General features: G+C 37.8%; 1 protein-coding gene across 1 annotated transcript; it reads left to right on the forward strand.

Annotated features, from left to right (window-relative positions):
* The first annotated feature begins 33279 nt into the window (after window positions 1-33279).
* Window positions 33280-50381, forward strand: LOC134585566 (phospholipid scramblase 1-like). Its single transcript, XM_063441003.1, has 6 exons — window positions 33280-33351; window positions 35310-35352; window positions 35881-36101; window positions 37562-37723; window positions 41184-41345; window positions 50346-50381. The coding sequence occupies exons 1-6, from the start codon at window positions 33295-33297 to the stop codon at window positions 50379-50381; spliced, it is 681 nt and encodes a 226-aa protein (XP_063297073.1). The 5' UTR covers window positions 33280-33294.
* Window positions 50382-72089: the final 21708 nt, after the last annotated feature.

Here is a 72089-nt window from a genome sequence, read left to right on the forward strand (position 1 = left end):
TCTTTTAAAGTCTGGTCCATAGTCCAAAGGCAGCAGGCGGGCAACCAGGCTCCTCCAATGCAATGTGGCGAGATTGGTCTCGTCACATAGACCTATTGCAGTTGAGGCCATTGATGGGAGACCCCTTGCGCAACCTCTTATCACTCAGGAGACATTACCCATCACTGTCTCGGTAGGCATTCTACATTCTGAGAAAATGGTTTTTCAGATTATTTTTTCCCCTTCCTGTCCTGTGATACTCGGTTTCCCTTGGCTCCAGAGACACAACCCTCGTCTAGATTGGATTAAAGGAGAGATTGTGGGTTGGGGAGAAGATTGCAAGGGGCATTGTAAGAACCTTATGCCACAATGTGTTGGCACCATCAGTGTACCTACTGTACCTCCCTTTACCACCGAAATTCCACCTCAATATCTGGAGGTGAAAGAGGTTTTTAATAAAGCTCAGTCAGAGACATTACCACCGCGCAGACCTTATGACTGTACTATTAATCTGTTACCAGGTACTATGCCTCCTAAAGGGGGGGGTTTATGCTCTGTCACCTCAAGAAACCCATTGCCTGGAGGAGTATATAAAGGATGCTCCAAGGAAGGGTCACATACAGAGATCCTCTACTCCTGCTGCTGGGGCTGGGTTCTTCTTCGTCTCTAAAAAAGGAGACCTATGCCCTTGCATCAACTATAGCGGCCTTAATACAATAACAATTAAGAATGCCTACCCAATCCCCCAGTATTGCAATAGCCGTTACCCAAAGGCCTTAAAGCCATATAGCGCTTTATTGGATTTGCAAACTACTATCGTAAATTCATTAAAGGAATCTCGTCTGTGATAGCTCCTATCACCATCCTTACCCGAAAAGGAGCCAACTGTAATTCTTGGCCCAAAGAAGCAAAAAAAATAAAATCTTTATTTGCTTCAGGACCTGTTTTAGCACATCCTGATCCTACTAAACCTTTTATCTTGGAAGTGCATCAGAGACAGGTGTAGGGCCCATTCTGCCTCAACTAGAGAGTCCTGATATACTTTTGCATCCCTGTGGGTTTTTCTCTAGAAAACTGACTCCTGCTGAGAAAAACTATAACATCGGGAATAGGGAGTTATTGGCCATTATTCTCGCTCTCAAGGAATGGAGACATCTCTTAGAAGGTTCCAAAGAGCCACTCCTGATTTTCACTGATCACAAGAACTTGGCTTATATCGGGGACGCTAAGAGATTGTCCTCCAGACAGACTAGATGGTCACTCTTCCTTTCCCGCTTCAATTTTGTTATAACGTATAGACCTGGTACTAAGAACACAAAGGCAGATGCGCTGTCCAGACAGTTTGAGACAGATGAGGTTCCCGAACAAGAGGTATTCCATAATAGCGGATTAAACTCAGGCACCAGCGAAGAGACCACCTAACAAACTGTTCGTTTCACCATCATTAAGGACTGAGGTACTTGGGTTATTACATGATAACTTGACAGCTGGGCATCCTGGGATACACAAAATCCTCTCTGCCATTGCTAGAAAGTTCTGGTCCCTCACAAATCTCCTCCTGGGTTGTTACAGCCACTTCTGATACCAGACGCTCCATGGACCTATCTAGCTATGGAATTCATTGTGGATCTCCCTAATTCCAATGGGTATAATAAGTTGGGAGCCGCCCCGTCATATCCTCCTGGCCGCCTGCTCTTAATCTATATGGCACGTGAACTCACTTTTGTTGCCAATGGTTTAGACATTAATGGCTGTGTGTTGAGTTATTTTGAGGGGACAGCAAATTTAAATTTTTATACAGTCTGTACTCTTACTACTTTACATTGTAGCAGAGTGTCATCTCTTCAGTGTTGGCACATGAAAAGATATAATAAAATATTTACAAAAATGTGAGGGGTGTACTCACTTTTGTGAGAAACTGTATATAATATACATAGCAATAAAGTTTTCTAAAATTTTGTTCTAACTATATTTAGAAGCAACATACCCAGAATAGCTCAACATTTAATTTTAACTATGTAATTCACAAACTACTTCTAAATGCCCAGTGGCTTTTGTATAATAATTATAATTAACATGTTTATTGCAAGAACAACAATGCCAACATGATATATGAACAGAAGTAATGTCATATTTTATTTTGTAGCTGAAATAATTTAAGTCACAAATTAAAATACATGTATACTTTATGGAATACTACAGTTTTCTGCAAACAACACATTAATCATGACCCCCACCCCACCTATTTTTATATGAAACACTACCTTTTATTGTCTGACTTTGCAAAGGGAGGTATATTTGGTTTAAATCTTAATGTTCATAACATAAGATAAGGCTGGCCAAATTCCATATGAACCAGCCACTTCAGGTCAATTATCCGTTCAGGCCAAGGTTGCTTTTCCAGGAGATATATCTGAGATACATTTCAGATTGGTCCTGTATACATTTCTCTGTATTTGGGAGGTACCTTGCCCGAATGTTGGCATCCACACATCGAGGGCTTCACTTCAAAGGGCCTGTTGAATATTATCCTCCATTACCGGAGTTCTCCCTCTGAGGCGGGCCCATCCTGTAGGGCTTGCATCTGCCTCTGGTATATCGTCCAACCATCTTCTGCTGAAGGATGTGGGCCGAAGAAGCAGAGACTCTCCTTCACTTGCCTCTGGATCTTCTCAGTTGATGATGCCACCACACAAATGTTGGCACAATTGCCCTCCATGAGTTCCGCCTTGGTTATTAATAGGTTCTCATTTGCTGTTTTCAGCAGTTGTTGGGGTCTCCAATGAGGTCCCAATGGGGGTTTCGAACTGTTCCATAAGAGAGGCAGCCCTTGATCAGGCTCCTCCTTGCATGACATCACAGTAATTGGGGAACCTAAGGGTTATTGACAGTTCCTCTTCGGTATTGTGCAAAACACCTTTTTTATCTTGCTGTTAGAATGTTATAGTTAAAATATAAATAAGAAATAAAAATCTGTATTTAAAATACTATTTGCAAATACAGTTGTATACACACATAGTTTCAGTACCTTCCACATGAAATACAAGCCATCAAGCTATGCCACACCTTTCCATAGAGTTTTATTTTTTATAAAAATTATATATAGATGTAATTTTTATTTAAATTCAGGTTAATACACTACAATTCTGGTTAATGAGGTATGCAGAACTGAGAACAAACTAAATATGTCCAGAAAGCCAGTATTCAATATAATGAATTTACACAATCCTGTCATTTTTTTTGCCATGCATTGCAATTTTATAATGTTCTACTGTGTGATCAAGTTTCCACTAAAATATTATTATTTAACAGCAGCGCCATACGCAGTACCTGCTAACCAGAACCAACCAGGTGGTCCTATATCTGCATGGATGCAGCCCCCTCTAACTATTCCCAACTGTCCTCCGGGTCTGGAGTACCTGAGTCAGGTATCTTGGTTTCCTATGTTAAACCTCAAAGTTCCACATAGTGTAAGATACTGCCAGGCAGAAAATGTTAATTCTGATCTATAGTATATCACTATAAATGCACCGTATAACTTTTTCCATATTGAATTGTTTATTTTGTAATCCCGCTTCTCTTGGTTATTCTATAAGACAACGTTTTTTTACAACTTGCATATTTGAATATTAATAGGTTGAAAAAAGACCAAATGCAAGTTCAATCTTTTAAATGTTACAAACTTTAAAAAAAAATGGCTTTTAAAAATAATCTCCGACATGTTTATGCATATAAAAATAGAGAATGTAAATATTTTTTAATTAACTCCTACATTTACTCCTCGTTTTTTGTTAGCTATACTGACATATCCTAATTAAGATATTTTGGCAGCAGGATTACCGTATTCATTTTCTATTTTATGTTTTATTTTATTCAGATTGACCAGCTTTTAATTCATCAGCAGTTGGAGCTAGTAGAAGGTATACCATTTTATTTCTTCTATCCATTGTCAACTGCACAAATCTGTTTTAATTATGCCTAGATATCATGACACCTCATGCTTGCCCTAAAGGGACACAAAAAGCACCAGAACAATATATTTATATTGTTGCAAGGAACTTGTTTTAGTTTGGCAGCACTGAATGGATTAAAGCAATTTGGCATAATTGAACCATGCTCCTTTGTACAAATATTTTGGATGATTGAGAAAGTGAATAATATTCATTACGGCACCGTAAGCAAGTCTTGGGTACAAGCATTCTGTCTGGTTTTCACCATAACCATTGCAATAAGCTGTAGTAATTTTGGTGCTTACAGCATCCGTTTAATGTCACCTATAGTATATGTTCCACTGGCACTGGTCTGAGTGGGCTTAAGGATGGGAAAACCCGGAGCTGAACAAATATTAAATTGTCTGACTTACCTAATCTTGACTGTGAATTGAGTTATGTCGGTACCACCACCTAGTTTTGCGTCTATTTCACTGTGGTTCACCATGTATTCTTGATCACATTTTACTTCTACATACTGAAGGACAGTTTATGAAGGTTGTGCCTTGCTGAATGTAGAATTCCCTTTAATGTATTAACACTTATAACTATCCACCATATTGTGTCTCTCTATTTCACCTCTCCGAGAACCCAGTCTCCCTCCAAACCTATAGTGGTCCAGGACTACATGACTGTCCTCCATGTGTAAAACTTACCCACAACTCAAAGTATGAGAGCTACTTAGGGAGGTCCTCTGATTTTCTCATCCTGCCCTTAGACCATGATCATTATCATACTGGGCAGTTGCACATCAAAAACATGCTTTCCTATAGGGAAATAGCTGACACTGGATGTCCTCATGCACAGACCTAGGAAGCCACTCGAGGTTCAGCATAGCCACGCTCTGCCTGGTGACCCTGAACTTTCCCAATAGAGATCATATGATTCAATGCACCTCTAACTGGAGCTTGCCTCCTTGGCTGACATCATCAGAATTGACAATCTCAACCAATCCAATGCTTTCCTATGGGAATGCACTGTGATTGGCTGATATAATCAATTCTGATGATGTCAGCCAAGGAGGCAGATCAGAGACAGAGCTAGCACCTGCAGACCTGTGCTGTGCTGGAAATAAGGTGAGTTTTTACAAGATTTAAAGTGAGCAAAGGAGGGACCAGGGAGGCTAAATAGCTAGTTTAACACTATGGGGTCAATAAAACACGTTTGTCCATCTCAACAAAAATCTGTTGCTTAGTGAATAATGCCTAAAATATTGACAAAAATGTGGATCCTGCTGTATGCTAAATCCATTCTTTTTGTGAAATTTAATCTTCATTGCTTAGATATTGATACCATTGGATCCTTTTCCATTAAATGGTTTCTTTGGTTGTATATAGTGGATATGAAATATTACTTGCTAGTTGTTGTATAGATTTTATAACGCAATTGCTTTACAGTTGTATTTTATTCTCTTTTTTTCCCCCCTGCAAGTCTTGCTTGGATTTGAAACTAATAATAAGTTTGAAATAAAAAACTCTTTGGGCCAGAGAGTGTATTTTGCTGCAGAACAAAATGATTGCTGTACTCGGAACTGTTGCGGATCAAACCGTCCTTTTATCATGAGTATTATTGACAACATGGGTCGTGAAGTAATACAATTAAGTAGACCATTAAGATGTTCTGCGAGCTGCTGCTGTTCTTGTTGCCTACAAATAGTAAGTATGGACCATGATAGTCAAGATATGTATAAAGTAAAATGTAGTTAAGCCCAACAGCTTGTACGTGAGCTGCATGTTTTGTTTTGCAAAACCAGTCTAAATTAAAGAGTATAAAGCACAACTTAATTTCCCTTTAACTCTGGTATTTTTCACTCTACAATAAAGCATATTTCTGGCAAGGTTCGAATCTGTCCCTCTGCATCTCTGCTGAGAGATTGTAAAATGCATGTTCCTCCATCAACACTCTACGATGAACCCTTTTTTTAAGGGCAAACTTTAGCAACAAAAAAGCAAAAGAAAAACAGCTATCCGCACACTATCCTAGATCATTATGCATTTTTATATAACAGTAGTTTTTAGTGCTACTGCAATGCCCATTAAAGTGTAAGCTCGTCTGGCATTGTCAAGGCAAACGTCTCGGGTATCTCCTATCCTAACAGTTCACCTTGCTTTTAGCAAGACAAAAATCTCTGAGACAGAAAAAGAGTATTTTTATGAACCCCAAAAAACAAATTAACTCTTAACCCCTTCATGATGTTGGGACATTTCATGCCGTCCTCCAATAAGTGGGTTTTAATGATGTTAGAACATTCTAACTTTTGGTGTGAACAAGGTTAAATCCTCTTTGGTGAGTCCTACACTAGTACTGTTCATATATTTTTGCTGATTATTACTACAATCTTTACTGGAAGTAGTAGAAACATAGAAACATAGAATGCGACAGCAGAAAAGATCCATTTGGCCCATCTAGTCTGCCCAATTTTCTAAATACTTTTAATTAGTCCCTGGCCTTATCTTAAATCTAGGATGCCTATCCCACGCATGCTTAAACTCCTTCACTGTGTTAATCGCAACCACTTCAGCTGGAAGGCTATTCCATGCATCCACTACCCTCTAAGTAAAGTAATACTTCCTATTGATTGCTGTGTAAATTAGCTATTGTTTGCTAATTAGCAGAGGCCTACCCAGGTGTTAAACATTCCTAGTGGGAGGTGATTTTAGGAGTATATAAGGGCTGTTGTCATTAGCTTGGCTAATTGAGCTTGGTTGCTTCTTCTAAGTGTTGCTTCTAAGTGTCTGTGGTTGGAGATATTCTGGAGAGTTTTACAGAAGCTTCAACTGTCTAAGAGTTGTGCTAAGAGTTTTCTTTTTTACTGTTACAGGTAAGATTCATCTGTAGGAAAATGTTACTGATTGCACAAGGTTTGATTTCCTGTTGGTAATTATAAGGCATTTGATTGGATTAGGTAGCTACTTGCTATTGATTGCTGTGTAAATTAGCTATTGTTTGCTAATAAGCAGAGGCCTGCCCAGGTGTTAAACATTCCTAGTGGGAGGTGATTTTAGGAGTATATAAGGGCTGTTGTCATTAGCTTGGCTAATAGAGCTTGGTTGCTTCTTCTAAGTGTTGCTTCTAAGTGTCTGTGGTTGGAGATATTCTGGAGAGTGTTGCTTCTAAGTGTCTGTGGTTGGAGATATTCTGGAGAGTGTTGCTTCTAAGTGTCTGTGGTTGGAGATATTCTGGAGAGTGTTGCTTCTAAGTGTCTGTGGTTGGAGATATTCTGGAGAGTGTTGCTTCTAAGTGTCTGTGGTTGGAGATATTCTGGAGAGTGTTGCTTCTAAGTGTCTGTGGTTGGAGATATTCTGGAGATAAACTGGAGGTAATCTGAGGTATTCAGGAGGATAAATACAAAGTTAAGGTTTGTTTGATTTAAATTGTTATTCACCTCATTGGAATGTCAGACTTAGTTCAGTGTAATAGTTGCTTTGCATTTGTTTCACGTTCCACTTTTTGGAGGTTTGGTTGTTGTCTAATCTGTAGACAGTTCTCTATCTTGCGGCAGGAGATTGTATTTTTGAAGTCTGAGATTTGTAAATTATCTGGTAAACAACCTCAGACTGGAACTGCTGCAAAGCCACTGCCACAGAGACATACCAGGAATGGCAGATGGATTACTGTAGGATCTGGTAGACTTGGAGTTGTGGATAAAAGGCATATTGCACAGTCTGTTGCTCTACATAGTTCATTTTCTGTACTTTCAGAGTGTAGTGGTGTTGTGCAGAGAGGCACTGAGGCTAGTGGTGTTGTGCAGAGAGGCACTGAGGCTAGTGGTGTTGTGCAGAGAGGCACTGAGGCTAGTGGTGTTGTGCAGAGAGGCACTGAGGCTAGTGGTGTTGTGCAGAGAGGCACTGAGGCTAGTGGTGTTGTGCAGAGAGGCACTGAGGCTAGTGGTGTTGTGCAGAGAGGCACTGAGGCTAGTGGTGATGTGCAGAGAGGCACTGAGGCTAGTGGTGATGTGCAGAGAGGCACTGAGGCTAGTGGTGTTGTGCAGAGAGGCACTGAGGCTAGTGGTGTTGTGCAGAGAGGCACTGAGGCTAGTGGTGTTGTGCAGAGAGGCACTGAGGCTAGTGGTGTTGTGCAGAGAGGCACTGAGGCTAGTGGTGTTGTGCAGAGAGGCACTGAGGCTAGTGGTGTTGTGCAGAGAGGCACTGAGGCTAGTGGTGTTGTGCAGAGAGGCACTGAGGCTAGTGGTGTTGTGCAGAGAGGCACTGAGGCTAGTGGTGTTGTGCAGAGAGGCACTGAGGCTAGTGGTGTTGTGCAGAGAGGCACTGAGGCTAGTGGTGTTGTGCAGAGAGGCACTGAGGCTAGTGGTTTTGTGCAGAGAGGCACTGAGGCTAGTGGTTTTGTGCAGAGAGGCACTGAGGCTAGTGGTTTTGTGCAGAGAGGCACTGAGGCTAGTGGTTTTGTGCAGAGAGGCACTGAGGCTAGTGGTTTTGTGCAGAGAGGCACTGAGGCTAGTGGTGTTGTGCAGAGAGGCTTGAAGACTATGGTGAGGCCTAATAGAAAGCAGTTGTTGTTGGGGGATTCCATCATAAGAGGTGTGGAGATGGACAATGGTGGTCTTGTGAGGTGTCTTCCTGGAGCTACAGCTCACAGAGACAGGAGACGTATCTGTAATATTGTTAAGCAAGCAAAGCAGGAAGGGGAATTGGATGTACTTGTCCATTTAGGGACAAATGACTTGGCTTGCAATGAGGTTTCAGAGGTTAAGGAAGTTTTTAGTGTTTTTGCCAATGATATACGGCAGGTTGCTTCCACACTGTCATTCTCTGAAGTTCTGCCTGTGCATAACACTCAGAACGACAGGCGGCTGCGTATTAGGGACTTTAACTTGTGGCTTGGTGAATGGTGTCGGGAGCAAGGATTTGGCTTTATTGCTCATGGTAGCTCTGTTTGGAATGGAAATAAACTGTACAAAAAAGATGGTTTGCATCTTTCTCAAAAGGGAACAAATGTTCTCAGTGAGCAGTTCAGAGGTTTTGCTAGGATGTATTTAAACTAGGAGGGGGGGGCAAAAGGGTGATAAAACATCAATCCAATTGTCCCCCAAAACAAGGACAGAAGGTGCCTGTAGCAAGTGTGTTAAAAAATGATAAGCTTAGAGTCATGTCTACAAATGCTCGCAGTTTAGGGAATAAGATCCATGAACTTGTGGCAATAATGGCAACTGATAGTGTAGATCTAGTCGCTGTTACTGAGACATGGTATAATGAGAAAAATGACTGGGACATAGCAATACCAGGGTACTCTTTATATAGAAAAGACAGGGAAGGCAAGAAAGGGGGAGGGGTGGCCCTGTATGTAAAGGATAGCATAAAATCTAGCCTAATAAAGGTTAGTGAGGCGAACATAGAGTCCGTTTGGGTTACGTTAGAATTTGGTAATCACACAGTAACTCGTGTAGGTGTGATTTATAGGCCCCCAGGACAAATTGAAGAGTTAGATAATCTACTAGTTGAAGAAATAGCTAAAATGACAATGAAGGGGGAAGTTATCATCATGGGTGACTTTAATCTTCCTGATGTGAATTGGAAAACAAAAATAGCTACTTGTGCCAGGAGCACACATATTCTAAACTCCCTACTGGGATTGTCTCTAAAACAAGTCGTTGAGGAGCCAACTCGTAAAGAGGCCATACTAGATTTAGTGTTAACAAATGGAGATTTGGTATCAGATATTACTGTAGGTGAAAGTTTAGGATCCAGTGATCATCAGTCAGTGTGGTTTAATATAAGAACAGTGACTGAGTCACACCACACAAAAACAAAAGTTTTAGACTTTAGAAAAACAGACTTTTCTAAAATTAGAATATGTGTAAAGGAGTCATTATCAGACTGGAGCAATTTAAATGGAGTCCAAAAGAAATGGGATTATTTAAAAGTTGCACTACTGAAGGCAACAGAAAATTGCATTAGGCTTGTCAGTAAAAGCAAAAAATGCAAGAAACCACTGTGGTACTCCGCAGATGTGGCCAAAATAGTAAAAAACAAAAAGTTAGCATTTAGTAATTATAAAAAAAGCCAGAGTGAGGAAGACAGAATGACCTATAAGATTAGGCAGAAAGAGGCTAAACAAGTTATAAGAGCTTCCAAATCACACACAGAAGAGAAAATAGCACAGTCAGTAAAAAAGGGGGACAAAACTTTTTTTAGATATATAAATGAGAAAAGAAAAGTAAAACAAGGATTAGTCAGATTAAAAACAAAAGAAGGAAGGTATGTAGATGAGGATAAAGGTCTAGCTGACTGCCTCAATGAATATTTTTGTTCGGTATTTACAGATGAAAATGAAGGAAAAGGACCTCAGTTAAGAAAAAGGATAAATGAGTCATTTATTACACGTGGGTTTACAGAGGAAGAGGTTCTATTTCAACTGTCAAAAGTAAAGACAAATAAGTCAATGGGACCTGATGGAATACACCCAAAGCTATTAAAAGAGCTTAGTGGTGTACTAGCAAAACCATTAACAGATTTATTTAACCAATCATTGATAACAGGAGTAGTCCCAGAAGATTGGAAGTTAGCGAATGTTGTGCCCATTCACAAGAAAGATAATAGGGAGGAGTCGGGCAACTATAGGCCAGTAAGCCTTACTTCAGTAGTGGGGAAAGTGATGGAAACCATGTTAAAGGATAGGATTGTTGAACATCTAAAAACACATGGATTTCAAGATCAGAGACAACATGGGTTTACTTCAGGGAGATCATGCCAAACTAATCTTATTGATTTTTTTGATTGGGTAACTAAAATTATAGATCAGGGTGGTGCAGTAGACATTGCTTACCTAGATTTCAGTAAGGCTTTTGACACTGTTGCACATAGAAGGCTTATCAATAAACTACAATCTTTGAGTTTGGATTCCAATATTGTTGAATGGGTAAGGCAGTGGCTGAGTGACAGGCAACAGAGGGTTGTAGTCAATGGAGTATATTCGAAGCGTGGGCTTGTCACCAGTGGGGTACCTCAGGGATCTGTACTTGGACCCATTCTCTTTAATATTTTTATTAGTGATATTGCAGAAGGTCTTGATGGTAAGGTGTGTCTTTTTGCGGATGATACTAAGATATGTAACAGGGTTGATGTTCCAGGAGGGATAAGCCAAATGGAAAATGATTTAGGTAAACTAGAAAAATGGTCAGAGTTGTGGCAACTGACATTTAATGTGGATAAGTGCAAGATAATGCATCTTGGACGTAAAAACCCAAGGGCAGAGTACAGAATATTTGATAGAGTCCTAACCTCAACATCTGAGGAAAGGGATTTAGGGGTGATTATTTCTGATGACTTAAAGGTAGGCAGACAATGTAATGGAGCAGCAGGAAATGCTAGCAGAATGCTTGGTTGTATAGGGAGAGGTATTAGCAGTAGAAAGAGGGAAGTGCTCATGCCATTGTACAGAACACTGGTGAGACCTCACTTGGAGTATTGTACACAGTACTGGAGACCCTATCTTCAAAAGGATATTGATACCTTAGAGAGAGTTCAAAGAAGGGCTACTAAACTGGTTCATGGATTGCAGGATAAAACTTACCAGGAAAGGTTAAAGGATCTTAACATGTATAGCTTGGAGGAAAGACGAGACAGGGGGGATATGATAGAAACATTTAAATACATAAAGGGAATCAACACAGTAAAGGAGGAGACTATATTTAAAAGAAGAAAAACTACCACAACAAGAGGACATAGTCTTAAATTAGAGGGACAAAGGTTTAAAAATAATATCAGGAAGTATTACTTTACTGAGAGGGTAGTGGATGCATGGAATAGCCTTCCTGCTGAAGTGGTAGAGGTTAACACAGTAAAGGAGTTTAAGCATGCGTGGGATAGGCATAAGGCTATCCTAACTATAAGATAAGCCCAGGGACTAATGAAAGTATTTAGAAAACTGGGCAGACTAGATGGGCCGAATGGTTCTTATCTGCCGTCACATTCTATGTTTCTATGTTTCTATGATATTATTTTTAAACCTTTGGCCCTCTAATCTAAGACTATGTCCTCTTGTTGTGGTAGTTTCTCTTCTTTTAAATATAGTCTCCTCCTTTACTGTGTTGATTCTAGTGTGAGTTTGAGCTCAGGCTTATTTGATTGACATAAAACTTCATAACTGTGTTCAAGCATTGGCGGGATGTGGCTTTGTACACACTGTAAACTATGCCTTTTATAGAACATATTTTTTTTCAACAAATGATCTTGGTAGCAAAGCTGTTTGATATATCCAATATTCTTAAATATTGTTCACAATATAATGTTTTGTCACGTGTAGGATTCAGCAGCAGGATAGAAAATGGTGGTTGAATCAAATCAACAGTTAAACTAAAATGAAATGTTTTGGTTTGTTTAAAAATACTACTATGCAGTAATGTTTTATTTGATATACACAACAGGTAGTTGCGACAAGTGCTAAAAGGTAAATGGAATAGACGGATATATTTGTCATCTTAAAAAAGTTCAAACCTTTGAGAAAAATCCAGATGTATAATCCAGATGCAGGAACTCTGGTCCCTAAAGGGAAAGGACACATTGGCAGATTTTAGTTTATGATTATTATAATTTCTATTATATATATATATATATTTTTTTTTTTTTTGCCTTAACAATGTCAGGGTCTTACCTGAGTTGGGAGTCTGTAGCGCAGATATGTTGCTCACCCTTGCAGATAGCCACAGGCCAAGGTGGTCAGGTAAGAATTCACCCGGCCTGTGGGTCTGTGCAGGATAAAGTACCAATACGCAGTACAGGCAAGGACTGAACCAGCAGGATAGTCGAGGGATAGCCGAGGTCAAAGGATGCCAGAGGTCAGGAACAACGAGTCAAAAGCCGGGGTCAATAATACGAAGCAGATAAACAGGAACACTGGTACAAAACAGGAACACAAGATCAAAGACTTGACACTGAGCACAGGGCGAGGCTGGGTTTAAATACCCTGCTGATGACCGATCAGAGTCAGGTGAGACACAGCCAAGTCAAGGTGCAGCCCCCGGTGTAGTACCCATGCCAGGATGAACAGGACCGGAATCAGTAGTCTCTGTATAAAGCTGCTGTGGCTCAGAGGCAGAAAGCAGGACTAGGACTGAGAAGTTCCCCGGTTCAAGTCCCCTGTTGGGAACTCCAGGAGCGACCACGTCTGGCTGTCTGTCTAACTGGAGAGAACCGTGACAGTACCCCCCCCCTTTAAAAACGACCTTCGGGCGTAAGTAGGTTCTCCATCGTAATAATACACCTCTCCAGGGTCACTATCAGAATCCAGTGAGTCCCCATAGTCAAAGTCCTCAGTGTGGAATCCCTTAATTGCTTGGGATTTCCCAGTACCAGCTTCTGGTATGGCTGAAGAACTGTCCAGGTTTTTTAGGTTCCGGGTACAGGTGGCAAGCACTTCCACAACTTCGGCAGGAGCAGTGTTCGTAGCTAACAATGCTTTTTCGAACATTTCAAGGTCGTCTTTACGGACCATAGTGCCATTAGAAGCAATGGCACAATCCACAGGTAAATCCTTTTCAGGTGGGCAGGAAGTAGTGGTGGTACCACAGGAAGTAACTTCGGCAGTAGATGCAGGCGGCTCTGGAGCAGGGGGTGTAGTTTTTCCCATGGAAGCCAAGCATGGGCAAGAATAACGGCTCCCATGTAGCTTTTTAGGCTGGTATGCGGTGTACACAGGACGAAGGAAATTAGTACCCAGTCGGAGAGCTGGAGGTCTAGGAGGGCGAACAGGACAAAGCGTGATGAAATGCCCTTTTTCTCCACAGTAATAACACAGGCCATGGCTTCTCCTTCGGTCCCTTTCCCTAGGTGTCACTTTGCAGTGGACAAGTCCTAATTGCATAGCTTCCTCAGTGTAAAGTGGAACACAGGATACCTCTGGAGTTTTCCTGGGAACTGGATCATAAGGGGGCATCACTGGGGTGTGGTGATGGTACTCGGCTCCTTGGTTACAAAGACTCCGCGATTTTTTAGTACGTGGAGCTGGCTTGGGCATAGTGGTCTTGCATTGTGAGTCCATAGCAGTTATAAAGGATTCCCAGCTGACAAGGACAGGACTCTTCGTCTGCAACATTTGGTGAGCCCAAACTTTGATGCGTCCAGACAACAGGTTGATAGCCGCTCTGACCCTGATGAATTCTGTGGCATAAGTTCGAGGCTTTAAAGAAAACACCTCGCAATCCATCTTGAATGACTGAAAGGACGTGCGGCTACCATCAAATCGGTCGGGCATGATGACAAACGGTTCTGGATAAGCTGGTTCCAGGGCTGGATGTACTGCGCCTTTAAGAAATAAAATTTCTTGCTGCAGCTCCGAAACAGTCTGGGCCAGGCTGGACACTTGCTGGGGCGAGGGTGAGCACATCTCTGCGGACTCCATAATGGTCAAGTCTTTTGTCAGGGTCTTACCTGAGTTGGCAGTCTGTAGCGCAGATATGTTGCTCACCCTTGCAGATAGCCACAGGCCAAGGTGGTCAGGTAAGAATTCACCCGGCCTGTGGGTCTGTGCACAGGGGCTGTGCAGGATAAAGTACCAATACGCAGTACAGGCAAGGACTGAACCAGCAGGATAGTCGAGGGATAGCCGAGGTCAAAGAATGCCAGAGGTCAGGAACAACGAGTCAAAAGCCGGGGTCAATAATACGAAGCAGATAAACAGGAACACTGGTACAAAACAGGAACACAAGATCAAAGACTTGACACTGAGCACAGAGCGAGGCTGGGTTTAAATACCCTGCTGATGACCGATCAGAGTCAGGTGAGACACAGCCAAGTCAAGGTGCAGCCCCCGGTGTAGTAGCCATGCCAGGATGAACAGGACCGGAATCAGTAGTCTCTGTATAAAGCTGCTGTGGCTCAGAGGCAGAAAGCAGGACTAGGACTGAGAAGTTCCCCGGTTCAAGTCCCCTGTTGGGAACTCCAGGAGCGACCACGTCTGGCTGTCTGTCTAACTGGTGAGAACCATGACAAACAATTGACAAACCAATAGGTAATATGACTTTCCATGCAGTTTTTGGCCACTATGCTTTATACCATAGTTTGCAACTTTAATTCAATATAAAGAAAACGTTAATACTTGGTATTGGAGACTTGAATTCATGCTTCTGAATTTGTCACATTATTACTGTTTTTTATAAGCCAGATTAATTCCCTGGTTCGTATGATTAAATATGTCTTTTATTTTATTTTTTATAACTAGTACAAAGATATCGATTTTCTTTCTGCAGATGGAAGTGCAGGCTCCACCAGGTGTCACAGTTGGTTATGTCAAACAAAACTTTCATCCTTGTTTGCCAAAATTGACCATCATGAATGAGAGAAAAGAAGAGGTCCTGAAAATCGTTGGGCCCTGCGTTCCCTGTCGGTGTTGCAGTGATGTTAATTTTCAGGTAATATTTTTCAATCATCATAAATTGCCTGAAATAATTTCATAGTAAACCTTGCATAGTACAATATGACAATACTAATAAACACAATTTGTAATATATTAAACAGAAGTACAAAGGCCAGAAAGTTATGTTAAATTGTCAATAGATTATTCAATAGGGCCTAACCTTTTTACATATTACTATAGAAAAATGATTATTTATAGGTACCTATAACTGGAGGGACTAAAAGAAGAGTCCCATAAAAAAAAAGAAATATTGAATTAATTTGTAATCTTTTTTTAATATGATGTTAAGTAAAAAAGGAAGGATTACCAAGTGAGAAATTGCATGATCTCAACCAATGGTTGTTTTCACTTAACACTATGGGGGTCAGAAATTGCCCAAGGCTCTAGGCAGGGTGCCTCTGCTAGAGCCCTGGGCTCTATTTCTGTGAGTGGTGTGTGTTGACTGAATGTTGTGTGTGTGAGAGTGTATGTAATGTTGGGTGTGGGTAGGAGGGTGATAGGTTTATGGGGAGAGGCTGGATGTTCCTGTGTGTCGACTGAATTGTGTATGTGTGTTTAGGGGAGTCTGAGTGTTTTGTGGGTGTGAAGGGGAGTTTGATTGTGTCTGAGTTTTGTGTGCGTAAGTAAGTCTGAGTGGAGTATGAGTGTTGTGTGTATGTACATCACCCTTCCTCCTGATTACTTTCACTGGTAATGCTGCCAGGGAGCTCCAGGCCCAAAAGGGCACCAAGGGGACCCCAATCTCAACCCTGGACTTAGGCACTTGCTTGGTGCCTTACGGGCAATCTGGCTTTAGTGGTTATGTTTGTGGTAGACGGTTGAGTTATTTTTCCCCGTTGTTACCTAATTGTAATAGTCAATTGATCTAAATAATCACAATGTAGTAGATATGTGAATAGTTTGCTATTAGAAGTTGAGATATTATCACATTTAGAATAAAAGGGAAGTTGTGGACCAGGTTTTTGTAGCCTTAATTCTCTATACGTAATTCAGTTATAAGTGGACTGAGGAAAAGGTCATCATTTAGATTCTTATTCTGCTTGATACTATTACAACTGCACTAGAAAATGCTTTGTGGTTTAGTTAGTTGCCTTTTGGAAGTAAGAAATTGCTATTTATTTACAGTTAGAAACAGACACAGAAGAAAGGCAAATAAAAATATATAATCTACAACATAAAAGCACAAGAAGACCACAATAGTGCAATAAATGCAATAAAACGGGTTTGGTTAAAAGCCCATCAAAATCCACGACATGCACTGGGATTTACAAAGAGTGATTTAGGGATCACACATTTTTGTCTCTTGGTAACCATGGCATTGTTACTTTATTTATTTTTTTGTTATTTGACTATTTGACTCTCTTTTGGTTCCTTTTGATTAATCAAATTTCTATTTTTGTAAAGCTAATCCAAATATTACACATTTGTAAGCACCCTTTCTTGATACCAAAACACATATTACTGTTAAATATTAAATAACTGTTTGCTGCCTTTTTTTCTTCCTCGTAATATCCGTAAATGGTCTCTGCTGGGATTTTAGTATGTTTGTTACTGATACTGTTATTAGTTCCTAATTAAGTCTTTTTATCTTCTGCATGAATGTACACCAGAGGGAAGTAATCCCTAATGGGTGCACCAGGAGGGGAAGGAAAACCTCTAAACATACTGTAAAATTGCAAAAAGGCCTAAACACACCCGGAGGCTTCCTTAGAGTTGCAGACTTTGTTCAGTGAATCACAATGTTTCGGCTCTCACATGAGACTTAACAAAGACTTATGTGAGCACCGACACATTGTGAAGCACTGTTCCCAAATAAAGTCTGCCACTCTGAGGACACCTCTGGGTGTGCCTGGGCCGTTTTGCTATCTTCAGTGTTGCAGCTGCCACCATTAAAGTCAGCAGAAAGTCAAATTTAAAAAAGCTATTTGTTTATACATTGCATTCTTTTTGTATGTGCACATTATATACATAGTTACATAGTTACATAGTTACATAGTTACATAGCTGAAAAGAGACTTGCTGTCCATCAAGTTCAGCCTTCCTCACATTTTTTTTTGCTGTTGATCCAAAAGAAGGCAAAAAAAAAAAAACCCAGTTTGAAGCACAATTTTGCAACAAGCTAGGAAAAAAAATTCCTTCTTGACCCCAGAATGGCAGTCAGATTTATCCTTGGATCAAGCAGTTATTACCCTACATTGAAAGATTATATCCTTGAATATTCTGTCTTTGCAAGTATGCATCTAGTAGCTGTTTGAACATCTGTATGGACTCTGATAAAACCACTTTTTCAGGCAGAGAATTCAACATCCTGATTGTTCTTACAGTAAAAAAAACTTTCCTTTGCCTTAGACGAAATCTTCTTTCTTCCAGTCTAAACGCATGGCCTCGTGTCCTATGTAAAGTCCGGTTTGTGAATAGATTTCCACACAATGGTTTGTATTGGCCCCGAATATATTTGTATAATGTTATCATATCCCCTCTCAGGCGACGTTTTTCTAAACTAAATAGGTTTAAATTTGTTAACCTTTCTCCATAGCTGATATGTTCCATTCCTTTTATTAATTTTGTAGCCCGCCTCTGCACTTTTTCTAGTGCCATGATATCCTTCTTTAGAACAGGTGCCCAAAATTGCACAGCATATTCAATATGTGGTCTTACCAGTGATTTATAAAGAGGCAAAATGATATTCTCGTCCCGAGAATGAATGCCCTTTTTCATGCATGACAATACCTTACTGGCCTTGGCCACAGCTGATTGACATTGCACATTGTTGCATAGTTTGTTGTCTATAACAATTCCCAAGTCCTTTTCGTGTGTTGTTATCCCTAATTCACTTCCATTAAGGGTATACGTTGCTTGTGTATTCTTTACGCCGAAGTGCATAACTTTACATTTTTCAACATTAAATTTCATCTGCCATTTGAGTGCCCAGTCCCCCAGTCTATCTAAATCCTTCTGCAGCAAAGTAATATCTTGCTCACATTGTATTATTTTACAAATTTTTGTGTCATCTGCAAACACTGAAACATGACTTTCAATGCTGTCTTCAAGATCATTTATAAAAATGTTAAATAGAAGGGGTCCCAGAACAGACCCCTGAGGGACACCACTTGCCACCTCTGTCCAGCTTGAAAATTTACCATTAACGACAACTCTTTGTATTCTGTTTTTAAGCCAATGTTCTACCCAAGAACAAGCATTTTCATCGAGACCGATTTCCTTGAGTTTGAACACTAATCTTTTGTGTGGAACTGTATCAAATGCCTTGGCAAAATCCAAATAGATCACATCCACTGCAACACCCTGATCTATAATTCTACTTACTTCTTCGTAGAACGCAATCAAGTTAGTTTGACATGACCTGTGCTTCATAAAACCGTGCTGATTTTTGCTGATAACCATATTCTTCTCAAGGAATTCTTGAATATTATCCCTTAATAACCTTTCAAATATTTTACCAGCCACAGAAGTTAAGCTCACAGGTCTATAATTTCCAGGCAAGGATTTTGAACCCTTTTTGAATATAGGAACCACATCTGCCTTCCTCCAATCCTCCGGAACACTTCCTGAAAGAAAAGAATCTTGAAAGATTAAAAACAGAGGTTCACTTATTTCTACACTTAGTTCCTTAAGTACACGTGGATGGATACCGTCAGGCCCTGGAGCTTTGTTTATATTAACTTTCTTTAGCTGCTGCAGCACCTTGTCTTGAGTTAACCAATTACAATTATTCTGCAAGTTTTTAGTAGCAATCATTTGCACATCTATTGCCATGGGTTCTTCCTTAATATATACGGAGGAGAAATAGTTACTTAGAATTCCTGCCTTTTCTTGGTCTTCATTAACTAACACCCCCGTTTCAGTTTTAAGTGTACCTACACTTTCATTTTTGTTTTTTTTTAGAATTTATGTACCTAAAAAATGCTTTTTTTTTTATACCTTTCAGTGTTATTCCTATACTTATGACATTGAACTACATGAACCCAAACTGCTTTGTCTGCTTGTTACATGTGCCATCTAGTGGTCATTCTGTTGTGCCATGTAATGTATTTTTTTTTAGGTTCATATTAATCATACCCATTTTGAAATGTTTAAATTTATTTTGGTATAATTATATCAGAAATAAAATGCTGCACATAAAAAATAATTTCAAACTATATTTTTACTAATAGTATCTTTATTGTCTAAACAATGGCAGTGGCACAGTTATGTCACTTGAAGCATACAGGAATATTTACTAAAGTGAGGATTCAATGTGAATTCAAATTTAAGATGAAAATAGCTGGACTAGAAAAATTCTCTAAAACAACTATGATTTCAGGTCAGCCACTCTTACTTTAACTAGAACTCACTTTGAATTTTCACTTTACCAAATAAGTCCTATACACTATAAAGGAAACAAGATGTTTTACTTTATAAACCTACATTTGCATATCTAAATTTATAAATCTTAGACTTATTCTTGTGGCCAAACATTTTGTTCAGGCTTTGCAAAATAGAAGAATACATTATCAGGGATGACATTAAAATATCACATCAGTGAAATAATATAAAATAAGAATAAAACAGTCCTCAGGCATAGCAAAGAATAAATGTATTGTGTTTTCTTTTGCAAAATGATTGGAGTTACTGTATATTCACCTACAGCAAATATATATAACATACATGGGATATTTATAGCCATGCAACATGTAATGTAAAATTGTAATGTAAAAATATTACAGTCTGCCTTACTGCAGCTACAGTATATGTTATTTAAGTGATAAGTAGCTTATTCTAATGATGTCTGTATTTAGTGATTGCTATCCGGGGTATGGATTTTTTTAAACCAAATGTTGCGACAATTTATATGATGATAATGAGAGGGCTTCATGTTGGACAGGGCTACCAATTTTTTTTTTACTGAGTAGGCAAAGTGGCATGGGGAGGATGGTTCTTCTTGATATATCACTGACGTGGTTTGTTCATTGCAGGAAGGAAGAATAAATGCAGGTGCATTGTAGGAATGTTTGGATATGTTTTAAAAGCTAATATATATTTTACCGCTATTTTAAATTCTTTGCAAATATCGTATTGTGAACATTCAGACTCTATACATGTCTTATCATCCTAAAAACTAATAAATAGGCCAAGAGAGGCCTTGCTTGGGGATCTAATAAGCATTTTATTTAACAGCTGTGGTCGAATAAAGTATTTTTTTATTTTTTTGAATTTTTTAAAAAGTGTCACAGTTGCATGGTGTAAATTTATAAGGCATCCTTCCTATTGCCTTTTCAGTGAGACTCCATACTCGCTCCCTAACATCATTTTAACTATCAATATCATGTATATTTCATTTTCTTTTCTTATTGTCCTCCAGTTGACATCAATTGATGAGACCTCTACAGTTGGACAGATCTCTAAGCAGTGGACTGGTCTTGCAAAGGAACTTTTTACAGATGCAGACAACTTCGGAGTTCAGTTCCCAATGGATCTCGATGTGAAAATGAAAGCCGTTGTGCTTGGTGCATGTTTCCTCATTGTGAGTTGCCTTTTGAGAATAAAAATTAATATGATTGTTATCATATTGTTATCTATTTTCTGTAGACAACATTGCATAAATGTTTTAAATTGTATGATTTAAAATCTACCACTAAAACTATTTTAATAGATTAACTTATAAAATCTATGGCACATTAGTGCCGCAAACATTTTGTTTTGCTTCCATTAAGACTTTTGTTTTGTGATCTTATAAAAGACATGAAGAGTGTCTGTTTAGAGAAGTGTGTATGTGTATCACAGAACCTGTGGATATTCATCCTTCCCTTGTATTATTCCCACGTCAAGTCCGATGCCGGACACTGCACCAGTGCATCATAGTAAGCTGCTGTTGTGTCATTCATGCGACAGACATTGTGCACATACTTTTTGGACCTGCAATTGTGATGCTGGCTTATGAAAAGAAGCCCCTGCTTATTTAATCCCTCATCATGAACAAGACCTTGATCTATCGTGGTTTCAGTTTTAGTTACCAGAGGGCACACAGGGTTATCAGAAACATGCTAGGACAATGTACTGTCCATATGACGATGTGGACCTGGGTTTAAATTTATACAAGCAACAAAAAAACTGCAGTGGTGGTGGATGTGGCAAGGCCCAGTGAACATAACATAATGAAGAAGGAACAAGGGAGGGAGGACAAAAACCAAGGGCTGAAAGAGAAGCTAAAATGAATGTGTAATGCAAAGACATTAGTAGTTCCAATTGTGATAGCAACACTTGGGACTGTAACCCTCAAGTTGGGAAAGTGGTTTCAGTGGATTCCAGGTGGAACATCTGAGAACTCTGTCCAGGAGAGTGTAGTTCCATGAGCAGCTAAAATACTCCACTGTAACTGTGGTAAAGTACAATAGTACTTTCTTTTTCTTTGCCCTGTGGGGAGTTTTCTTATATTTAGTCTCACCACAGTATTTTTTGCACTTAACATGTATGTATACATATGTGTGAATATATATGTATATGTATGTGTGTGTGTATATATATATATATATATATATATATTTATATATAGAAAGAGCATTTACAGGTCTTGCAGCAAAACATATATCAAAAGGACACTCCTGACCACTAAAACTCTTCAGCAGTGCCGATTTCAATAGAAATAGACACTTTTATCAATGTACCTTGTTACACGCCCTGGCTGTCAATCAGACAACAGGTCCTGTAACTTCCTCATTGTTTGCTCAAAGGAGTTAAACTTTAGAGGCAGGTAATTACTCAGAGCACATGCCTACTTGCAAAGACTTCTTATTGCGATGAATGGACCGCCACATAAAGTCTGGGTGGGGCTACAAGGTATGGGCTTGCAAAGGCTTCAGACAAGATATTTGCAGCTTTTGCAAGATGGTTTAATTGTACACCCAATGGGAAAAAGCACAATTAAAGACATGCATGTTTTCATTGGATATATGTATCTTCTAAACAGTGATTTTTTTAATTAGTGGCAATGGAGTGTCCCTTAAACACAATGTCACAGTAAAGATTAACACTTAAGCCCTTAAGGCATTTATTAAAGTATGAGATGAGCTTACAAAAAATGTGATCTTATACGTAAAATAAATCACCAGCTTACCGAGAAGGGAATGCCATGTCTGTAAAATGAGTGGAGGAACGTTAAGGAGGAATCAAGTTGCCAGTTGCTACTTTACAGTGAAAAACAATGGGAAAGAGTGAACATGTATTTGTGTAAGAGACCAGTGCAAGCTATTGACTTTGTGAATAAGTGCAACATGTTCAGTGAAAAAATTCTATATAAGGATAAGACAAATGGCAACAACTAAATGTAATGAATACAACATTTTTTGGACCCAAAAAGCCCTACAGTCTAGACTCCGACAGGTAATTAGTAGGTAGGCAAATATTTTCTTTTAGGGGGTTTTGTGGATTGGAGCCCAAAAGACTGGGCATTCCCATGTGCTATTAAAGGGTAAGAGTTTTTATTATTTTAGCTTCTTGTCCTATGGATAAATGGTGCTAATAGCCCAGTTATTAAATGGTCCACTTATTAAACACATGCTGCTTTAGGAGGAGTCTGATTTCAATTGCACTTTGGGGATGCACCAAGGGGTCTGCACAGCTTTCTTTTTCTTTTTTGCCCCCCTTTTCCATGCAGTATGCATTAATACTTTGGGGTTATTTTGTAGCAAGACAATCCATTTCTAAAGATAATCCCTTTGTAAAGTGTAAGCATATGATGTGATTCTATCAAAAGAGTTTAAAAGACACAAGTAGATTTGCAGGTTTGCCATACAGGACCAATGATCAAGGTCCTGCCAAAAGAAACTTATAGTTTAAAATTAAATGAATAACACAATCTCTTTAAAGCATTATTTTCATTATATCTGATATATCTAACAAATGTGTCATAGTGTATTGCAAACTGTAAAAAATAGACTGTATTTTCTCAATTCCTGTACAGTAATAATCTAAATGTCAAGCAGTGTAAATGATTAAAATCCTCTGTAGTATTTAATGGAATGAAAAATGTTTTTTTTTTCTTTTGCAGGACTTCATGTTTTTTGAAAACAATGATTGAAGATTTACATGAATCATAAATGTTGTTTCAATACTTTTTTTTTTTTTTACTTAAAGGGACACTATAGGCACCAGAACAACTTTAAGTTAATGTATCCGTTTTGGTGTTTAGATTATATCCCTGCAGTCTCATAAAAGAGTGACTAAATCTCAGCTTATGAGCAGGGCCCTCTCTACCTTTTGTATTTGTCTGTGTATATTGTACGTTCTCCCCTAATTGTACAGCACTGCGGAATATGTTGGCGCTTTATAAATACCAGTTATAAATAAAAAAATATTGCACATTTAGTTTACTTTTGAATTTCTTATCCCCTGCTCTCTTAATAGCTTTTTAGACCCTACAAGAGCCTCCTGTCTGTGAATAAAGTCTGATTTATAAAGCGCTTCTAAAGCAAGTTAGCATCTGATTGAAAATGAAACCAATTTTCCATGCAGGCTGTGCTAGTCACAGCCAGGGGAGGTGTGGCTAGGGCTGCATGAACATTAAGAAAAAAAAATAACTCATAAATGGCATGGGGCATGATCTATACATGATCTATACAGCCAATCTGCTTCATTAAAGGAACACTATAGTCACCTAAATTACTTTAGCTAAATAAAGCAGTTTTAGTGTATAGATCATTCCCCTGCAATTTCACTGCTCAATTCATTAGGAGTTAAAGGAACACTATAGTCACCTAAATTACTTTAGCTAAATAAAGCAGTTTTAGTGTATAGATCATTCCCCTGCAATTTCACTGCTCAATTCACTGTCATTTAGGAGTTAAATCACTTTGTTTCTGTTTATGCAGCCCTAGCCAGACCTCCCCTGGCAATGATTGACAGAGCCTGCATTGAAAAAAAAACTGGTTTCACTTTCAAACAGATGTAATTTACCTTAAATAATTGTATCTCAATCTCTAAATTGAACTTTAATCACACAGAGGAGGCTCTTGCAGGGTCTAGCAAGCTATTAACATAACAGGGGATAAGAAAATCTTAATTAAACAGAACTTGCAATAAAGAAAGCCTAAATAGGGCTTTCTTTACAGGAAGTGTTTATGGAAGGCTGTGCAAGTCACATGCAGGGAGGTGTGACTAGGGTTCATAAACAAAGGGATTTAACTCCTAAATGGCAGAGGATTGAGCAGTGAGGCTGCAGGGGCATGTTACATACACCAAAACTGCTTCATTAAGCTAAAGTTGTTCAGGTGACTATAGTGTCCCTTTAAGCTAAAATAGTTATTGTGCCTATAGAGTCTCTTTAATTTCACAGCCACATATGCAGTTTTAAAAGATGTTGTCATTATTTGGATATAATTAATTAACAAAGAACATCAACTGACATTGAGCCAGCGAATTCCATCCAAACAAGATTGGAATTGATGTCACTAATGTGGAAGATAGAACATATCAAAATATAGGGCTGTAATGATGGTGCCTGGGGAATCCGAATAAGTATCCAACCATTTGAAAACAGTTTGATTCTTACTCCTGACATGACAATCAGTAGAGCCTGTTAAAGTGATTATGGTAACTAGACTAAACCTTTCAGTGTTTGAGGGATCAAAGACGTCTTATCACGCAGAGGAGACCGAGGCTTTTCATTTTTTTTTTTTTTTTTTAAATGCTAGTATATTTCCAAGGTTTGTTAAATAATCTAAATATATGTTTGTAGATGTTAAAATTAAATTTTTAAACATTTTTTTTTCACGTGATTGTGTTTCTGTTATCACAGGGAGAGTTGTACTGCCTTTTAGGAAAAAGTAAATACAAAACTAGGATATTTTAGTCATGTAGGAATTGAAAATACTTACTTTTAGGGGTAAAAACAATTTTTTTATACTAAATGTTAAATGTATATTTTTTTGGTTCTCAAAGCTGTTTATTGAGTGCAAAAGTCAAACATAGTAAACTGGACTCGCAGGTCCCAACAACAATATATTATCCAACATTTTTTTGACCTTTTTGTCTATTTGTATACTTACCAGTGCTGAATGCTATAATTAGTAAAAATTTACCAAAAGCAACCCAATTCTGAAATTTTAATTTTATTTAGTTTTTGAAAATGAGCAATAAGGGATCTATAAATTTATGTGGCTGAATGGCAGGATGAAGCAAAATAAAGGCAAATTTGATGTCTATTTTTCAATTGCTTGTATCTAATAGAGAATTCTATCATTTTATCTACGATGCTAGTTTTCTGTCATGTTATATTCGCTATACACCGGTATCCTGCACCTTCAACTCACAGTCTATACCACCACCTATGTTTATTATTATATAAAAAAGCTGATATCAATAATACGTGTCCCATAAGTTTAACAATACTAACTGCGCATCTAAAATGAGATGGGCAGTTAGATTGGGAATTACTCCGTTTTATAGGGTCTTACTCTATTGGTAATTTAATTTTCTTTTCAAAAAAATGGTCTACTATCTTATTCTACTGGAGACACACTAAACAGATGTCAGTCCCTATGGCAGGGATCTCAAGTTCTGGCTGCCAAGATGTTAAAGGCCTACAAGTCCCAGAAATCTTTGAATGCGATAGATGGCCAGATGATCTTGGGAATTGTAGTTTAGAAACGTTTGAGGAACTAACGTTTGAGATACTTGCACGGTGTTGCTATGCAAACATCATTCCTCGCACACTCCTTTTTCTCTGTCCACTTTCGTTCCTCTTTCCATTGAATATACTAACATACATAATAACATCCTGACATATGTTACTGGCAAAAGCTGAGCTGACACTAATTGATGTGGAGCAGCTACACTCTTGCTGAACTTGCGAGCAATGGAAATCTCAGAATTGTGTGTATACATTTTATGACACTGTGTATAATGATATTGGCTTGGAATGTAACCAGCTTAAGTTTTATTTTCTCTCGATATGCACTAGGCTGAGTTATGTTAAATGATTGTTATAAAGCTGTATAACAAATAAAAAAACCTTTTTAGAATAAACCTTTTTAGATGTCTTTGTTTCAACTAATTTGCAAGAGGGATTACAGTAGCTTTTTTATGGATCACACTTTTAAAAACACAATTAATTATTTGGTTATAGACTTAAAAATAAATAATAATAATAATAATAATAATAAAAAACTAGCATTTGTAATATAATTACAAATGCAAATTATAATGGTATATTTTATAGGTCAAAATGTATATTTCATTTACTTATTAATCTAATTTATCTAATTTGTATTTAGTCTGGTTTCATGCCTTATCAACTGCCCTTTGCTTGTTTTGTAAATATCTAAAAAGATCTTTCATATTGCTGATACGCTATTGGTCATTATAAAATAGAAATCTCTGCATGTAAAATATACCCATTATATTCAACCTCCATTGGCCATACCTTACATGTAAAACTAGGCAGTCCTACCTGAACCAACTTACTGTTTCAATCGAGGAACATTCAAACAAAATCAACTTTAAAAACTAAAATAATGCCGATATAAATATGGCCCATTTTGTTAAATGGTGACCTGTGCCTTGACATGGATTAGTGTAGGACGATTTGAATGCGTATTTTAAAATGCAGCAGTGTATGAGATAGTTTAACATCAAATCCATGTGTTTTTGTATAGATTTATACAGCACTGTAAGCAGCTGCTTAACAAATGACAAAATCAGTAAAGACACATTAGGCTACACTGAGTGCCTTTCATTACACTGAGATTAAAGATGGGCTTGTACATTCCAAAAGCTACTGTTCTGGGTTTTACATTACAATTCATTAACCATAGTTTGGTTTCATACCTATGTGTCACATATTTTGAGCACAAAATCTCTAAGAAGCAATATATTTCATATCCAGCACCCAGACATGCTGTGATCTGCCAGCTTTTAAACTATTTTACATTACTGTCTGAGTTAGCTGCTAGGGGTGTATAGAGGTAATGCAAGTTGTAATTCACCACGTGGTGAGCCACAGCATGCTACATAGTGTCCGCCTAATGGGCACACATACACATACACACTCACACACTCCATAAATACTTAGAAAATGTAAACACATGGCAGTCCTTATGCTTTACCAATTTGTATTTCTTTATATTTTTGTTTAAAATAATTGTGGGCTATTAATATGCCATTCAGTTAGTAAGCTTTCGAAATGATTCAGTTTTACAGTTTTTTCTTATATTTTATACAGTCTAGCGCATGATGTTAGACATTAAGCATTGTTCAATGAGGAAACATTGTAATTTGTTTTTGACTCTAAAAGTGCCTGATTACCTTTATTCATATGAATAAATAATAAGATTTTTATTTGGTGAAGATATTGTAAAGTTAATGGTTAGTGTTGGTGTAGCGTAGCATTAACATGTAGTGCAAGGGCTAATCCATTGTATTCCCATGATTTCTGAAGACATATGTCAGTGTCCCGGGCCAGGTGTCACCTTTCTCACACATCATGTGAACAAGCAGCTTGAGAAACAGTTTGTCACCTGATCACCTGGACCGCAGACAGCATAGCTGTCACATCAGGAGTTCCCATCCCTGCTTTCTTCAGAATCTTCAGAATACCAGGTACAGTAAGTAGAAATAGAAAGAATTCAATGTTTATCTATTAACTCATTGGACTGACGTATAATGAATATATGAAGTCAGTTTTCTGTAATTAAAGTAGAAAAGTGCAAATGAAATAGGTTTTATCTACCAAATAACAACATTATAACACTGAATCAAATTAGTTACTTGTATCATTACGTCATATGTCAAAAAGATCTATGATCTATCCTATGAATTAATATGGTTTTAAGTGGAATCAATTTGTAAGAATTCTGACTGGATATTTTTAACTGATTTGACTTTGTAATTTGTCCAAGAGCTGCACACAGATGATACTGTGTCTCACGAATCAGACTCTTTTTATGGGGATATCTGGCTCCCTCTAATGTTTACAGAGTACCATTTGATGCTTGACATAAGCCACAACACTATGTTAGTAACTTTGCTTCTTCAGAATGCAAGCAAAAACACGCTAAGGTTTCTTTTTTTTTTTTCTTCAATATGTTCAGGGGAGCAAGAAGAGGATAAAAGAGCCACAAGGTTACACACTTAATACATATTGAAGACATATACATACACATTATAAATTATTTACATGTTCAGAACAGTTTGGTTGCATGCATGACAATAATTAATGAATAGGCTGTAGAATATTTAAATCGTAAATAAGGAATTTACATTTTATATTCCCGAGGGATGGTACTTGTTACCTTAGACTGTTATGGCTTCAGTAACTAATGAAATTCTGTATTGACACAATACATTATCAATGCATGACTAGCTGTAGGAAAGCTTAGATGCTGATTATATATTCTATTGGAGTTCCCTAACACCATGACATATTTAGATAAAAATAGCACTGCTAGAAATAATCATTAAAACAAACATAAAACAAGAATAAATAGATAATACATATTTTTTTATGGGAGTGCATAATTTAGTCACTTAATGGTCTTATTCAATGTATAAAGACTCTTGCAAGTCTTCTTCATTTTATAATTTGCCTGTCTGTGACTGTTTTTTTTCTGGCCACTTCATTTGGTATACTTATAGCTCCAGGTAGGAACTTACAAGGTGTTATGTTTGAAAAACAGAACGCTTTGTTTCATCAATTCAAAAAAGGAGAATTCTTTATCGATTTTTGTTCACGTTCAGAACTTTCACTCTTGTAGATTTTTACCCTTACATTAATACATCCATATCTGAACTCACGCTCTGAATAAATTCTGTAGGATTGTGATCTAGGAATTGTATATAAAAAAACAAGTGTTAATGAGTGCTGTACTATAAAACAACAGTGAAGCACTAAATAATCACATGTAATAAATTATCTTACCCCTAATAAAACGTAGTGGAAGTCTCAACAATGTCATAAAACATGAAAAACAAAAAAAAGAATAATACATATACTGCAGATAGTACTAAACAAAAGTGCAGTGTTCGAGCTGATTTAGTATATAACTCACATTTATTAAAACCCAGATAAAGTGGCTCAATATTGCTTTAAGGTAGCACCCCATCTTCTTTGGAGAATGTTCAATCTCAAGGCAAACAGAAACATATATGGAAAGTAATAGTGTAGCACAAGCACGTCAAACTCAAAGTCTAGCATTGGCCACATAAACCTTACATTTTCATAGAAACTTAGGTTTATTTTGAAAAGTACAGTATATATATATAAAAAAAACAGCATCCCCCTCTGCTAAATCACAGCACCCCCTCTACTAAATCACATTGCCACTGCCAGTATGCGACTCCGGAGTCCGGCCTCTTGTATACCCCAAATGGTGCCATCCGCACCCTGTGCCAAATCTGATCCTCCCGCTACTTCTTGAAACCCTGTGAAGGTTTCAAGAAGTACGTTGATGTCATGTTGGAATGTGGCATTGTGTGCCTGCATGCACCTCCAGGTACTCCACTGTCCAGTCGCAGCCAATGCAACACTAACCAACACAAACACACACTTACTGACACACACACACACACACACACACACTGACAGACACACTCACTGACAGAATCACTCACTGACAGACACACATACACACACACACACACACAGACACACACTCACTAACAGACACCCACAGACACACACACACACACAAACCATACAGACAGACTCCATGACTCAGACAGACACACACGCCATGACACAGACAGACACACACACCATGACACAGACACACACACACCATGACACAGACACACACACACCCACCATGACACAGACAGACAGACAGACACACACACCATGACACACACACACACACACACCCACCATGACACAGACAGACAGACAGACACACACACCATGACAGACAGACAGACACACACACACCATGACAGACAGACACACACACACACACACACCATACAGACAACATGACACAGACAGACAGACACACACACCATGACACAGACAGACAGATACACACACCATACAGACAGACACCATGACACAGACCGACACACACACCATGACACAGACACACACACACCATGACACAGACAGACAGACACACACACCATGATGGACAGACAGACACACACACACACACACAATGACACAGACACACACACACACATCATGACAGACAGACACATACACCATGACAGACAGACATACAGACACACACACACACCATACAGACAGAAACCATGACACAGACAGACACACACACACCATACAGAGCCAGAAGACCTCCCCCAGCGGCCGCCAGAAGACCTCCCCCAGCAGCCGCCAGAAGACCTCCCCCAGCGGCCGCCAGAAGACCCAGGTGTCTGCCCGGCCCCAGGTGCCGACGGCCCACCGGGAAATTTCCCGGTATCCCGGCCCTGGACGGCGCACTCAAGGGAACAATGAGGAGCAGGAAGGCTGAGCTCCCTCGCTGCTGCCAGGAACCTCTCCTCCCCGACCGGGTAACTTTTAGCAGAGTAGGTTCCTGCTATGTGGAGAAAGCACACTAAGCATGCACTTGCGGCTCATGAGTTTGACATACATATGCTGACATCCCTGGATCGAAGGTAGAAGCACTTAGTGTCAGATTGTGGGGTGACACTCCCCAAACAATGGTGTGGAACCTGCAACAGCCAGACAACCAGAAGTGCTAAAACGATTCTTTATTATACCACTATTTAAAATAACAAACATTACAAGCCCAAAAAAAATAAACAAACACTAAGTGCACTTATTCAAGTTCTGGTAATTCACTCCTGCCAATGCCAAGACGCGTTTAGCTGGATACAACTTCCTCAATTAGCAATGATAAAGTTCAGGTTCAAGTGTCCATATTGTGTCCAAGTGTCCATATTTAAATATTATTATAAAGAACAGAGGCAGGTGCCCAGAAGCAGCTATTAAGAACAGGATGCCCATGCGAACACTCAATTGCTATACAGCATCATGTAATCGGGACTGTCACTTAGACGCTAACATTTAAGTAAGGACACTTGTACCTGGACTTTAGAATTGCCAACTGAGGAAGCTGTATCTATGGTGAATTATCTTGTGCAGAGAGATGCTGCACATTGGAGCAATTCTCCGAACATAAAAGAACATAAAAGTATAAACCAATATAATACATAGTGCAACTGAGATATAAGCACGTGGATAAAATGAAAATGAAACCAAAAGGCACACTCAGAAAAGGAGAGCCAATGTTAGGCGCTCAGTGACAATGTTTGTGTGTTCTTAAGGCCATCCAGCAGCCAATAGGGAGTCTTCTGATCACATAGGGAAACTTAGCCGGCACACTAAGAAGAGACAAAATATATAATACTGTAGATTGTTTTAGCAAAACCAATACATATATATGCAATTGTAAACTCAAATTAAAGTAAAGCTTGTAGATGGGCTCTGCCTGGTAGTTGCCCAGAGGTTGTTTGATCCTCAGACACAACCTCACCAAAGCCACAGGATGCTTCCGAACAAGTGGATGTAGTAAATAAACATTTTAATAAATATAATCCGATAAAAAGAAATTCCAAAACGTGTTTTTACATAGTTACATAGTTACATAGTTACATAGCTGAAAAGAGACTTGCGTCCATCAAGTTCAGCCTTCCTCACATATGCTTTTGCTGTTGATCCAAAAGAAGGCAAAAAACCCAGTCTGTTTTGGCACAACACTTTTGGCTTCTTCAGTTGGAAAATAAATTCTGCATGAGATGCTTTACCCTATTTATTAAGATTTATTTTTCTAGTTGTCGATGTTTTTCAGGTTTAGGAAACACTTCTTTGGTGTATAGCGATGATATATTAGCACCTTCACACATATATATATATTTTTTACGCTGGTACTATTCTGTTTATTTGTCACATATTTTAACTACTGATAATAGCACTTGGTCAGCCTCTGCTGCATGTCTATGTGAGGGGTAAACCTACTACTGATTTTACTGTGTAAGAAAACCATCTTTATAAGATAAACATTTGTGTTAAAATATCATTGATAAAGTATGAGGGGGGCAATATAGTTCATCATCTGATAGTTGAATGCAATGTAGTCTTCATAGGTTCCCCAAACAATTTGTAGGGAAAGGGGAGACGAGACAAATGAGAAACTTTTTATTTGTAATACAAAATGTTGATATGTGTGTTTAAGGTAAACCCAACTCTAAATGCACTGTACATGATAATCTCGTTTCACGTGATTAGTCACCTGACATCCTGCTATATAGTTTTTTTTTGTTTGTTTTTTACAAATGATCAGTTATGTGTTTTACATTGTCTTTTAGGGTGAGCTGTCAGCACTATTATGGAATCACAAGGTAATATGACAACAAATTATTATCTAAGCATGTACCTGCGTCGAGTATATATTAAAACCACACACTATAACACATAAACTGTTTAGATTGCTTGTATTACAAATATGAGGCACTACTGAATTAACATATTGTGCTTAATAATTTAATTCGTACACAAATGGTATATTAATGGACTCTCTGGAGATGTGACATATGTTTTCTCACCTAATATAGTTTTGAAAATATTAGGATCTAAAGTTATAAATTATGATCAGTGATGATTAAACCAGGCTCAGTAGGATATGTTTACCAAAAGTTCCAGGGAATTATTTCACTACAATTTAACTGGTGAAAAATTCCTTAAGGAAACTGGGCTTACTTGGGCCTCCGCTCCTTCCCACCCCTCGATCTCCTTACAGAGGTGGGAGCCGGAAGTTACTCCATTCCTATACTGTCCTATACTTTTCATACTAGTTATGTGCTTTGTTTCACTTCTTCAATATATTTTGATATTACACATTTTTTCACAATCTTTGCAGCAAATACTGACCAGACTAACTTTGGTGTGCATGGTGGATTTCCTCCTGTCCAAAATCAACCACTGGGGCCTAATATAAATACATCTGCCTGGATGCCATCCCCAGTTACAAACCACAACTGTCCACCTGGACTAGAATACTTGATTCAGGTAGGCACAATTCATTGCACAATATGTTCAGTCTAACCAGAATGCATGTTACTATGTATTAAGAATGGAACTGCATCGTTGTAAAAATATCCCATTCAAGACAACACGGGCTTCCATTAATTAAAGGAACACTATAGTCACCTAAATTACTTCAGCTAAATAAAGCAGTTTTAGTGTTTAGATCATTCCCTTGCAAGTTCACTGCTCAATTCACTGTCATTTAGGAGTTAAATCACTTTGTTTCTGGTTATGCAGCCCTAGTCACACCTCCCCTGGCTCTGATTGACAGAGCCTGCATGAAAAAAAAAAACTGGTTTCACTTTCAAACAGATGTAATTTACCTTAAATAATTGTATCTCAATCTCTAAATTGAACTTTAATCACATACAGGAGGCTCCTTCAGGGTCTAGCAAGCTATTAACATAGCAGGGGATAAGAAAATCTTAATTAAACAGAACTTGCAATAAAGAAAGCCTAAATAGGGCTCTCTTTACAGGAAGTGTTTATGGAAGGCTGTGCAAGTCACATGCAGGGAGGTGTGACTAGGGTTCATAAACAAAGGGCTTTAACTCCTAAATGGCAGAGGATTGAACAGTGAGGCTGCAGGGGCATGTTCTATACACCAAAACTGCTTAATTAAGCTAAAGTTGTTCAGGTGACTATAGTGTCCCTTTAACTATAATAATAATAATTATAAACAATGCTCCTATGTGTTTGTCTATGGTGAAAGTTAATTTCCAGAGAATGATCTTATTTTGGTAAATAAAACTGCATGCAGTGTATTGCCAATTACTCATATAAGATTTTTTTCTATTCAGAATTTTGTCCTAAAAATTTACACTACACTATCAACATGAAGAAGTTATTTTATACCAAAACACGTTGTTTATGCACACACTAACAACACATCAGTACAGGTTTAACTTAGAGATCAATACCTATAATACCAATAAAGTTAATATGTATCTATCTATGTATCTGTGAAAGTTTACCTTGAGAAATTAGAGAAAATATATACACAGTTTGACACTTGGACTCACAAAAAGGAAAAAAAATCTAATTGCCATCATGAAATCAAGAAAGAATTTGGCACAATTGGTCTTCACTTCAATTTGGATTGTCACCTTCTTTTGGATCAACAGCATAAAAAGATGTGCTTAAAGTTCAACTCAATAAGCTTGTGTCTTTATCAACCTAGATGCTAGATACTTTGACAAATGCACTTTGGAATCCAAGAATCCAAGAGGCCAAATTACATCATATATAGGCAGCATTGTATGAATATTCATGAGACAGCTTTTATTAAAGAGCAGTTTCATTTTCTGTTCAAATGTTGAATCATTCAAGAATGATTTTACTGTATTCTTTTTCATGTTGTGATTACGTTCTACCAGTAGAGGTCACTAAAGAGCTTACCAAAGGACGTAGCTTACCAAAGGATGGGAATTTCTTTTAGATTGGTTTGGTACATATATTATTATTATTTCTAGTACTGTACAGCTTTTCAGTGATCGTATGACACATTGAGGTTGAATGGCCAATGGAAAAACAGCCAAATCCTGTTTAAAATATAGTAAAGGGCTGTGGAATAAGGTGGCACTACATAAATGGTAATAATAATAATAACTGGAAGTTTTTTCAAGTTTTGACATTTTGGGTTGCAAGTTACAATCCATTTGTCAGTTCTTCACAGTTCCCATTTTATAGAATAAACCGATGTTGTGCTGAACAAACTATAGAGGACACAATTTCGTACACAGCTAGTACAAATTAGATGCCTGATTGATAATATCTCCCTCTGCAGTATTTGTTTTTAACATTGATCATCAAGAAACATTCTTTTTACTAATATTTATATATCATATAATTTTTATATTTTTAATTTGTGTGCGTTGACTATGAAATTGCCTTCCCTTTAAGCAGTTTATGACACCATTTCATGTTTTTGTTTCTTACAGATTGATCAAATTCTAATTCATCAACAGATTGAGATACTGGAACGTAAGTTGCAAACCAGCTCTTGGAAAAACAACAAGTTAACAATATTAAACAGATGCAGAAAACAAAAACAAACCCTAGCTGTCTGATTGACAGCCAGTGAGGCGTTTCTGCCGCCAATTATCAAAGAACCAATTTCTACTCAAACTGATATTTTTATAAAATGTCACAAATGTGATAGGCTCCAGGTATATAACACAATTGAGCAGGCTGAAGTGTGTTATGTCTGTGGAGTGTTCCTTTAACAAAATCTTTGCCTATTCGATTCACTGCAGTCCAATTAGAAATGTCAATATTGTATGAATATTTTTAACTTAAACTGTATCTTTACTAAATTTCTATGATTAATATTTAGTAATTCTATCCTCCTAAACATATCATACAGCATTCAAATCCCTAAAACCCAATATAAAATGAAATATATGAACCTATTGTACACAGCCTCTTCATGTGACATATGATTTTTGATCGTAGAGCTGTGAAGATGCATTTTGGTTTTGTTTACTGATTGTTCTTTATCTGTGTTACCAGTCTTCACTGGCTTTGAAACAAGCAACAAATATGAAATAAAAAACAGCACGGGTCAGAGAATATATTTTGCTGCAGAACAGAACGATTGCTGTAATCAATATTTCTGTGGATCTGCCCGATCGTTCACCATAACTGTTGTAGACAATGCCAATCAGGAAGTTATGAAACTGATGAGACCACTTAGATGCGACTGTTGTTGTACTCCTTGCTGCCTGCAAAAAGTAAGTATATTAGCAGCTGTATCTGTTTAATATAATTGACTCCTTAGAGGAAATTGTATTGATTTCAATAATTGTACTGTACTAAGAGTGATGTCATTTGGTTTCATAGACAGTGCCGTACTGGGATCTCTTACATATCCATAAAGAAGTAACCCAATCCTTAACTGATCTATGAGATGCATTTTTGTCTACATTAAATTTTGAAAAGTGCCATTAAATAAGTGCGATTATCTATGTTTATTATTGATGTGGCACGTCATCGTTATATAAGTGCCATTGTCTATGTTTATATTGATACTCACAGGTATCAGTGTGGATGGTCCCACTCATGTGGCTCATAGAAACATAAAAAAATAGTGACGGCAGATAAGAACCATCTAGTCTGCCCAATTTTCGAAATACTTTCATTAGTCCCTGGCCTTATCTTATGCCTATCCCACACATGCTTAAACTCCTTCACTGTGTTAACCTCTACCACTTCAGCTGGAAGGCTATTGCATGCATCCGCTACCTTCTCAGTAAAGTAATACTTCCTGATATTATGTTTAAACCTTTGCCTCTCAAGCATACTGCTATGAATATGACAAATGGAGGCTTTGTAATTGATGCCACATATCCCTGCAACCTATATAAGAATGACCTGTGCAGTATGACAGAGCATTTACAGAGATCTTTACATGCCTAAGACACAGACCCTGCAACCCCATCGCCACTAATGACATCTCATTTGTTTTGTGAATCTGTAATTTGTAAACTGGGATCCTGATTATCTCTAAATGCATCAGTCCACTGGGAAATATCACATTGTGATTTTATGTGTCACCAGCACATATAAAAACCTACATAGTGCTGGGATAGCAATGGTGCTGTACAATTCCTGCCTGATACCTAATTCCAGCCAACATGCATTATCCATCTTTTGCTATTTTATTCCACAGAAGAATGGTGTGAGGTAGCAGCCTACATCCCCTTTGCCATCCCTCCGATGCTGGTGGCCCACTGGGGAAATTGTTCGCCTACCCCCATCCCATAACTCCTTTGATTACATTGTGTCCTTAACCACACTCTGCTCTTATGGTTAAATGCCTGCCCTATACAGTTATGTTTTTCAGAGATTGATCACATGTGTCAGATGACAAGAACCGTATGCCCAAACCACTGGTAGAAAAATACATATTTCATATTCTAAGACTAAAACAAAGAAACGTTACTTAGATAAATGAAGAGTGTCCATTTGTATAGGTCTTTGTTTTGTAAAATATAAGTTTTGGTATAGCTGGTAATTTAAATGATTGACTGCTTTTGAACTAAATGTCGCCATTTTGGATTTCAATTTACTACAATTTAGAGTTTAGTGAATGTTTTATATTTTTTATGATATATATATATATATATATATATATTTATGACGTGACTGAATTTTTATTAAATTTTTTTTACTTCATTTTATTTTTGCAAAGCTTGAAGTGCAGGCCCCTCCAGGAATACCAGTGGGCTATGTTATCCAGAACTGGCACCCTTATTTGCCAAAATTTACCATCCAGAATGAGAGAGAACAAAATATTTTGAAGATCGTTGGACCATGTGTTCTCTGTAGATGCTGCTCAGACGTCACATTTGAGGTAATCCAAAGCATTTTATTCAGGTTTATGCATATCTGTTCCTTGTTCCATTAAAGTATCAATAGTATATTCAAATAAATACTTTTAGACTACACAGGACAATTTCATGAACAATGCAACATTTTGGGCATAACTATAGAAGAACAATGAAAATGTGGCTGAACACAGTCTTCGATAGTTATTATATGCTATGTTTAAAAAAAAATACCTCCCATCATTGGGAAACCAAAAGACAAAAGATTCCGAACCAGATTCACAAAATCCAGGGTGCAATAATTTTGTTTCTAATAATTAATACTGGATTTTCATCCAGTTGGCTGTTATATAAATTCATATCTTAATAATAATAATTAATTTTAAATTTGTGATTAAATTTTGTGCAAAAAAATATGCATTGGAGTAAATTTCTTTAGTGGCTGCTTGTTTTCATCACTATACCAGTCTTTTGTTGAGAAAAATAGCGATTAGACTTATTATTATTATTATTATTATTATTATTATTATTATTATTATTGCCATTTATATAGCGCCAACAGATTCCATAGCGCTTTACAATATTATGAGAGGGGATTTAACTATAAATAGGACAATTACAAATAAACTTACAGGAACAATAGGTTGAAGAGGACCCTGCTCAATCAAGCTAACATTCTATAGGAGGTGGGGTGTAAAACACATTAGGACAGGAATTTGCAATCAAATAAGGTGGGCTGCCCTTTAGGAGAGGGCAAGAGACAGGTATGTGAGGTAAGGGTTAGTCTTGGAGGCCATAAGCTTTCCTAAAGAGATGGGTTTTAAGGCACTTCTTAAAAGATGCAAGACTAGGGGAGAGTATGATGGCGGTAGGCAGGCTATTCCATAGGAAGGGAGCCGCCCGCGAGAAGTCCTGCAAGCGCGAGTTGGCCGTACGGGTGCGGACAACGAACAGGAGGTGGTCACGGGCAGAGCGGAGAGACCGAGAAGGGACATACCTATGGATCTGTGAGTAGATATAAGAGGGGGTAGAGTTGTTCAGTGCTTTATAGGTGTGAGTTATTACCTTGAATTGACTCCTATAGCATACAGGAAGCCAATGTAAGGACTGGCAGAGGGGTGAGGTGTGAGAGAAATGACTAGAGAGGAAAATCAGTCTAGCAGCAGCGTTCATTACGGACTGTAGGGGTGCAGTACGGCTTTTGGGAAGACCAATCAGGAGAGGGTTACAATAATCCATGCGGGAAATTACTAGAGCATGGACAAGCTCCTTGGTAGTATCTGGTGCAAGAAAGGGGCGAATGCGGGCTATGTTTTTAAGATGGAATCTACAGGATTTGGCAACATGCTGGATGTGAGGCTCAAAGGTGAGACCAGAGTCAAGTGTGACGCCAAGACAGCGCGCTTGCAAGGATGGACTGATGTTAGTACCAGAAACTTGAAGGGAGAGCGAAAGAGGAGGATCACTATTAGGAGGAGGAAAGACAAGGAGCTCAGTTTTTGAGAGATTGAGTTTCAGAAAGCGGGAGGACATCCAGTCAGAGATGGAAGAAAGGCAAGCAGTGACACGTTGCAGGACGGCAGGGGAGAGGTCCGGGGAGGAGAGATATAGCTGGGTGTCATCAGCGTACAGGTGGTAGTGGAATCCAAAAGAAGTAATAAGTTTGCCAAGAGAGGCAGTATAAAGAGAAAATAGAAGGGGACCAAGGACGGAGCCTTGGGGGACTCCAACCGAGACAGGACGAGGGGAGGAGGTATCATTAGAAAAAGAGACACTGAATGAGCGTTGGGAGAGATAAGAGGAAAACCACAAGAGGACAGAGTCACAGAGACCAAGCGATTGAAGAGTTTGAAGAAGCATGATCAACGGTGTCAAAGGCCGCTGAGAGGTTAAGAAGAATTAGTATGGAGTAGTGGCCTTTGGATTTAGCTGCGATTAGGTCATTAGTAACTTTGATAAGGGCAGTCTCTGTAGAGTGGAGAGGGCGGAAGCCAGATTGAAGGGGGTCAAGGAGAGAGTTGGAATTGAGGAAATGAGACACACAGGTAAAGACAAGTCTTTCCAGAAGCTTTGAGGAAAAAGGGAGCAGGGATATGGGACGTTAGTTAGAGGGGGTGGATGGGTCGAGGGATGTTTTTTTTAGTATAGGTACTACAGTGGCATGTTTAAGGTCAGCAGGGACGATGCCAGAAGAGAGCGAGCAGTTAAAGATGTGTGTTAAAGAAGGCACGAGACAAGTGGAGAGAGATCAACAGTTCTCAGTTGAGTATGTCTGGTACGTTTTATCATTCAAGGTTAAATGCCACTCCACAGAAAATCAGTAAAGAGTATGGATACCTAAAGAAAAAATAAACAGGCAAACATGTGATCATCAAGGAAGACCAATTGGTGCATAGAAATATGTAAAAATCTTTGGTTCTTTATCCATTCTTAGTGAACTACTAATAATCCAAAACTAACAGATAACCCATCGTGCTTAAAATATGTTATTTTGGCCTTGACTTGGGAACAGGTGTGAGGAACTAACCACCTACAACTAAAAATAAATGATTTGTGAAAAGAAAATTGCACTTATAAACATTTTGTTTAATTTCGATTTGTGTTTTTACAACCCTTCCCCCAAATTGAATAGTAAATATAATTACCTTACTGTGAAATATTGCAAAAAATAGTGGATACAATTTCATATAATTGTGCATACAGCTTCATATAATTTTATGTTTTCAGTGTGTGATCAATCAGTATCATTTTGTGAATACATGTGCACATATTTACTCAAAATGTAAACATTTAAAATAACTATTTCAAATTTCTACTGATGCTAAAACAAGGAAAAATAGTAATCATTTAACATTTTTTTGTGTATGTATTTTACATGTACAGACTATAATAATGTAAAATAAAGCAATGAAATTGAAAACTAGCATGTACAACTCCACTCACCTTCCCTTAGACTCCTGCACTGCAGAGAAACAGATTTCTCTCCATTCTGTCTCTCTGCATCTCAGCAGAGGGGCTAATAGTATCCACCCACTTATTGAAATCATTTTGACATTTTGGAGACATTTTTAAGAAGTTGCATTCCAAATCAGATTCCTTAGAAATACCTGCAAGCAGGATATTTAAACATTTGTGTTTAGCTAGTTTTGTCTCATTTACTGTATGTGACAAAAATTGTATTTGATTCTATAATATTTTCAGCTTTTTTTTAAAAATATTACTTATAACCTATATACTATATATAACTTCCGAAACATGTTATTTGCCCAAATAAGAATCCTTTTATAAGAATTGACTCATAGCCAATATATGTTTTCCTTTTTTCTTATTTTTTGTGTTGTTTAGACACGGGTTGCTACTTCACATGTTTTCTTGCCTTTTACTCAGTATAAATGACAACATGAAGATTCCATAGTTCGAGCCTAGTCATGTCAGTTTAAGTGTTATGTGCGTTAAAGGTAATATTTATATTTATTTTGTCCTTAGGTTAAGTCCCTCGATGAACACTTTAACGTAGGGAGGATTTCCAAGCAGTGGTCTGGTTTTGTGAATGAAATGTACACAGATGCTGACAATTTTGGAGTGCAGTTCCCTTTGGACCTTGATGTGAAAATCAAAGCAGTTATGCTTGGTGCCTGTTTTCTAATTGTAAGTTTATGATTGTTGAAAACTTATAAAATTAAGATTTGCTATTTTAAAAGCATAATCTCTACTTTATCATACATTGTAACTTTTTAATGGTCATAGACAAAATTAATTTGTGAATATTTATGTTTAATTAAAAAAAAATAACTAGAAAAGCTACAATTTCTGGGGAAATTGTGTGAAGTGTTCTTGCCTCCACCAGTAGTCTACAACTGGAGTTGGCGGAGTAACTGTTATTATTTATTTATATAGCACATTAAATTGCAACGTTGTTGCCCAAAGTGCCTCACAGTTACATTAAAACATACATTTATAAAAACATTAGCAGGTGTGCAAAAGGCCCTGTCTATGACATCACTTGCTGCTCCAGCCTGGCACAGGTCAGAGTATTTTGGTGGTTGCCATCTTCAAACGGTCATATTTTAAAAACTATACATCCTACACCGATGAGCTTTATATTGTGAGAATCACAGGACCCAGACCTACATTTGCATAGTATGTTTCTGAAGTATTACAAATGAAGGCACGGTGTCAGGATCGGGTCAGGGATCCAACACGCAGAGTACAAAGAGTAGCAGATACGTATACCGGTCCTTAGAATGGCCGGACTTAACGTATAACTACGATAGAATGGTCAGAGACAAGCCGAGGTCGAGGGAACGAGAAGACAGGTAAGCGAGAGACAAGCCGGGTCAAGGATAACAGAAAGACAGGAGAGTAAATACCAAAGCCGGGTCGGAACCAAAAAGACAAGAGAATAACAAAGCACTGTGTGACTAGGCGGACTAGAACCACGACAGGGCAATGAGTGAATGAGAGAGCCACTGTTAAGTATCCTGGCTAGGGAGAGAAGACACGCCTCCGGCGAGTCTTGATTCGTCTCCCGAGATTTGAGTGACAGGACGTTCCGGGTTGGCGTCATGACGTCTACCTCCGGTCCTCCTGTTATAAAAGGAAGTGACTCCCTCGCGGCCGGCGTTAGCAAGACCGAGTGAACCGCGAGGGGCCGAGGAGACATGCCGTCCGGACGGATAAACTTCTAAGTCTCTACCTCTCTCAGAGGTAGAGGCTTCAGGTACCCTGACAGTACCCCCCTCTCAGATACGCCCACCGGGCGGAAGGAGCCGGGGCGAGATGGAAAGCGGGAGTGAAATGCCCTGCGAAGGCGAGGAGCATGAACATCCTCTTGTGGTACCCAACTCCTCTCCTCAGGACCATATCCCTTCCAGTCAACTAAATATTGTACTCTCCCCCGGGAGACACGAGAATCAATAATGGAGTTAACCTCATACTCCTCCTGACCCTCCACCTGAACAGGGCGCGGAGGGGCGATTGTGGAGGAGAATCTGTTACAGATTAGAGGTTTCAGCAATGACACGTGAAAGGAGTTCGGGATGCGTAAAGTAGCTGGGAGAGCTAGACGATACGCCACTGGGTTAATTCGAGTCAAGATCCTGTAGGGACCAATATAACGAGGAGCGAATTTCATGGAAGGAACTTAAAGACGAATATTCCTAGTACTCAACCAAACTCTATCGCCTGGAACAAAATTCGGAGCCGCCCTTCTACGTTTGTCAGCATGTTTCTTAACCAGTACAGAATTGTGTAGAAGAATCTGTCGAGTCTGATCCCACAACTTCCTCAAATTGGCCACATGGACATCAACCGACGGCACTCCTTGGGAAGGAGAAACCGAGGGAAGAATAGATGGATGAAAGCCATAGTTCATGAAGAAGGGGCTTGAATGCGTAGAGTCACAAACGAGATTGTTGTGCGCAAACTCCGCCCAAGGAATCAAACCGACCCAATCGTCCTGGTGTTCGGAAACAAAACAACGTAAGTATTGCTCAATCTTCTGGTTGGTTCGTTCGGCAGCTCCGTTAGACTGAGGATGATAGGCGGACGAAAAATTCAATTTGATGCCTAATTGAGAACAGAACGACCTCCAGAAACGTGAAACAAATTGGGAGCCTCTATCAGAAGTGATCTCCGAGGGAATCCCATGCAAGCGAAAAATCTCTTTAGCAAAGATTTCCGCCAATTCAGGAGAAGTCGGGAGTTTAGGCAACGGTACGAAATGTGCCATCTTGGTAAACCTATCGACTACGGTGAGGATAACAGTGTGCTTTTTAGAAACAGGCAAATCCACAATAAAGTCCATTGCCACACAGGACCAAGGTTTGCCAGGAATTTCCAGAGGCTGCAGAAGGCCACAAGGAAGCGAATGCGGTAGTTTAGTTTTAGTACAGACCACACAAACTCCGATAAAATCCTTAATATCCTTCCGTAACGAAGGCCACCAGAAATCCTTGGAGATCAAAGAATACGTCTTGCGAACACCCGGATGACCAGCCACCTTACTCTCGTGAAGACACTGTAAGAGCTCCAATTGGAGTTCAGGAGGAACGAAAAGTCTGGAAGCCGGAGTCAGTCTAGGTGCCAGATGCTGCAAGCTCCTTATCTGATCCAGTAGCGGAGAATGGACTTTGAGAGTAGTGTTAGCGATAATGTTACACTTGGGTACTATAGAGGACAAAACCGGCTCAGATACGGCAGCAGGTTCATATTGGCGAGATAAGGCGTCGGCTTTAGAATTCTTAGAACCTGGCCTATATGTGAGTACGTAGTTGAAGTGAGTGAGAAATATGGACCAACGAGCCTGTCTAGATGATAGTCGTTTAGCCTCTCCAATATAGGATAAGTTTTTATGATCTGTCAAAATAGTAACAGGATGCAAAGTACCCTCCAATAAATGTCTCCACTCCTTCAAGGCCATTATAACCGCTAGTAGTTCCCTGTCACCAATGTCATATCTGCTTTCAGTACCTGACAATTTTTTGGAAAAGTATCCACAAGGATGTAATGGTTTATCTACACCCAACCTTTGGGACAGAACAGCACCTATACCTGTCTCAGAAGCGTCAACTTCGAGTAGGAAAGGTAGTGTAGTATCAGGGTGAACTAAAATTGGTGCGGAAGCAAACAGCTCCTTGAGTGTCTTAAAAGCCAGAAGTGCTTCAGTAGACCAATTCTTAGTCTCAGCCCCTTGTTTGGTCATATTGGTGATGGGAGCAATGATAGAGGAGTATCCCTTAATGAAACGTCTGTAGTAATTGGAGAAACCAATAAATCTCTGGATAGCCTTGAGACCCTTAGGTAAAGGCCAATCTAATATGGATTGGAGCTTCTCCGGGTCCATTTCAAACCCTTCCCCAGAAATCACATAACCAAGAAAGGTAGTTTGGGATTGGTCAAAGCTGCATTTCTCTAGTTTGCAGTATAAGCCATGCTGAAGGAGTTTGTGTAAAACCCTTCTGACTTGTCCGTGGTGAGTCTCAATATCCCTGGAATGTATAAGTATATCATCAAGGTATACGATCACACAGTCATCTTGAAACTCCCTAAGAACCTCATTAATAAGGTCCTGAAATACCGCCTGGGCATTGCAGAGACCAAAAGGCATTACAGTATACTCATAGTGCCCATATCGAGTATTGAATGCAGTTTTCCACTCGTCACCGTCGTGAATTCTCACCAAATTATAAGCACCTCTAAGGTCTAACTTAGTGAAAATTTTAGAACTTTTTAATCGATCAAAAAGCTCGGTGATCAAGGGAATCGGATATACATTTCTGATGGTTATCTTGTTAAGACCTCGGTAGTCAATGCAGGGTCTTAAAGAACCATCCTTCTTTTTAACAAAAAAAAATCCAGCCCCAGCAGGAGAGGAGGATCTTCTAATGAACCCCTTGTCTAGGTTTTCACGAATATACTCCTCTAGAACTAAGTTTTCATTCGTAGACAAAGGGTATACATGACCCCTGGGAGGCATGGTACCAGAAAGTAAATTAATTTTGCAATCAAAAGGCCTATGTGGTGGTAAGGTATCAGCCTTTCCTTTGTCAAATACTGCCTTTAAATCTTGATACAAGGACGGTATCTGTACTTTGGTAGAGTCGGTAGTGTTATTAAGTGAGTTGACACTACAAAGAGGTGACACTTTCTTTAAACAATTCTCTTGACAATCCTGCCCCCACGAAACTATTTCCCCTGATCTCCAATCTATAACGGGGTTATGTTTCTTAAGCCAGGAGTATCCCAGGACTATGGGAACAGAAGGAGATGAAATGAGTAGTAGGGATATTTCCTCCTTGTGTAGAATACCAGTAGTTAAGTAAAGAGGTGTGGTCTCCCGGAAAATCACAGGCTCAACTAAAGGTCTACCATCAATGGCTTCAACAGCCAAGGGTGCCTTCCTTAACTGGGATGGGATAGTGTGTTTGGTGAGAAACTTTTGGTCGATAAAACTCTCAGCAGCGCCGGAGTCTATCAATGCCATAGTCTCCAAAGTTCCCTTCTCCCAAGTTAAAGAGACCGGTAATAGGAGTCTATGTTCTTTGTAGTTATGAATAGAGGACAAAATCGAAACACCCAAGGTCTGTCCTCTAGAGAAACTTAGGTGCGAGCGTTTCCCGGACGACTGGGACAGCTCAAACGTACATGACCTCTGGCCCCACAATACATACACAGTCCCTCCCTTCTCCTGTACTGTCTCTCCTCCTCTGAGAGACGAGTAAGGCCTAACTGCATAGGTTCTGAAACCTGTGGATTTTTGGTTTCAGAAATTTGAAATGATGGTGCTAGTCTAAAGGAAGATTTACCGGTTCTATCTCGAGTATTTTGTCTCTCCCTTAGACGTTCGTCAATACGAGAGATAAAGGAAATTAAGTCCTCCAGGTTCTCGGGAAGCTCTCTTGTCGCTACCTCATCAAGTATTACATCAGATAATCCATTTAAGAATACGTCTATATAGGCCTGTTCATTCCATTTTACCTCTGCCGCCAAAGACCTGAACTCTAGTGCGTAATCCACAAGTGTTTGGTTGTCTTGTCTAAGGCGCAACAGTAATCTGGCTGCATTGACCCTCCTGCCAGGGGGATCAAAAGTTCTTTTAAAAGCAGCTACAAAGGCATTATAGTTATAGACTAATGGATTATCATTCTCCCACAACGGATTAGCCCATCTCAGAGCTTTCTCAATGAGTAAGGTAATAATAAATCCCACTTTTGCCCTATCAGTAGGGTATGAACGAGGCTGTAGTTCGAAATGAATACTAATCTGGTTCAAAAAGCCACGACACCTCTCAGGGGAACCAGCATAACGTACAGGTGGGGTAACTCGGGAAAAAGCACCTACAGTAGCTACCTCTAGCCCTGAACCCACAGAAGAAGCAGACATATTACGCATCTCCTCAGGTGGATTAATAGGACGAGAGAGCAGCGCCTGTAGTGCTAGAGCCATCTGATCCATCCTATGATCCATGGCGTCAAACCTAGGATCAGGAGAACCAAGCTGACAATTTGTACCTGCAGGATCCATGGCCCTGTCGTAATGTCAGGATCGGGTCAGGGATCCAACACGCAGAGTACAAAGAGTAGCAGATACGTATACCGGTCCTTAGAATGGCCGGACTTAACGTATAACTACGATAGAATGGTCAGAGACAAGCCGAGGTCGAGGGAACGAGAAGACAGGTAAGCGAGAGACAAGCCGGGTCAAGGATAACAGAAAGACAGGAGAGTAAATACCAAAGCCGGGTCGGAACCAAAAAGACAAGAGAATAACAAAGCACTGTGTGACTAGGCGGACTAGAACCACGACAGGGCAATGAGTGAATGAGAGAGCCACTGTTAAGTATCCTGGCTAGGGAGAGAAGACACGCCTCCGGCGAGTCTTGATTCGTCTCCCGAGATTTGAGTGACAGGACGTTCCGGGTTGGCGTCATGACGTCTACCTCCGGTCCTCCTGTTATAAAAGGAAGTGACTCCCTCGCGGCCGGCGTTAGCAAGACCGAGTGAACCGCGAGGGGCCGAGGAGACATGCCGTCCGGACGGATAAACTTCTAAGTCTCTACCTCTCTCAGAGGTAGAGGCTTCAGGTACCCTGACACACGGTTGCAGTTTAGAAATTGACCTTCAAGTTTGAGCTGGCTAGAGTGGAGTTTCAATGAATGTCAATGGACGGCGTGGGTTGCAAACAAATGGTCATATTGTGAAAACTATCAGGACTATGGCTTAGCCGTGTACATTTTTAGTGGCAGCAGGGATAGCTGAACGTGTTGATAAGATTTGTGTAGGTGGGCTTGAAAATGAGGGCTTGGTGGCAGTTTAGAAATCATGTCCTGATTTTTCAGCTTTTGCCAGCTCCCACTCTAGTTTTGAACATTTTGCCATTCATTACTATGGGACCAATTTCGCCACAAGAACGACGATATTCCGTGAACCATTCGGCGAAACCTTCCCAAAGTAATAGCAATCCAATCGGGAACAATCCGCGTGTTTCGGTATATTTCTGTCTATATAGTGTAAAAACTGTGGGAGAAGTTAGGGTGGCAAATTTGGCTATAATAAGAATAATAACTAGAAAAGCTACAATTTCTGTGGAAATTGTGTGAAGTGTTCTTGCCTCCACCAGTAGTCTACAACTGGAGTGGGCGGAGTAACTGTTATTATTTATTTATATAGCACATTTAATTGCAACGTTGTTGCCCAAAGTGCTTCACAGTTACATTAAAACATACAGTTATAAAAACATTAGCAGGTGCAAAAGGCCCTGTCTATGACATCACTTGCTGCTGCAGCCTGGCACAGGTCAGAGTATTTTTGCGGTTGCCATCTTCAAACGGTCGTATTTTAAAAACTATAAATCCTACAGTGAAGAGCTTTATATTGTGAGAATCACAAGACCCAGACCTACATTTTGATGTATAGTATGTCTCTGAGATATTAACAATGAAGGCACAGTCGCAGTTTAGAAATTGCCCTTCAAATGTGAGCTTTGCAGAGTGGAGTTTCAATGAATGTCAATGGACTGCGTGAGTTGCAAACAAATGGTCATATTGTGAAAACTATAAGGACTATGGCTTAGCTGTGGAATTTTTTTGTGGCAGCAGGGATAGCTGAACGTTTTGATATAAGATTTGTGTAGATGGACCTGAAAATGAGGGAGTGGTGGCAGTTTAGAAATCATGTCCTGATTTTTCAGCTTTTGCCAGCTCCCACTCTAGTTTTGAACATTTTGCCATTCATTCCTATGGGACCAATTTCGCCACAAGAACGACGATATTCCGTGAACCATTCGGCGAAACGTTCCACAAAGTAATAGCACACCAATCGGGAACAATCCGCACGTTTCGGTATATTACTGTCTATGTAGTGTAGAAACTGTGGGAGGAGTTAGGGTGGTAAATTTGGCTATAATAAGAATAATAATATATATGTGAGATAACATTAAGTGGTCTTGCTATGCAAGAACACTTAAATAAAAAAGAGCATAAATATGGGGGAAGACTGCCTAGCATTTCAGTTGTGGGATGTCCATGGTGGTGGTTTCTGATATGAAAATCTAAATTGCAATTTAGAGGTGATCAATCCCTTTATCAATCTGGCTTGAAAGATGTCAGATATATTTTGTTGATGTGATTTGTGAGAAGCCAACACTTATCCTTCTTTTGTCCTGGAAGAGACTTTGACAGCTTGGATGGAACACTCCAACCCATACAACTAGACCACTGTAGCACTACTTAGATGTAAAGAAAAGAATGAGTTATATTAACAACATTCCAAAGACAATTCCATGGGAACAACAGGAACAGAGACAACAAGGATTGTGTAGAGAAGTAAGGAGACTAGATACCTAATCAATAGACACAAGCAGGTTGTGACAGACCACCTGGCACCCCGACTGGGTGCTTCCGCCAACTGATGCTCCAAGCACTCCACCAGACACCATCAGCACCGTAGACCCCACGAACCGCCGCAGCTTGGTTGGGGTCTCGCTGACCTCCACCCACCCTGGTAATAAAAATACCTCCTACTCCAGAGAGTATAGCAGGACCAGCTCTTATAAGAGCTAAGGATTAGAACCCAGGGGAGTATAAGGAGTATAGCAATCCCCAGAGTAAATATAGCTTTCCCCCTTCACACATGAGACAAGGCTCTATGTTGAGGGTGAAGGGGAACTGATTTTAATGGTGCCACAACTTGGCCTTTTCAGTTCAGCGGTTCAGGAATTTCCTGGAAGTCATACTTTTTACCGACCGCATGCATGGTCCCATGCCCAAAACGGTTCAATAGAAATGTGGCTAAGTGCTGCTGGCGACCGACCGGGAACTGCAAAGTCTTCATGCCAAAAATAGTTCCATAGAATCGCGACTAAGTGCCGGCGGGGGAAAAGTCTTCAGACTGAAAATAGTTCCAGGGCATTCGCGGCTAAGTCCCCCTAAATTCTATTCGCGGTTTTGAACCATGTGAACAGCCGACAGGGAGCTAACGTTCAGTTATATGGAAAATGCCAAACCAGGGGAACCAGGGGGAATAAAATATGGGTCTTTACAGTTGTTCTGTTTTTATTTTGTTTACAGGTTGTAATGCTACACTTGAAAACATCCAATCTACTACACACCTTTGCAGCAGTGAATACATATTATGCCTGTAATAAATTATTCATTTTGAGCTGGACAATGTTTCTTCTGCAGTTGCTCTTGTGCAAAAGGGACCAGTCTGACATTTTGGAACTAGACTAAGCTTGAGGGTAGGGTCAGTCTTATATGCAAATTGATAGATTCCTTTTTAATGGCCAAATTAGACTCTTGTTAGAGATTCTGAGAAAGGCCACAGGAGGGCAGCATTTTACATCAATAATAATGCTAGAAATAAGTTATTGTCAATATGTGGAAAAGAAAGAGAGTCCGCCCGGGCATGATAAATCGGTGACTTGATGCCAGTTCAGAGCAATTTAGTGACTGACAGAAAAGTAGTTCAACCACTTTTACAAAGAGATAAATTAATGTCATGATCTTCATAGAGCATGAGAAAGAAAAATAAATGACAGATTGCATAATTTTTTACAGTTTTATAGAATTTGTAAAATTCAGTTTTCTTGAATATTCATAAAGTTCAAGTCAATATTAGAAATTCATATAATGTGTATTTTTCTCCTCAGGATTTCATGTTTTTTGAAAAAACGGAACATAACTAAAATGCAAAGAGAAACAGCAGAGGACAAATGAACAATATTTTTAAATCACAGCACAGCATTCAACATTTGCATTATTTATAACCTTTGACATAATTTTTTTTAAAGTTTTGGTATGATTTCCTAAGGCATATGCAAATATAGAATTGTGAGAAAGAAGATTCTCTGCTTTTGTAAGAGACGCTTTGTGTAAATACAGAAATTGTTGTTTTGGTGACTTAGACAGATAGTGTATGATTTACACTATGTGATATTAGAACTCTAGTAATGCATGTGCATTTTTTATCCCTGTACAATTAATTTATTGTTATTATGTTTTAGATCTATATCTTTGTTATTGCAAATTAAACAAAAAAGTACATTGAAGTGCAAGTGACAGAATACCGTGTAATTAGATATTTGTTGTAGTTCTGTGTATTAAGGGCACAAATATTGCTTGTTTTGGTGTGCTGGACTTTACTGCTTTGGTTGTTATGAAGAGAAGACCATATCTTTGTGTAAAACATCTTAACTGGCAACTATGGTTTATATGGTCATAATACCTAAACGAAGGGCAAAATAACACTCCAGGGATGAATGTTTTTTTTTTGTTTTGTTTTTTTTTAATATTTTATAAGAAAAATATCAAATACATTTTATAGTACGTACTTCACAACAAACAACAATACATCAAACAAACATCTAACATACAGCTTGCTCAGGACTTATTGACATGTTGTGTATTTCTTTTCAAATAATTTTTATTGAAAATTTTATAAAATTACAACAAATTATATAAACATTATAATAAGGGTAGGGAAGGGAAGGGGAACTTGGAGGAAGGAAAGGGGATCGATCCAATGTAACTATTAATACAGTAATGTACAAGGTATACATTTTGAAATAATACATTGCAACAATAAAACACATTTTTACAAATTATAGACTTTTCTAATTTTGTCTTCCCATAAATCCCAATCATATTTTAGTTTTGCAAATAGGTGCGAGTTTGCTTCTATGTGATAGTTCATGTGCTTTATTTTCTAGGATTAGGTTCCGTACTTCTCTGAGTGATGGTGTATTTTTAGACTTCCAGTACCTAGGTAAACAAAAGGTGGTGGCTATCAGGATGTGGCCTACTATTATTTTATTAATTCTGCTGATGGACTCAGGGGGGATTTCATCATGTTCTGTATTTCTCTTAACCTTTATTATATACTCACGACCAAGGTTATAATATTTGTGTCTAAGTTCATAACTTTCTCTATATTCCGGCCAGTTTGTATATATTCTGTTATTCTGTCTGGCTTTTGCATTAAGCCATTCATATCCTTTCTCCATTTTCATCTGATATTTAACCTGTTGTATACGTTCTTGTATACTGGGATTTATTTGCTGTTTCCATTTTCTGGCTATAACAGCGTTTGAGGCTAGCATTACATGAATTTTTAGAATGAGATATTTCTCAGGTATATTTTTATCTATCATATATAATAAAGCACATTCTGGTTTATTATTCACTATTGGGCACCTAAATCTTTCATTAGTCTAAAATAAATATTCCAAAATTCCTTTATCTCTGGGCATTCCCACCAGATATGTATATAGAGTCCATGCTCTTATTACATCTCCAGCAGATCTCAGTACTTTCTGGATATATTGCTTTTAGTTTTGTGGGTACTAAGTACCATCTTAAATAAACTTTCCTGTAAGTTTATACAATTAATATATTTATGTGTAACATTTAGGCCATAATACCAGTGTTCCATTTTAATATTTCTTTTTAGATCATCTTTCCATGCTTTAATTGCCGATTTTCTCGCATAGTGGGTATCAGTTATTATGTTGTTACATATGGACGAATTTTTTGCTATTTTTTTTTTCCTTTAAATGAACATTCAGTTTTTCCCATTAAATTATCTTGTATCTTACAAATTACTTCATTTAAAAAAAAAAACATTTAATACGCAACTATGTAAAGACTTCTTTGTTCTGCAATTTAAACTCTTTTTGTAATATAGCAAATTATTTTATATTTAATCCTTCTGCTAGCTTTTGGATTTTAGCAATACCTGCTTCTTTCCAACGTTTTAGTGTTATATCATTCATATTGTACGTTATTTCAAGATTAATTTTTTTTTATAATTTTCTTTTTTAATCTTAATTTAGATTTAAATTTATACCAAGAGGGTAGTAAATTATCTATTGTACTATTCTGTGTTCTATTTCTATTAATTAAGCTTGAAGGTATATTGCTCCAAAATATCTGTGTTAAATCTTTCATATTGCAAATTTCCCTTTCTATTTTATACCAAGCTTCTAAAAGGCTGTTTTCATTTTGTAACATATAAATATGGTATAATAAATTGCCTCATAAATTTGTCCAATAGATAATAGTCCTCGTCCCTCATTTTTAATATCTAATGATAGAATTTTATTACCGAGTCTAGCCTTTTTTCCTGCCCATATGAATTTAAAAATGGATGACTGTGCAAGATTGAGCCAGGTTTTTGGTACGTTTAGAGGTATAGGATTAAAAATATATGTCCACTTAGGTAGTATGTACAATTTAAATATATTTATCCTGCCTAACCATGACAAGGGTATATTTTCCCCTTGTTTAAACATAACATTAGTCTCTTTTAGGACTTTCATAAACTTTGTTTCCTTCATAGATTTTGGATCTGAAGAAATGCTTAGACCTAAATAGTTTATATATATTTATACCCATTTACAGTTAAATTCATTTTGGCATGCTGCAATGATTGCATTGCTGATATTATTTTGCATAATCATTGTCTTTTCTATGTTTAATGTGTCATTTAAAAAGGACATATAGGTTTGAAATAATTTTAACAGAGCTCTCAATGATTCCAATGGATCTGATAGGCTAATCAAGATGTCGCCTGCATATAGACTGATCTTGTTCTTAACTTGTCCAATATTGAATCCCTTTATTTTATTGATATTTCTTATTTCAATAGCTAATGATTCTATTGTTAATACATATAATAAGGCACCCTTGTCTAGCCCCATTACTGAGTGGGAACAAGTCAGCCTGTCTATTTTGACCCACCGTCCTCGTGGAGGAGAATGAATATAAGGATTTAATAGAGCTATACACAAAACACGTCCACACCAAAACTATTTAGAGACTGAAACAGAAACTCCCAATCCACACGATCAAACACTTTCTCAGCGTCTATTGAAATTGTTATAAGAGGTTCTTTTTCTCTATTAGCTCTATGTAGCAGATTGATTATCCTTCTTATATTACTGTATGGTCTTCTTCCTGATATAAAACCAATTTGATCTCTGTGTACTATATAGGGGAGTATCTGTTTCAGTCTCTTAGCTAAAATAGCTGCCATCAATTTTGCATCTGCTTTAATAGCGAAATTGGTCTGTAATTTGCAATTTTTTGGGGTCTTTCTTTGCGTTAAGAACAGGAATAATGTTAGTCCTTAGAAACTCTTCTGGAGAGTACCCCATGTCGCCCAGCTCATTGAATGCCACTGCCAGATAGCCACTGATGTTCTCCTTTATAATTTTATAAAGCATTCCACTAAACCCATCAGGGACAGGCACTTTTGAATTTTTTTTTATTTTCAATAGCCCATTCCACCTCTTCCTGTCTAATAGCGTTACTTAATTCTTTATTTTGTATGTTAGAAATTTTTGGTATTTTTGGATTATCCAGATATTTTTTTATTTCACCCGGTGCTGTCTTTACAGATCTATTATATAATTGACTGTATTGATTAAAAACTATACCTATATATTTTGGTGACATATGGATACGGCCTTCTCAATCCATTATTTTGTATATGCGGTTATTTGCCTGTTTTTATTTTAATTGATTTGATAATTTTTTAACCGCTTATTGTTTTTATGATATCACGTCTGTTTTAATGTTTCTAATTTCTAACTCATCATCTTAATTTCAAGTTCTTTAATCTGTTTCTGAAGGTTTATAATTTCATTGGATCTGTTTACAGTAGGGTTTATCTTGTTTTCTTTTTGTAAATTATAGAGTTGAATATATAGCATGTTAGTATCACTCCATCTATGTTTATTCGCCATTGCACCCATTTTTATCAGATAGCCTCTACATACACTTTTGTAAGCGCACCAGAAAACTGCTTTAGATTTGACTGAATTTACATTTTCATTAAAATATAGGTCGGTCATTTTTTTATATACATTAAATTATCTTCTTTAGTTAGAAGTTTCTAACTTAACCTCCATTGCCTGTGTATAAAGTATATGTTATCGTCTTTAATCACCCAGAATAGTGCGTTATGGTCTGACCACATAATTTCTTTGATAAAACTTTTTTTTTATTCTATTTGTCAGCATGTGGTCAGTCCACATCATATCTATCCTGGCATAAGAACAATGTACAGAAGAGAAATGTGTATAATCTCCTGATTGTGGATTTATGATCCTCCATATATCATATTTTTTTGCAAGCAGTTCTAAAGCATGTGCCAACTTTTAAAATTTTTTATTTATTGTTCTATCTTGGGATACCCTTTTATCTAACTCGCTATCTATAATATAATTAAAATCCCCTGCTACAATAACTGATCCTTTGCAATTTTTTCATTTTTTCCCCAGCATTTTTTTAATAAAACAAACTGGATTTATTTTTGGTGCATATATATTTATCAAAGTATATATTTTCGTCTCTATCCTACATATTAGTATTATAAACCTGGCCTCTGGATCGCACTCTCGGTTTATTACAACTGGATTTAATTTATTTGAAATTAGAATAGCTACTCCTTTATTTCTTTTTTCTTCGGAGGAGGCAACTATAACCCTAGAGAAGCGACTATCTGGCAATGGCATCCTATTTTATTTCAACCAATGGGTCTACTGTAGGAATCATATATCTTCTTTTAATTTTTTTAAACATTTTGATTAAAGAGGATCTTTTAGATGGTGAATTTAAACCTTGGACATTAATTGACTTGAACTTAACCATGAGAAATATATTTCTGACTTCCGTCTCCCATGCATTCGTCCAAGAGCAAGAAGTTCACAAAAACAAACATATAAACACATATATGAAGAACATAATACGTTCTTCTGTAATCTCTAACACCTCGGGCCGCCTAATTTCCTCTCCCATAACGGCCTTAGATGTTAGAGATATATTATTGTCAAAGCAATAAATCAGGTTCTGTCTTGAACCTTGGCATTTGGCGTGTATTCTTTTTAATTCTCTGTTGCTCCCATGAAAAACTGAATTAAAAAAAATATACACATAGCCATCTTTAATTATCTCTCTTTCCTCCCTTCCTTCCTATTTCCTTATATATCTTCTTATAACTCCTCCTTGTTTAATATCTTATCCCACCTGTGTGTATATACTTCCAGGAGATTTCTTATATAATTGTATACTAGGTATCCCTGTATTTTTTATTCTAATATCTTAAGTGAAGTGTACTCTTTGTGAACCAAATATTGGTAAGTGTAATAATATAGCTCACTATAGTATTTTCTCTTCTTATCTTTTATAATTTGTGAATAAGTGAGAAGAAACATCTTCCATTTACTGTGTTTACTTTAATAGAGTTATGTTTTAAATATATTATGTGCTTTTATATTTACAAATAAAAAATTACCGTAATTCACCTCTTTCATATTAAATGCACCCCCCCTTATTATATATCATTTTATTCAGGGGAAACAGGGCTTTCATTTAATATCAAATATTTAGCTATGAAACATAATTTAATATGAAACAAATGGGAGAAAATAAGATTTTATTTTATTTTTTTAGTTCTACATGACATTTTAACTGTCAATGTCATAATATTGTTTGCTTTTACTGCAATAAAATACACATATTTGTATTACGCAAAGTCTCACGTGTAAAACAGTACCCCCTATGTACAGGTTTTATGGTGTTTTGGGAAGTTACAGGGTCAAATATAGCGTGTTACATTTGAAATTGAAATTCGCCAGATTGGTTACGTTGCCTTTGAGACTGTATAGTAGCCCAGGAAATAAATTTACATCCATAATGGCATACCATTTGCAATAGTAGACGACCCAAGGTATTGCAAATGGGGTATGTCCAGTCTTTTTTAGTAGCCATTTGGTCACAAACACTGACCAAAGTTAGCGTTAGTATTTGTTTGTGTGTGAAAAATGCAAAAAACGCCAATTTTGGCCAGTGTTTGTGACTAAGTGGCTACTAAAAAAGACTGGACATACCCCATTTGCAATACCTTGGGTTGTCTACTATTGCAAATAGCATGCCATCATAGGGGTAATTTTCATTCTTGGGCTACCATAGGGTCATAAAGGCAACGTAAGCAATCTGGCGAATTTTAATGTGAAAAAAATGAAACACAAGCCTTATATTTGACGCTGTAATTTTTGAAAACACCATAAAACCTGTACATGATGGGTACTGTTGTACTCGGGAGACTTCGCTGAACACAAATATTTGTGTTTCAAAACAGTAAAAAGTATTTCAGCAATAATATCGTCCGTGTAAGTGCTGTTTGTGCGTGAAAAATGCAAAAAACGTCACTTTTACTGGCGATATCATCGTTGTAATACATTTTACTGTTTTGAAACACTAATATTTGTGTTCAGCGAAGTCTCCTGAGTAAACCAGTACCCCCCATGTACAGGTTTTATGGTGTCGTGGAAAGTTATAGGGTTAAATATAGTGCTAGCAAATTAAATTCCCTATACTTTTGGCATGGGTTGTCAGGCAGGTCCAGCTAATTGTAATTAATTAGGATACCTAATTATGTAAAATTATTACATAAATATATGTGTAGAATTAATATATGTATATATATACATATGTGTATATATACGTATATATATATATAATTTTTTTAAATATTTTTATTTATATATAGGTATATATAGTGATATATACGTATATATTTATGTATATAGATATATATATTATTTCGTTCTACATGTATTTTGATATAAATATATATATATTAATATACCAAAAAACAAGTAAAAATAGGCGCTAGTAAAAATTGTCTTAAAATCTAAATGCAAATATCAGGAAATATATAACATAGAAATAGCTGCACCTTATGAAGTGTAAAGCTCCAACACAACACTCATGTAATACAAAAAATAAAAACCAAAAATAAAAGTGCGCTGTGTCTTTAAGACCTAAATATCTAAAGTGCCAAAAGTGCAATGTGTAGTAAAGTGCAGAAATTTGAAAGTGCACTTTAAGTGTTTAAACAAGATTATACATACATATATACGTCCTCTCCAATCGTAGTAAACATATAAAAGGGAGAGACAAAAAACAATAATAGTGTAAATCTATTTAAAAAAAATCCTTAATGTGGTATTTCTACAAATTATCACTCACAAGGATAGAGCAGTAATAACCTGCTCTCGCTGTATCAGCTTTTTCTGTATTTCCTTTCCAGGGAAAAAGACTGCACAGACAAGTAAATCTATTTCATATATTTTAATGCCCAGCTTTCATTATACATACACACATACTGTATATACACACAGGTGGGATAAGATATTAAACAAGGAGGAGTTATAAGAAGATATATAAGGAAATAGGAAGGAAGGGAGGAAAGAGAGATAATTAAAGATGGCTATGTGTATATTTTTTTTAATTCAGTTTTTCATGGGAGCAACAGAGAATTAAAAAGATTACACGCCAAATGCCAAGGTTCAAGACAGAACCTGATTTATTGCTTTGACAATAATATATCTCTAACATCTAAGGCCGTTATGGGAGAGGAAATTAGGCGGCCCGAGGTGTTAGAGATTACAGAAGAACGTATTATGTTCTTCATATATGTGTTTATATGTTTGTTTTTGTGAACTTCTTGCTCTTGGACGAATGCATGGGAGACGGAAGTCAGAAATATATTTCTCATGGTTAAGTTCAAGTCAATTAATGTCCAAGGTTTAAATTCACCAATGTTTAAAGTATTGATGCTAAGCAGCTGAGCACACCTACGGAGATGTGTATAAAGGACTGGAAAGGACGTGAACGGACAGATCTGATGAAGCCGTGAGCACGGCGAAACGCGTCATTACGCAAATCACGCACCATGTTACGCACGTTTGGAAGCCCCTCCTCCCGGAAATCGGAAGTAGCTACAGCGGCGAAAAAACAGCGACTGATCACAGAGGGACTTTGTCGACACCCCGAAGTTTATACAACCTATTCTGTTGGACTTTTCGCTGCTTAAAGAGGAAGGTGGAGTACTTGTGCGAAAGCTGGGCATTAAAATATATGAAATAGATTTACTTGTCTGTGCAGTCTTTTTCCCTGGAAAGGAAATACAGAAAAAGCTGATACAGCGAGAGCAGGCTATTACTGCTCTATCCTTGTGAGTGATAATTTGTAGAAATACCACATTAAGGATTTTTTTAAAATAGATTTACACTATTATTGTTTTTTGTCTCTCCCTTTTATATGTTTACTACGATTGGAGAGGACGTATATATGTATGTATAATCTTGTTTAAACACTTAAAGTGCACTTTCAAATTTCTGCACTTTACTACACATTGCACTTTTGGCACTTTAGATATTTGGGTCTTAAAGACACAGCGCACTTTTATTTTTGGTTTTTATATATATATTAATATCACAATACAGTTAGAATGAAATAAAACACATCTATATATTTTTTTATATTTTATTTTTAATTATTTTTTTTATTTTATTTTTTTACGTATTTACATATTTTTTTATATTATATATAAATATATATATATATATATAACAATAATTATATATATATATATTTAATCAGTATCAGTCTACGTGTAATTTGATATTAATATATATATATATATATATAATTATATATATATTAATATTAAAATACACCTAGACAGTGTATGTGTGTGTGTGTATATGTGTATATATATATATATATATACTTAGATCATATATATATATATATATGATCTAAGTATATATATATTTTTTTTACACTTATTTAACTTATTTTAATTTGATTTTCAGCCAGCAGGGGGACTAACTGTCATTACAGTTAGTCCCCCTGCTGGCATTGCACCAGCCACCTATCCCGGCCATGTGATTGTGAGGTCCTCGCAAGGACCTCACTCTCACATGGCCCGGGGGGGCTGAAGAAGGCAGATGTGCCGCGGGGGGCTCCCTGGGAGTCCCCCCAACCGCGATCGCCGGCGTGGGATCGCCGGCAACCGGGTAAGTGAAAAAAAACCCAGAGGGCGTACTATTACGCCCTGCGGCGTTTAGAGCCGCTTTAAAAAGGACGTAATAGTACGCCCTCCGGTCTTAAGGGGTTAAGCTACTTGTAATCCAGCAAATAATATACACTAGCCCTATTATTCATTTTTACTAAGCCATTCATATAGCTGTAATGTATTTTTAAAGACTAATCTCTGTCCATCGTATATCAATAGCACACTTGTTGGGAAACCCCAATTGTATCTTATTCGTTTTTCTCTTAGTTTGATCGTGCCATTTCTTGATTTCTGTCTCGCCATTCTTGTGTTATAAGATAAGTCTTGAAATTCAGTACATTTTTGGTAGTTTTCCTGGATCAAATTTTTGTTCATAAATGCTCTCAGGACCTGAGATTTAAATCTAAATGATGAAAAGCAGATTACTGATCAGGTACGGAGTTTGATTTTGAAATTCTGTGGAATTTTTCCATTATCCCTCGGTTGTCTGTTTTAATAATTTCTAATTTTTCAAATAGTTCTAGAAGATATTTCACCAACTGTTCCGAGGCCACCGATGCAGGGATATTCCTTATTCGAAGGTTGTTTCGCCTTGTCCTGTCCTCTAGATCTTTGCTTCTAATTCAGTTATCTTCTTATCTGTCTGTGTTTGTTTCTCTTTTATTTCAGAATGTAGATAATATTTAGTGTCCACTTTTTCTTCCATCTCATGTACTTTCTTGCCCAGCTTGCTGAGCTTTTCTCTTACGTTTCAGGTATTAGTTTGCAATTCTTCCTTAATTAGTTCTAGCTGTTCCTTTAGGCGCGATCTTAAGATATCCAATGTTGTTGTTGAAGTATCTAGCTCTGGTAGTAACCCATCTTGTTGAGCTTCAGCTTCTGTTTCTTTGTATCCGAATGCAACCGACTTTTCTAGTTATGTTATCTGCGGAGTCTTTAATGTCCCTTTCATAGTTTTCTGTGTCACAGCTGTGAAGAAATCAGATAATCTTAATTTTTTTACACTTCTGCAGGCTTTTGTTTCTCTTTTCCTTTGCAAAGGTTTTGCATCTTTTTTATTAACCATGTTAGATAGTAGACACTGTATCCTATTTTTCTTCTTATTATTCAGTTAGTGATCAGTAGGTTTGTTTTTTTTTAACTGATTTGCACAGTGAGATTTGTCTTTGTCTCTTGCTTTATGTCTCTTTTTTCTTCATTTTCCCCTTCTCCTTTTTTTTTCTTCTTTCCCTTTTCTCCTTTTCCTTTAAGTGATCTCCTTTCTCTTCTGGCTGCTTTTTTTCCTTTTTCTTTTTTTTCCCACTTCTCAATTGTTGGCTAGATGGTATTGCTATTAAATCAATATTTTTAGTCAGAGTTTTCCATTTTTTTTGTATACTTTGCAATTGTTATGGTGTATAAGTCTTTGTTTCCAACTTTCAAACTCTTTTTTTACTTGGGTAATATTTACAAGGGGAGTCACAGAGTATCCGAACTCTTGTTTTTTTTAATTAAGGAGCTATAATTTCTCCTTTTTTTTATCCACATACAAATCCCTTCACAATTGTTGGCTGCATAGTATTGCTATTAAGTCAGTATTTTAATTTTAAGCAGAGTTCTTTCTTTTTTTACATGACAATTAATTAGTCTTGATCCCTTATGGTATATTAAAGGGACACTATAGTCACCTGAACAACTTTAGCTTAATGAAGCAGTTTTGGTGTATAGAACATGCCCCTGCAGCCTCCCTGCTCAATCCTCTGCCATTTAGGAGTTAAATCCCTTTGTTTATGAACCCTAGTCACACCTTCCTGCATGTGACTTGCACAGCCTTCCATAAACACTTCCTGTATAGAGAGCCCTATTTAGGCTTTCTTTATTGCAAGTTCTGTTTAATTAAGATTTTCTTATCCCCTGCTATGTTAATAGCTTGCTAGACCCTGCAAGAGTCTCCTGTATGTGATTAAAGCTCAATTTAGAGATTGAGATACAATTATTTAAGGTAAATTACATCTGTTTGAAAGTGAAACCAGTTTTTTTTTCATGCAGGCTCTGTCAATCATAGCCAGGGGAGGTGTGGCTAGGGCTGCATAAACAGAAACAAAGTGATTTAACTCCTAAATGACAGTGAATTGAGCAGTGATATTGCAGGGGAATGATCTATACACTAAAACTGCTTTATTTAGCTAAAGTAATTTAGGTGACTATAGTGTTCCTTTAAGTCTTTGCTTCTGATTTCAGCCAAACTCTTTTATTACCTGGGTAATTGTGGTATTTACAAGGGGAGTCACAGGGTATCTGACCTTATTATTTTGAGTGCAGGAGTTATCATTTTTTTTCTTTATCCACATACAAATCTAATATTTTGGTGACATTTGTACAAATGTATATTACTGTTATACAAGCCTGCTTGTTTTTGAAGACAGCTCCGACTTCTTTCGATTGTTCCAGCTGATCTTTGGCTGTGGAGATTTTCACCTTTTCTCTTCCGTGGCGTTTCACCACCTTGGGATTTTTCCACCCTTCTTAAGCGTACCCAGGTGTGGTGACCAGATTACCCGGCTCTCCTTCTCGTGTCTCGTGTCTCCCCTTACTGAAGTTGTAGCACTAACTCTATCAATCAGCGTGGTTGAATGGCTCCATGTCTAGCAGCTTAGTTTTTCAGCCGCATACTCTGCTTTCTCGTGGCGCGTTGCTGAGGCGCGTCTCTTGCAGAGCTATGCACGTAGCACATAACGTCCTTACGTCATTGCACCTTCTCCCCAATGCTGAATGTTTTTATGGTTTGTTTTTCTTAACTGTGTAATGCGTATTCATCCTCTGTTGCATGTTCTCATAGGAAATCATGAAAAAAGATTATGGTATGTTTGAATAGGTAACACTGATGACATTGTTTTTATAAATGAGAATTTACTGATGTTTTCCAAGTGTTATAGAGAGTTTACACTATCTATCTATCTATCTATCTATCTATATTATTAAATAAATATACAGGTGATACTCGGAAAATTATAATATCGTGCAATAGTTCATTTATTTCAGTAATGCAACGTAAAAGGGGAAATCAATATATGAGATAGACGCATTACATGCAAAGCAAGATAGTGCAAGCCATAATTTGTCATAAGTGCAATGATTATGGCTTACAGCTCATGAAAACCCCAAATCCACGATCTCAGTATATTAAAATATTACATGAAATCAATAAAACAAGGTGTGTACATAGAACAATATCGGACCTCTGAAATGTATAAGCATGCATATGGACTCAGTACTTGGTTTGGGCCCCTTTTGCCGCAATTACTGCCTCAATGCGGCGTGGCATGGAAGCTATCAACCTGTGGCACTGCTGAGGTGTTATGGAAGACCAGGATGCTTCAATAGCGGCCTTCAGCTCTTCTGCATTGTTCGGTCTCATGTCTCATTTTTCTCTTGGCAATGCCCCATAGAGAATCTGGTCAGGCGAGTTTCCTGCCCAATCAAACACAGAAATCCCACGGTCATTGAACCAGGCTTTGGAGCTTTTGGCAGTGTGGGCTGGAAAATTAAGTCAGCATCCCCATAAAGCTTGTCTGCGGAAGGAAGCATGAAGTGCTCCAAAATCTCCTGGTAGACGGCTGCGTTGACCCTGGACTTAATGAAGCACAGTGGACCAACACCAGCAGATGACATGGCTCCCCAAATCAACACAGACTGTGGAAACTTCACACTGGACTTCAAGAATCTTGCAGCGTGTGCCTTTCCATTCTTCCTCCAGTCCTTGGTTTCCAAATGAGATGTAAAAGTTGATCTCATCAGAAAAGAGGACTTTGGACCACTGAGCAACAGACCAAGTCTGTTTTTCTTTAGCCCAGGTAAGACGCTTCTGACGTTCTTTGTTGTTCAGGAGCGGCTTGACAAGAGGAATGCGACATCTGAAGCACATGTCCAGGATATGTCTGTGTGTGGTGGCTCTTGATGCACTGACTCCAGCCTCAGTCCACTCCTTGTGAAAGTTCCCAACACATTTGAATGGCTTTTTCCTGACAATCCTCTCCAGGCTGCCATCATCCCTGCAACTTGTGCACCTTTTTCTTCGACACTTTTCCCATCAACATAAGATTCTGTTAATGTGCTTTGAAACAGCACTTTGGGAACATCCAACTTCCTTCACAATTACCTTTTGAGGCTTTTCCTCCTTATGGAGGGTGTCAATGATGGTTTTCTGCACAACTGTCAGGTCAGCAGTCTTCCCTATGATTGTGATTCCTACTGAACCAAACTGAGAGACCATTTAAAGGCTCAGAAACCCTTTTCAGGTGTTATGGCTTACTTAGCTGATTAGAGAGGGACACTGTGAGCCTAGAATATTTCACCTTTTCACAATATTCTAATTTACTGAGATTGTGGATTTGGGTTTTTCATGAGCTGTAAGCCATAATCATCGTACCTTTGAAAAATTACGGCTTGAACTATCTTGCTTTGCATGTAATGCGTCTATCTCATATATTAGTTTCCCCTTTTACGTTGCATTACTGAAATAAATGAACTTTTGCACGATATTCTAATTTTTCGAGTATCACCTGTAAGCACATAATGATATACTACAAAAACTTTAAATTGCAAAACTTTACCAGAATATTCAAAAATGTTTAAGATATATTAATTTATACCACTTCTTCCATATTTAACTATCCTACTTATATAGCTATTGAAATGACATGTGTTACCACCAACCTCATCCATAATAAATCAATGAAATGGCCAATAAAAATAGCTGTGTAATATTGTTATTATTAAATATTAACATGATACATATGTTGCAAAATTCACAAACGTACTGCGCCCTTTTAAAATCCTGTACATGCCTTCATTCTCATATTTTAGGAAATTATATAATTTAACGATGGAAGTTTATGACCACATGAACCGTGTCCAGGTCTTGTAAAAACCTGCTGGGGATTTCAATCCACATTGACAGAATATAAAAACGACATGGCTGTGGTGGAAATGACACCTGTTAATGGGTGTTAACATGAGCTAAAAGTTGTCAGAAAACTGTTTTTTTTTCTCTCGTAACATCACAAGGAAGAGGGAAATTGCACCTACTGCTAGCCCGATGGCAGCTCAAATCAACCCATTTAACTACAAAAATATTTTCTATGCATGCGCATGTTACTAGATAATTGTAACTAATGATGCAACTGGACAGTGTTCAACAAGAATGATAGCAGAAACAAATGGTCAAAGAGGTCTAAAGGGAAGTGTGTTCTGGAACTTGGTGTAGGAAAATGCAACAGCATGTACTTCATTCTAAGTATATACTTAGCACATAAGCCATAGATGGCGCTGTCCAGCGTAGAGTACTGTTTATGTGTTAACATGAACTTGTTGGTACTCACAGGAAGTTCTGTTTTTTCACTTGCCCTTTGTCTCTCTTCCTTTTACCTTTCAGCCTGCTGGTTGCAGTTTCAAGTAACTGATATGTTCAAAATGTTTACTGTTTTATCCACACAAGGAACGCCTAATATGCTGTACAGTGTCTCTTTTTTAACACTTGGCATAACTAGTGTTTGAAGGATGATTCCTGGTTATCTTTCATCTCTAAAAGATGCAACTGCGATCTTGCTCGGAAGTCTTCAGGGATGTCATGGAAACAAAACACTAGTAATCCACACAGCCCGAGAGGCTTTGAGAAAAACAGAGCAGTAAATCTCATTGACATATTCAGTGATAACACAGAGCGCATCCTTCATCATTACACTATTTTACCATTTTACTCCCAAAGACCATAAGTCATTAAATGCTAGCAATGGGTTTAGAAACTATTAAATATTTTAATTTTAATTTTTATAAAATAATTATGAAAGACAATCTATTATACAAATATATGTATTGGCATTTTGAGGAATTGGAATAAAAAGAGCATTCTTTTTGTAATTTTATTTAGTTTTAAAATTTAAAGTTTTAAAATTTTGCAGCCATTTAATATCATGAAGACTGGAACTTGGAGTACGATGAAGTTGCAACTATTGGGCCATCACTCTAGTAATCTATATACAGAAATGTAATATTGGCAGGTGGCAGGTGGGCTCATCCTCTCATGGCCATTGGAGGTAACTAAAAAACCTCCATTTGTTTAAAAATACATAGGGATTAAGGAGAGAGCGCAGGTAACTTGTTTTTCTTTGGTTTTTATTATGAAATAGCAAATGCACACATAAACTTTACATAAACTTTACAAAAACACAAACAACCAAAACTAGTGGGAAATGTGCACAATTAAAATATCAGCTGACATATTACCTTTCTCTTCCCCATTAATCTCTCAAATTATTTAGATGGTTAATGAAAAAAAGGATTTATCAGCAACTTCCAAATAAGTTGACAAGACTGTCAGGGTACCAATAAGATACAATATACAAAGTATAGGAAAATAGAGGTGTATTTCCCATTCTTAGAGTAATTGAGCTTAAAGGAACAATAGAGTCACCCAGACTACTTTAACTCGATGAAATGGTCTGAATGCAATGGTCCTGTAGTTGTAACCATTGAATGTAATAAACATGTCTCTGTTGAAAGGTTAATTGTAGAAAGTAGAAATCCAGGCACTCCAAATTGTTCCAATCAAAGGCCCTAAGGGGTCGAAACGTTGTGTGGTTCTTGGTTCCAATAAAAATTGCCTATTGATTGGAACAATTTGGAGTGCCTGGATTTCTACTTTCTACAATTATACTTTATACATGGTCTCTTTGGTACTGGGACTGATCCAGCAGCACCCTGAGATTCCGTAGCGAAGGGATGAGTGCAGTTCCACCACCTACCTATCAACAATTATGTTGAAAGGTTAAGCACAAATGCAGCAGCTTCTTGACAGTCACTAGAGGTGCTTCTGCCTCCATGACTGATAAAAAACTTGATTCTTCAATCAAATTTTCCTTAATTGGAGGAGCTAGTGTTTTGCTGTGCATGCATCCTCATCCCCAATGTTTCTCTAAATACTCAGAATGATGCATGTACAAGGATGAATAAAATGATTAAGTGGAATAGCATACAGCATCACAATCAATGCCACAGAGATAATTACACCAAGATCACTGTGTGATACAGAAAGTATCCAACTTGCCTGAATACACAGGCTTTTACATGAACTCTGAGGTTCCAAACAGGAAATGTAACAAGAATCCTTCCAGCAAATATGGGTAAAACGACACAAACTCCAGTTTCTTCACCTTTTCGGTCCATTTGCTCATCTTGATATTGATATATAGTTTGATATTGTATATATCATACATTTTGGAAAAATAAAATAAGCATGAATATAGTAAAGTGAAAAAACGGCTCTTAACTGTAGTAGATTGTCATAGACAGGTTATTATTACCTTGGATGCTTAATCCATAAGAAGATAATACGTACATGTACAAGATATCATAATCAATTTAAAATGTCCCTACAGGACTAAATGGAAACAGTAAAATCAGGGGAAAAGATATGTAATTGTGTTTTCTACCAGCAGGTGGAGGTATAGGTTAACGATTGTCTACTAAGCATTCATAGAAGGAGACTTTCTTACATGGTTAATATAGGTGACATTTAAGCTACATTTTCTAAATGTTTTTTTTTAACCACTTTGGTATTACTGGAGACTCTAGAATGTACTTTAATCACTCAAATAAAGATAACACTGGGGATATTAATATTACCAGAGACAGAATGAGGAATATGTGGCAATAAAATCATAAAGCATATGTTTCAAAACTGTACAAGTATCATTACCATTAGAACATGCAGAATTCTGGAACAACTCGTCATGCTGTGTCTCAGGAGTTCTAGGAAGTGTCCCTGTGTGTAGGATAAAGCAGATTATTTTCTACTTACGAGACAATCTGAAGTGAAACCCGAGAGATTTATTAAGTGTAACTGGTACATGCATTAGATGTGATGATGGGCGAATAAAAGTAAACCTGGAATTGAGTAATATATGAATCCAAACGTTAACAATATGACAGCAAATTCCAGAATTTCCAGGGAGAGACAAAGAAAGATTGAACATAAAGAACATAATTGTAATAAAAAGGAATCTACATGGAATCACTGATGATTAAAACCATTCGGAAAGTTCAGTGGGCGGCTATGCACTAAGGCAGAGTAGTATAAGAAGGAAAAAGCCAATGTTACAGAAAGGGCCACTCGACAATGTGGGATAACCCCTAAATAGTGAACTACAAAATGACTAATCAAAAAACAAACAAAAAATAAACAAACCAAAACATAAAAGAGAGTGAGTATTCCCAAAGGAGGCGAGAAAAATCCCTATAACGATAAAGAAAAATAAAACATTACATTTATAAAATCCAAATAAAAGTGATATAATATCTGATAATAACAAGTACCTACTCAAAAAAACCTTACAGAACTTCTCTATGTCGAGTATATAGAGACATGGCAATAGGGCTGCAAAATCAACACACTTAAATAATGATTCAGCACCCCTTCTGGTAAATGAAATCCTCAATATACTATAAGATGAGATAAAAATAGAGAGCAAGTAGGGTAAACTTCCTAAGAAGGCGTTCCATAAATAGTTTAATTCTGGGTGATAATAAATCCATGTCTCTAACAAACACTTGTGAGGTGTGAAACACCTCGAGCCACTGACGTGTTTCTCCAGAGATTACCAAGATGTCATGTGCCTACTCTGTCCAAATGTACATTTTGAGGAGGGAAGGAGGTGGGCAGTGAGGGAGTTCTGATCTTTATGCTATTCCTGCACAACTCCCTTGCGTGCCCTGCAGTGATGCTGGGAGCCATGATATGATGTCATTCTAGTCCCAGCATCCATAAAGGTTGTGCGAAGGAATAGTACTGGAAAAGCAGGAATATCAGAGAAGCCTCACTAGACCCCATGGAGAGGATCCACTCCAACTCTCCTAAAGGTAAGGAGGCTGGGTGGGCCTCAAAAAAAGTTATTTAAAAAACTATAAATAAAATTACTTTATCAGTGTATGTGAAAGTATGTGTAAGTATTTGAGTACATTTGTGTCAGTAAGTGTGTTAATGTGTGAGTTTCATTGAGAGTGTGTGTCAGTGAGTGTGTGTAAGTGTGTGTCAGAATCAGTGAGAGTGTGTATCAGTATTAGTGAGAGTGTGCGTCTGTCAGTGCGAATGGGTTAATATGTGTCTGTCAGTGAGTGTGTGTCAGTGAATGGATGTCATTGTATGTATATAAATGAGAGTGTGTGCCTGCCAGTGACAATGTGTGTCTGTTAGTAAAGGTGTGTGGTGGTTAAGTAGTGTATCTGCCAATGAGTGCATGTATGAGAGTGAGAGTTTTAATTGAAACATTTTTTAATTAGAAAAATAGACATGCTCAATTCATGTTATTTGCAGCCATGCATTTATTTGTATATATGTGTGTGTGTGTGTGTGTGTGTGTAAAAAAACAGATACAATTTGTATTTTGTAATACCTTTTTTATTGGACTAACATAATTTTTTAACGACAAGCTTTCAGGAGAACCTCCCTTTCTCAAGTCTGAAGCATTTCTGAGCAAGATGACACATAGAATTCAAAGTTGAGTTGTGATACATAAACACATAAACACATATACATACATGCAGATGAACTCATAAACAGAAATAGAAATGCACAGTCACATATATAAGCATACATGCATAAGAGTATGGGAAAGCATAGGTCTACACATAGTACTTATATATTGATAGAATAAACATATTGGAATGCGTTTTGAAGTGTTGATACATATGACAGAACAGTGAGATGATGTGGGGGAGTGCTCATGTGAATGTTTCATAATCTCTCAGTACAGAACAAACAGCTATAGATGACTTGAAAAATAATCATGCTACCACCATCAAACCAGCAGACAAGGGAGGAGCAGTAGTGATAAAGAACACCCAGGACTACTTAAAAGAGGCAATTGTCAGATGACAAATACTATAGAAAACTAAATGAAGACCCCACCAAGGAATATACATCACAACTTAGGGAGCTCATTAAATCCTTCCCTGAGAATCTGCATCTAGAACAGCAATCACTCATACCAACTAGCCCCTGCATGGGCACTTTCAAAATGCTTCCAGAAATCCACAAAGCAGATAAGACCTGTAATTACAGGAATGAGAACTCTCACAGAATAGATAGCAGGACTGGTAGAAAATACCCTAAAACCTCTAGTCACCAACACCAACAGCTTCATAAAAGACACAACCGACTTCCTCAACAAACTCAGCCAAACCATCAATCTCTCTGCTAACACCATCCTTGTAACCCTGGATGTGAAATCTCTGTACAGCAACATTCCACATACAGATGGCATCAGTGCTTGCTTCCATTTCCTCTCTTATGGTGACAACCAAAAATACAGCCCCCGAATTATCACTGAACTGGCACTATTCATCCTCACACATAATTATTTCAGTTTTAACAATGAGGTTTACCTACAAACCATGGGCACTGCTATGGGCACTAAGATGGCACCCAAATATGCTAATCTGTTTATGGCAGATCTTGAACAGCGATTCCTAGAAATACAGCACACCAAACCATACAAATATTATAGCTATATCGATGGTATCTTCATAATTTGGACTGAAAGCAAAGAAAAACTGATACAGTTCCATGACTCTTTTAACACATTCCATCCATCAATCAAACTAAAAATGGAATGTTCCACTAGATCTGTGAATTTTCTGGACACCACTTTGACATTTAACAATGGCACAATCCACACCTCGGTTTGCAGAAAACCCACAGGCAGGTGCAGTTACCTTCACAGCTCCAGCTTCCACCCCTCCCATACTTAACAGGGCATCATCTACAGCCAAGTCACTAGGTATCATTGCATATGCTCTGATCCTAATGACCGTAATTCCCATCTAAATGTACTCTCCCAATCTATGAGACAGAAAGGCTACAAACCAAAGACTATTACCAAACAAATCAACTCTGCTGTAAAATCTCCATGTATGCACCTGCTACAGTACAGAGAGAGAAAAATATCTACACCCCAGCTCTTAAGGAAATACAGAAAATCATTAAAGACCTACAACCAATGTTAACAGAAGATGAGACTCTGAAAAACATTTTCTCTGAAACACCCATTTTGGCCTTCAGACAACCACCAAACCTCCAACAGAAATTAATCAACAGGAAGCTGCCCACTGATTAAAAGAATAAAGAAAACGGGACCAGTCAATGCAAAAAACCTCACAGCAAACTGTGTCAGTACATATGCACAGACAACACAGCCACACACAACAATAAAACCTACAGCATTAAAGGACCATACTCCTGCACATCCAGCAATGTATATACGATTCAATGCACCAAATAACACATAGAATGCTACATTGGGGAAACCACCCAGCAATTAAATGGCAGAATGAATATGCACAGACACTCCATTAGACACCACAAAAAAGAATCGTACTGCACTCCTATGGGACACAATACTTTACCCAGCCTGGTCACTCAATGAAGGACCTAGAAATCAATGTACTGAAAGGGGTTTTTAAAAATACCCAAGAAAGAAAAATGTTTGAAGCCAGAATGATCAAACTGTTTAACAGCAAGAATAGAATACTAAATATTGATTTGGGTTTCCTGTCCTACTACCAACACTTTACATGAACACTCCCCCACATTGTCTTACTGTTGTATCAACACTTCAAAATGCATTCCAATATATTTATTTTATAAATTTACAAAGTACTATGTACAGTAAAACTGCACACTTTAGAGTGACCTTTTATTGTGACCAGCCCGAGGCACATCTTTGCAATAATCATGCTGTCTAATCAGCATCTTGATATGCCACACCTGTATCCAGGATACACTTATCTCCAGTATATATATGCTGGGGACTCACATTGCTGCATTATACCTGCTCCACTTTGAAGTGGATACATGCTTTTTTATCCTGATATTTTGTAAGTGCATTTGCAATAAATTTTTCAATTTTAAGTTATATCTGCACTATCTTTCGGTTTCTTTTTATTCCCAAGTGTAAGAAGATTTCCTCAATACTATACTGAAGACTTCACCTGATTAAGGATGACGTGCCTGATATTCATTTACCTCTTGTGAGTTTTCCTCATTAGTTTTGTGTGTCTCTTAACATATATAACATTGATCACACTATGTGTAGTTTGTAATTTTTGCAGACACTGCATACTACATTTTCCATACTATAAGTTTGTATTTTTGGGAAATCACGATCCATTTCTGTGCATTCCTAGCCATTTGTATGTTTCACTTTTCTCTGGTGTTCTAGAGGGCATACTATTTAGTAGGTTTGCTCTACATTAGCTTTTAGTGGTTGTTCCTTCTGTTTCATTAAATATTATGTTAGCAAAAAATGCTAGCAAATACATAGATTTTCATTTAGCTTTTTAAAAATATGCTGTATTCCCTCCCCACTTGTCATTGAAATCCTCAACATTAGACATGGGTGTACAAGGTCTAATGCCATGGATTGAGTGATAGGCTGTTTTGCTCCCTGTCACTGTGTTACTCACCCAGCAGGCATTTCTCATTCTTGCTGGT

This window comes from Pelobates fuscus, chromosome 2, assembly GCF_036172605.1.
Source record: "Pelobates fuscus isolate aPelFus1 chromosome 2, aPelFus1.pri, whole genome shotgun sequence".
Classification (NCBI taxonomy): Eukaryota; Metazoa; Chordata; class Amphibia; order Anura; family Pelobatidae; genus Pelobates; species Pelobates fuscus.

Coding starts and splice junctions, on each gene's coding strand:
- LOC134585566 (XM_063441003.1), top strand. CDS start 33,295: ATGCCATCCCCAGTTACAAACCACAACTGTCCACCTGGACTAGAATAC. Junction 35,353..35,880: donor ACAGATTGAGATACTGGAAC/GTAAGTTGCAAA, acceptor CTGTGTTACCAG/TCTTCACTGGCTTTGAAACA. Junction 41,346..50,345: donor TTGGTGCCTGTTTTCTAATT/GTAAGTTTATGA, acceptor TTTTCTCCTCAG/GATTTCATGTTTTTTGAAAA.